The sequence below is a fragment of the Chenopodium quinoa genome, unplaced genomic scaffold (assembly GCF_001683475.1).
Source record: "Chenopodium quinoa cultivar QQ74 unplaced genomic scaffold, ASM168347v1, whole genome shotgun sequence".
Lineage (NCBI taxonomy): Eukaryota > Viridiplantae > Streptophyta > Magnoliopsida > Caryophyllales > Amaranthaceae > Chenopodium > Chenopodium quinoa.
The window spans coordinates 512,183-584,271 of NW_018745395.1; the positions used below are offsets into that span (position 1 = coordinate 512,183).

The window sequence follows — 72,089 nt, forward strand, 5'->3', positions numbered from 1 at the left end:
CTCAGTGTACTTCATAGCCTTCAAAATCTTAGAAATAAAGACCCATTGGAAATATCAAAACCTAGGGTTTACCAACCTCTTCCTCCCAATTTAAGAGATCTAATTTCCTCTAGATTCACCTTGTACTACAACATTTAATTTTGAATCAGAGTAATTAAACAAACTTATAAGAGGATTGAGAAAAGAGAAGGTTTTGAATGATGGTGAAAGAGAGAAGAATTGGGGTAACCTATAATCTTCATAACAGAGAGATGTAAAACTGAGGGCGTGATATATATATATTCTAGTTTTGTACCCAGGCGATACCTGGGTTGTTTATTGAATTTTAAGATAAATTTATAGTTCGAGTTAACTCATGACCAGACCTAACATGTCTATATAGTAATAAAATTTTATTAGATTGTGAAGTATATATGTTATTTTAACCGATTAGTACATATTATAAATGAATGATTTACGCACCCGTGCGATGCACGACTTGTTTGAATTTTTTAAATAATATTTTTACATATATATCTGTAGACACCTAAAAATGTTTCTCCAAAACCAAACCCGATGATGAACAACCTTTCACCGCCACTATTGGTCGGGTTCAGTATTTAATCCCGAGAGTGCTTAAAAAATCGTATTTAATTAAATTCAATTTTTGAATAATCCATGGATTAGTCTTAACGTTTGGTCAAAACATAGTTTTAATTTCAGCCCAAACTTATTATTTAATTTTATCCCAAACCTTTTTTTATTTTACTGTTTTATTATTTATTTTGGCCCAAGCTTTTTATTTATTTTATTTCAGAAAATGGCCCGAAATTATCAATCGGCACTTAAAATGCTGAACGAAATTAGGGTTAAAAATGAATTTAGACGGAAAAGCGGACTGAAAATTCCCGCGTCACGACAACAGTCCACCGTGTCACGGGAAACTTTCCCGTCTGACGGTGGGGTTCCCCGTGACACGAGAAACCTGTCGTGACACGGGAATTTCTGTGTCCTTTCCGCGTAAACCCTTAACGCGTTTTCTCCCCCGTTCACTAAATATTTCCCAGGTCACACAAAATGTGCACCGTGTCACAGGAATGTTTCCCGTCTGACGGTATTTCCCGTGTCACGGTACACTTTGTCGTGTCGCGGGAAACTTTTTTTAGAGTTTTTATCATTTTAGGGTTCCGTGTGCTCCCTCAGCACATTTTCTCCATAAATACCCCCTCATTTCTGATGTACGGGGCATCAACTAATTCTCTATTTTTCTCTCTTCTATGCTCTAGCCTAAACACTAGCCTACCCTTCTTCTTTCAAAATTCCTTCTTCAAGCACTCCCAGGAGTCCATACTTTACTCGTGGTTCTGTCCTTAAGCCAAGGCGTGAAAGGTAGAACTGTTTGAGGGTTTGGCCCCATATCAATTCTATTTAATTTAATTTAATTATTAATTCCTTGAAGTTACTAACTCCTTTATTATTTTGTAGTTGCAAACAAACAAAATCAAAGTAAGAATTATGTTCCTTTTAATTTATTTCTATTATTTTTCTAACGATTTTGTATTGTTAGAATTATTATTAAATTGCTTCCGATATTAATGTTTATTCTATTATTTTTATGATCACCATGTTGCATGTTTAAAGGGAAATATGTAATTGAAAATCACGCTTAATAAGATAATTTGGACAACCGGTTTAGGTTCCTATTTAATCTTGTTGTTAATTAAAGTGATCACTAATTTTTTAGAATTATATGTTGCATTAATATTAAACCAATTTAGCTTAATAATAGATTGGAGCAAATTGAATATTTTGTTTGTATGCCTTTGAGATCGCAAAAATGTTTTTCACTATAAGAATCGAGTAGAGGCCAATACGGGCGAATGTGACTCCATGACTCACTTCGTACCATCATCCCCGGTCCTCCTTTCGTGGTTCCGAACCATATGGAGTTAGTAATCTCATGGATTATGAATGGGGTGTAACCTTCACGGGTCAATCGTTGTTGCCTTCGTTGTCCCTTATCGTGGTTGTCTTTTTATGATCCGTGAACGGTTTACAAGTTCCTTAAAAACTTGTTGGCGACTCCCTACTTTCCTTGTCCCTAATCGTATATGTCAATTCCCACTTCCTATGAGTGCCAAGCATATTTATCACATGCTTTAACGTAGGCGCACTTCGAACGACGCCTACAATATCTATGTGCTAAAAATTGTTAAATATTTAGATAAAATTCCTGACATTAAAAGATAATATTTTATATTTAATTAATTTAAACTGGATAATCTCATTTGCTAATTTTGCTTACGTGTCAGTTAAATTATTTAATTCTAAAAGAAATTAATAATCTCGTATTTAATTGGCTACCACTAAAATTTATTATTTTACGTGGCGCGCTGAAAAAATTAAGTCCTACGTGGCTTTCTAAAAACTCGGGAAAAACTTCCATTCGTTCCAAAAAATATTATGATACAAAAAATAAATTTATATGATAATTTTTGGGAATTATAATCTAATAATTTTTTTGAATAAAATTATAGTTGAATTTGTACGTCTAAAATATTGGTATTCTATCGAAAATAAAACTCTAAACCAACAATTTTATCCTAAAATTCTATCTTATGAGGTCTATTTAAATCTATCCAACGTGGGACGACACTTGGCGAAAAGTTGGAACGCCAAGTGTCGTTGCCTCGTGACCTGGCTAATAAATAAATTAACATACACCCGCCTTATATATATATATATATATAAAGGCGGGTGTATGTTAATTTATTTTAAGACGGGTTAAAGTTATCTTAAAACTACTTAAGTTACCCTTTGTACTACAAAATTTATTATTTTTCTAATAATAAATTTATCTTACAAATAAAAAAAATTATAATATATCGGATTAATAATGAATTTATGAGAAATTAACCAACGAAAAATTAAAAGTCATACTTTAAGAGGTTTAAGTTACCATTAAAATAGTTAAAGTTACCCTTAAATTGACCATCTTACAAAATATAAGCCTTTTAATTAAAAATCAAGAATGGAGGGTAGGGTTTAGGGAAGGGGTCAATTTTTTATTTATTTTTCCCTAGTTCAATATGGAATGCATCTTTGGTATTTGGTCACTTTAAGGTTTCCATAGTTTTGGGCTTCATGGTTATTTTCATTATGAGTTGAGAAATTCTTATTATTGTCCTCCATTGTGGTCTATTAGTAAATTTTACTTAAGCTTGAGACTAGTTAATGTGAATATCTATTAACTAATACTAAAACAAATATGTTGGCATCATTTTTTTCTCCAAATTTGTACCAGTGGTGATTCCAGTATGGGTTCAGTGGGTTCAGCTGAACCCATACTGGATCCGAAAAAACACGAATAGGTTATTTTAAAAAGGAAAAATAATAAAACAAGGGTTATTATTAAACTATGCATACATATTTAATACATGATGCGCGCAGATTGCTGGTTAGAGTTTCACATTATAGAACAGAAGTCAGGGGTTCGAAACCCAATAACCCTGACATCTCGTGCAGAGTTTCACCATCAATTTGTGAGCTTTTCTTCATCTCTTGAGTCTTTGTTAATTGAATTCAAAAAATGTTATATACTTATACTGTTAATTATATTTATAATTGAAGATTTGGGTAAATGATGTGAATTAGTAGAAAGTAGAATATTAATATGTATATATTCTGGCATTGAGATAAAAAGAGTATTATTGGAAAGAACGTATGTCAAAATCGCAAAAATCGTAGAATGTCGAGTTCAACTATAATTTAGTTAAACATTTTTTTGTTTTTTTTGTTGTAGTTGTAATTGACATGTATTGTGCGCACCGAATTAACACATGTAAATTTTATTTTGAATTATGATATTTGATATCCCTATAATTGTTTAGAGAATTCAAACCCATAATGAGCAATTCTTGAAATCGCCACTGATTTGTACACATGTCGCTTTCTCATAAAAAAAATGTCCACCTAAATGCTTTAATGACATCATCTTTATTTTTTTACTTTTTATTTTTAAGCTGAACTACTCTATTTTTAAGAATTTGAAATTTATGAGTTTTGACTAAAAATCAAATAGATGCTTCTACAAAATACTATACAAACTGTTAATTGTTGTAAGCTAAAATATAATTTTGATGACATTGGTGCTAATTAATTAAATACTATGTATTTTTTTCTTCAAATTTCATTAATATGCATTCCTTAAATAATTTTCAGTTCTTTTGGCTATTTTAATTATTAATTGTAAATAATGTGGTTCATATATATCCTTAAATGTAAATTATTTTTACATTTAATTCTAATATAATCTTTATATACAATGTAATGCAACAGAACAAAAATTACAAGAAAGATTAATTCTAACCGTGCTTCGCATGGGGATAACCTAGTTATTAAAACTATAACAAAGATGAGAGTAGGGAAAAATTAAATATCATACATTTATTCAAATCCTATTCATAAAGTGATTACAACTAACCTTATATAGATAAAGCCTGTTCTATTAGACTTAATTTTAAAAATTTCACTTCAGTTAAGTTAAACTCAGCTTAGTTTCCAATCGTTTTAGATTAGCGAAGTTCGATTTAGCTTGATTTAGTCAAGTTTAATCTAGTCCAAAAGAACATGGCTAGCTATGAGCCTATAACGCATTAATGCCCGTATTTTTTTTTTTTTGAAGAACCTATAATGTCCATAATAAGTTGAATTTGTCAAAAAAAAAAAAAAAGAAGAAGTTATTGAAGCACATCTATTGCTACTAGCCTATTTAATGACGGGGAATGGAATAGATGACTCCCCAATCTCTACTATTCATAACGTATAACACTTAGTGCAAGATTAATAATAATTATTAAATGAAAAATTTGAAAAATACCACCATATATTATAAATATTTTGTACATACCTTATGTTTTTTTTTTTTTTTTTTTTTTTTTTTAAAAAAAATATTGCATATTACTTCCTAGTTTTCTCAAAAATCTAAAAAACTCCCACCACTTTTGCTTGACTCCCCTATATTACGTCGCAGTGGGTCCCATTAACCAAATTTCTTTCGAATTTTACCTTTCTTCTTCCTTAATCATCCTAATTAACCAATTATACCCTTGATTTTGCATTGCGTTTGGCTTGAAGAACAAATTAGCGAATAAAAACCCTAAATAATGCATAATTGATTTGCAAATCAATATTAAAATGGGAAATTGGCTTAAAATAATACCAACTATCAACCGTGTGTGCAAAATAATACAAACTCAACTATTTGCTTTTAGTGATACCATCTTTTATACTATATGTGCAAAATAATATGTCGGTTACCGAAAAAGTATTTCAAGGTCTATTTCATCTATATTGATTATTATTTTAGTTATTTTAAGTTTTCTTTTCAAAATACATATTATGTCATCAATTTCCTTTATAATCCAAATTAATAATACCCCATCTTTTTGTTCGACTTTTTTTGGGAATCGTTTATATGTGTTTAAATATTTTTTTTTTCAAAATACCTAAAGTAATTTCTACTCACGCAATAGTATATAGGGTATTTAAATGAATTATTATGTTGATATAACTAGTTTCAAAAATCCAAAATTTCCCAACATTCACCAACCAAAAAATGTGGGGATATTTTTTTGGATTTTTTAAACAATTTTTGAAACTAAATATATCAAAGTAATGATGCAATTAAGCACACTATTTACTATTATGTGGTTGTAAAAATTACTACAGGTTTTTTGAAAAAAAAAATCCCAATAAAGGGGTGTGGTATTACGGAGTATTAATTTAAATTGTGTTATAAAAGATATTGTTAATATAATATGTATTTTGAAAGAAAACAGAAAAATAATAACAAATAATAAATATTTATAGATGGAAAATTCCTCATGATACTTTTCCGGTGAGCGGATACTATTTTGCACATATAGTACAAAAAGTGGTACTACTAATAACAAATAGTAAAGTTTGTTTTATTTTGCATACACTGTTGATAGTTGGTATTATTTTAAGTAAATTTTCCTTTTTAAAATTAGACAAAGAGGAAGAAGAAAGAAGAACAGAGGTGAAAATCGAGGGAAAAGAGAGGAACATTTAGTAGTGGGACCCACCGTGACTTCGTATAAGGGAGTCGGGCAAAAGTTGTGGGAGTTTTTTAGGTTTTTGAGAAAACTAGGTGGTAATATACAATAAAATAAAACTCGAAGTGGTATTGTACAAAATGTGAACAATACATGGTGGTATTTTTCAAATTTTCTTAATTAAAAAGGAAAATTTGCAAATAGCAACCACTTAAAGTTTGTATTTTTGCAAATTGCAGCCATTAAAAAAAAATTGCAAATTGCAGCCCAAGAGTTTATATAAATTGTAAATTGCAGCCCGATTTAACCTTTTCATCGGTTTACAAGTTGAAAAATCTTTGATTAAGGTATTAGGGGCTATTTTAGCCCTTAGGGATCCGAATTGAGCTCGGAATTAGCAAAAAAATAACGCAAGTATCTCGTTTTGTGTAACAAAAATGTATCGATTTGTGAGAAACTGTCAATATGAGACACTTACGTTATTTTTTTGCTAATTTCGAGCTCAATTCGGGCCTCTAAGAGCATTTTCAACAATGAGCAAAAATTGGTTTCCTCATTCTCTCTCTACCCACTTTCTTTCGCTTCCAACCCATGAGCATTTTTGTGATCATATTTTTATCTCATCAATGATAAAAAAAAAAAAAAAAAAAAATTCTTCCCCATTCTTTCTCTAGTACATCTTCTCTCTTACTTTTACTAATACTCTCTTATATTTCTCTCTACTATTTATTTTTAATTCTTTTTTTTACTTGCATTGTGGACCACACATGATTACTATTCATCTTAAAAAATGCTCATCCTATGAGCAATTTTCATTTTGCTCGTGAACATTTTTACTTTTGCTCATTGTTGGAAATGCTCTAAGGGCTAAAATGACTCCTAAAACCTTAACCGAAGATTTTGTAAACCGATGAAAAATTGATTCGGGCTGCAATTTACAATTTATACGAACTTTTGGGCTGCAATTTGCAAAATAAATTTTAATTGGCTGCAATTTGCAAAATACGAACTTTAAATGGCTGTAATTAAAGAAAATTGATGACAATTCATAAAAAAAAGAGGGAATATTGTCAAAAAGTACATTCTTAAAATAGAATTAGACATCTAATTTTGAAATTCCAAAAAAGAAAGTAGACAATAAGGGACGGAGGGAATATATTAAAGTATTTAAAATAGTATTAAGTACTAAATACATGACAAAATTACGCGTCAATCAATGTAATTAATATTAATAATACTTTTTTTTTTGTTTTGAAACTAATATTAATAATACTTTAATAATTCTACATTTATAAACACAAAATTTAAATTTGCGTAGATTCAAAATAATTGAAACAAAATGTTAATTTTATTAGTTTAATAATTTTATTAGTACAAAATGCATGACAAAATTAGTTAGCTCTTGCCAAGAAAAAAAAAAGAAGCAATTCAAAAGGTTCATTTAGTTATGAATTAGGAATCTAATTAAGGGACGAAATGAGTATTTTTTTTTTCATTTAGTTATGAATTATGACAAATTTAAAAATTTAAATTAAATTTTAAAAATTACACAAGGTTAAAGACTAAATGAATTATAATGAATTTTTTTTTTTAAAAAAACCAATTCACAAGCTAGTTATGAATTATAATGAATTAGGAATCTAATTAAGGACAATTGAGTATTTTTTTCATTTAGTTATGAATAATTGTGACAGATTTAAAAATTAAAATAAATTTAAAAAATTACACAAGGTTAAAGACTCCGTTGAATTAAGAAGAAAATGGTGATTCCTAAAAAAAAAAAAAAAAAAATTAAAAAAGAAATAAAAAAATGGTGAACTCATTGCGTAACTTGGGCACAGTACTTCTCGCTGATCATCCCACATTCTGGAAAAGACCATTTCTTCAAAATAATTTCCCAGTTCATCATCAATTCCAATTTCCTGCTTCATTCAATCGTAACTTCAAAACAACTCTAACAATGTCGCTAAACCCAGGTTTGATTCACTTTCCTTTCTCCTCTTGTATCACTACTTACTCGATTTCTTTCCAATTTTGGGTGTTCGATTTTCTCATTTAATTTTGTGTTTTTGATGTTTTTCGAGCCATTTATGTATTGGAAAGTATGTAAATTTGTAATGACATACCCACAAAAATTTCTGGCAATTGTATGAATTGTTGCATAAATTAATTGAAATTGATAAATTTCCAAAATTTAGTTGTGGGTGAGAATGATTGTTAAGTTTAATTTGTTCAATCAATAGGAAAGTCAGTGTTTTTTGAGAAGTAATTATTCTGCTAAATAATTGTAGCTGAGAAAACCTGATATATAAGTGGGATTTACTGTGACTGATTTTAACTCAGATGGTATCATATTTATACAGTAAACCAGTTACAGAAAATAACTGTACTCAATGATCGTAGCGAAAAGCTTGTCGGGCTGTTACATGATACGGGGTCCAAAGATGTTGTGATAGTTTGCCATGGGTTTGCAGGTGGTAAGGTTAGTAGCAAATTCATAAGCTACTTTATCCAATAGCAATTTAGACCCCATTTGGTTTGATGCAAAACAATTTTTTGTATGAAAAATTAGTTTTCTTGGAACATATTACAGTTGCAAATCAGTTTCCTTTGTTTGGTTCCTTGCAAGAAAAAATTATAGAGAAATTAAAATTAGGAGTGGAAATATAAGGATGGATGAGAGGAAAGCAAATGGAAGATAAAGAAAGATGGATGAAAATGTGGCTTTCCTTGTTTTGTGTAGGAAAATGGTTTTCAAGGATCTAATTTTTCACCATTGGAAAATTGTTTTCAACCCTTTCTCAAACCAAACAAAGGAAAATGGAAAAAAATGGGAATTATTTTCCATGAAAACTTTTTTCATCAAACCAAACAGGGCCTTAATTTAGATGGTTATAATTAGGGATGCTTATCGAGCGAGTCGATCACGAGCTGAGGGGTGCTCAACTCATCTCGAAAACTTTTTACATGTGCTCAACTCGTGCTCGCTAAAGTTTCGAGCAAATAAAACCTGGTCGACTCGTGCTCGTTAAAGTTTCGAGTTGAGTCGAGTAGCTCACGATATGCTTGCTAAAATTTTGGTCCTTCTATTATTATATCCCTTTATTTATTTTTTGTTCAATTTATATTGTTTTCCTTATTATATATAGATATTATTAAACATTTACTCTTTCTTTTTTTATGATATAAATTAAGACTTAATAAGTGTCAAAATTGTTCAAAGATAGTAACTTTGTTTGCAAATTCTATATTAATATTATATTATCGAGTTGCTCACGAGCTTATCGAGTTGAGTTAGAGCTTGCTCAACTCGTGCTCGTTAACATCTCGAGTCGAGTCGAGCTAACTCGAGTCGAGTTTTGACCGAGCATTGACCGAGTCGAGTACGAGTTGCTCGTGAGCTGCTCAACTCAATTAGCACCCCTAGTTATAATAAAATGTTAATGTTCTTTAGTTTATATGAGTCCGTGTTGGTGTTAAATTGGCTTCTGGTTGTACTTGTGTTCAGGAGCACAAACTCGTGGTAGACTTATGTGTTGCACTGGAAAGGGAAGGGATAAGTGCCTATCGGTTTGATTTTTCTGGAAATGGGTATGTGGTGATTGATAACCTTGTAAGGTGCATGCTTATTGAAAGAAATTTCCTTGGTTTGTAGAAAATCTTTAGGTTTTCACTTCAACTTGTTTGCATCATTGCGTGAGATTTTAGGATTTAGAACTTAGTATTAGTGTGTTTAGATTGCTTGTCAAGAACAATAATACTGCAATAGTCCATATTGTGGACTTACAAGCAGTTACAGCCAAGTAGGAAGGATGCAGTTGGCAATCTTCTGGAGCCATTTGCTAGACCCTTGAGCTACCTGCCGTGAACACCATTCAATTTATTGCTTTGAATTAAGTTTCTTGAATAAAGAAGTGGCTGATGGCTGCTGTTTGGAAGAAGTCAGGAAGGTTTTTGAATAACAATAAGAGAATTTGGATTTTTGGGATCTAGGGAGCAGAGAGTGTTCAGTTTTTTCTGGTTTGCTAGGAAAATGGCTAAACTGCTAGTCTTGAATTTTGTGGTGTTTGTTTCATTTTAAGTTTATGAGACAGTGTCATTCTATATTGCCCAAATTTACTACTGTCCTTGTTTGTTGTATTTGGTCAAAAGTCTAATTTAGGACATGCATTGTGGTGTTGTTAGGTGAGTTATGGTATTATTGAAGTATAATCTTACCTTGGAGCAAGTAATTTTTCGGGCATCAACAGCGACGTTGGTGGTAGATTAGGTTTTAAGGTTGTTTGTAGTCTGGATGTGGATACCAATGACCATTACTGTTTGAGTGTTTGGAAGAGGTTACATTTTGGTGGCAGATTATGGTCTTATTGATTTTTTAAAGTATTTGGAAGAGGTTTTTTTTTTTTTTTTTTTTTTCTGAGTTTTTAATGGCCATCATGGCTAATGAATAGGAGCTTCCCCCTCTTGTTAGTACTTCCAAGTCTGTTCTTTTTAATTTTATTCTCTAGTTTTTGGCACATAATTAATGGATTGAAGTTTTTTCTTTTATGTACTTCTACCTTTGAAACTTTTTTAGTGCAATCTTTAATCTTGCTTGCTTACGCTATGCAGAGAAAGTGATGGTACATGGGCTTATGGCAACTATATGAAAGAGGCAGAAGATATATGTGCTGTTGTCAAGCATCTTAATGGGGCAAATCGTACTGTGAGTGCAATTGTAGGCCATAGTAAAGGTTAGTTCCTATATCTTAGTACATAGATTTCCTAAATAAAGAACAAATTTCGATTTTAAAATTAGATTTTTCATGGTAGGTCCAATTGTATATCAGATACTGTTGTGAAAATTTTCTAACTGAGTTGCAAATCTTGCAATAAGCTAATAACCGTGATTTCCCTTTTTGCAGCAAAAATTTCAGTGTTTGTTGTTGTCTAATAGTTCTTCCTCTTCATCTTTCAATTATTAACCATGCTGTGGGATCTGTAAAGACAAAGTAGGTCCACCAGCTGAGAAAACATGGCTTCTTACTGGTGTAGAATTAGTGTAATTTAACAACTATTATTCTATTATTCTAACATTTAAGATCATATATGTGGGTGAACCTCCCTTCTCCCCTGTGTTTCCGTAAGGGTATACTCCATTATTTACCTGAACGAAATTAGTGCTTCAGCTACCAATATGGGGAGTGAACAAATGGAGATTTGCTTCAATATGCAAAAGCATGGCTTCTTACTGGTGTAGAACTAGTGTAATTTAATAACTATCTAACTTATATATTAATCATTAAACTTTATTCTATTTTTTCTGAATAACATTAGGCTGATGTAGAGCTATGAACTTTGAAAGATCTCCCATTCAAGCATTAATGTTATATGGATTTGTGAAAATTCAAGGGAAATTTACTGATTCATTGATGCTTTGTATAGCTGAAAATTTGCTGAAAGCATGTTCTTGCAGGAGGTAATGTTGTCTTACTGTACGCTTCAAAGTATCATGATATCCACACAGTTGTCAATCTTTCTGGACGTTATGACTTAAAGGCATAGCAGAACGTTTGGGTGAAGACTTCATGGAAAGAATCAAGGAGAATGGATATATTGATGTCAAGTGTAAAAATACAGGTATAGATCCATTAATCAGTTCATTGTTTCAGGTATGTGAATTTTTCCTCAATAACATTTTATTTAAGAAATTGTGCTAATTGAGTTTGCTCCAGATTTTCATTTCTGTTTGTGTTTCTGTTTTCCCCTTGATACTTGTGTCAAGTAGCAATTGACTCCTTAATTTCTGTTATAATCATCTGAATTTGGTAGATTTTAGTTTATATATTTGTAACCTTAGTGTTATTTTATGTCTTCTTTAACCAATAGTCAACAAATTTGACATGGCTGAGAGACTTTCATGCTTGGGAATGTGTAAATGATAGGCTAAATCACACACCTATTCAAAAGTAAACCTAACCCTTAAGTTTCTTAGTGTATTGAATGTTTTTCAAGATAGGACAGGGCATTTTACTCTATATCTTTAGAGTTTGTCAAATGACGCCCGCGTACCACTTACTAACGCCAACATATGGAGGAAAGTACCCTTATTCCCCTCTTATAAACCAAGTCCATCCCACACACTTTCATTTTCACTCACCAATGTTAGCACCACGTGCACAGCCACCACCACTAATTCCCACATGCACTCACTAGAAGCCACCACTGCTACCACCCGCGTGTTTTCTTTCTCCACACCACCATCCCACGTAGGTGAATATGTTCGATTAAATACATAAATATATATATATATATATATATATAAATAAATAAATAGAATAAAATAAAAAAGTTGTTTAAAGCTTGTTGGACTAATCTTAACCGAAAACTTTAGGAAGGGTTAAACATTTCTTGACCTATAACCTGAAGTGACCCGATCCAAAATGACTCCTGACCCGACCCGACCTGATTGACAGGTCTACATATTAATAAAACTATATTAGATTATTAAGTATATTATTTTAATTGATTAGAATATGTTATAAATGGATGTTTTACATTTTGAACTACCTCTTTTGCTCCAAAAAATATCTATTAAATATAACTAAAACAAAGCATTGTTGACATCATTTGCTAAACTATCCTACATGTCATTCTTACATTGAAAATTTTCCCTCCATTTCAATGTGTGATGTCATTAGTTATTATTTTTTTTTATAAATCTACACTATAATTTTTTCAAACAGAAAAAATAATTGCAACTCTTTTTTACACAGATGATAAGAACTATTTTTTATACATAATAAAAAAATCGTGCAATGCACGAATCTAATCTAGTTATGATATAATTAATAAATTTATATGATAATTATTGTGAAATATAATCTAATATTTTTTTGAATAAAGTTTTAATTTAGTTTGTACCTATGAAATATTGTTATCTTATTGAAAATTAATCTCTAAAATAACAATTTTATCCTAACATTAATACCAAGTGTTGCTGTCTCGTGACCTCACTAAAAGTTTAGCTTTATATATTAGTTATATGATTTTTGACTTTTTTACTACTCATTCTCTATTTTTTACTTTTATTTTTTTGCTTGAAGAGTTGTTATTGTTTAATTACTATGTACTATACCGTCTATAATACTTTTATTTAACGATAAATAAAATCTTAGTATATTGAATAAGAAAAAATCTATTTAAAGATTTAAATAAATTATCAAGAAATGTTTTTTCTTTAATAGATCTAAAATAAAAATTCTACCGCGATGACCGCAACCCAGTCCGTGCTCAACGCATCATTTCCGATACCGTGATACCGCGACCGTTTCCGCGATCACGACCGATACCACATTTTTATTCTACGCTGGCAACCCCTTGATTATTTGGTAATAAATCAGATTTAAATTAATAATGAATGTATTCTAAAATGGATTAAAGAAATTGTCGTCAATGACTAATTTTCTTTGCTGATTTTTTTATTTTATGAAATTTTCTGATCAAGTATAGATTTTGAAGTCAATATTGAATTTGATAATGAAATAGCATTTCATACAAAATTTGGAATAATATTAGTTTAACAAATAATATCTGAATAATTGGCAAATTAATCAACTTTTGGATTTTATTATTAAGCAAGTATTATAATGTACTCCTTCCATCCCAGTGTCTGCTTTATTTTGCACGGAGTTCAAGACATACCTTTGAGCTTTGACCATCAATATCTTAAATTATGTATCAACAAAATTATAAAATTGATATTACAAAACTACCGAATGAGACTTGTCTGTTGATATCTCACTGGAATATACATTATGTATATATTAATGAGAATTTGTAGTCAAAATTATTTAAGTTTGACCAAGAAAATGGAAATAGGTACTATATTATTATGTGATAAAAGCAGTTAATAAAATATTTACGGGTCATAAGATGTATTTTTACCTACCAAGACTTGGCCTAGTGGTAAGGGTTTGACCTCGTGACTTGAAGGTCATGAGATCAAACCCAATAGGGATGCTTTGTGTTTGGGAAACTGGGGATTCCCTTTCTTAGGTGCTAAAGTATGGAGATGTTTTTTGAATGTACAGGCTGTACAGCATGATCCTGCTTAGTCTCTTTCTTCTTATCTTCGGCTGAAAATGAAGTTCTCTCCGTATTATGGAAAAAAAAAATCAAATGAAAATTGTCTATTTGTCTAATCAGTCCTTGATGAAATTTACCCCAACAATGTTTCGGCATCTTTCAGGAAAAGTTTTATACCGTGTGACAGAGGAAAATTTGATGGATCGCTTGAGTACAGATATGCATGAGGCATCCCTTAGGATTAATGAAAATTGCAGGTTTGAGATAATATATTTCTTTCTTAAAACAAATTAGGTCATTGTAATTGTTATTGATGCTTTACTTTCGCTACACTATTGTTTTGATGTGCTCTCTTGATGAATCCAAGTTATATGCATAATGCATCAACTTCTGAAAATTGTAGAAAACCACTTGAATGATCTTTGAGAAAAGTTTCACACTCAACATTTAGATCCCTTATGAAGGTTTCATGCATAGATCCCTTATGAAGGTTTCATGCATAGAAACTAATATAAATAGTTCTTAAAATACACAATTGATTGTTAATTATTCAAATGATTGCGATATGTCTTTGTTGCATTTACTGCTCTCATCCTAGTTTCACTTGTTGGGGTTAAGGCTCGATGTGTTGGTATGATTCATGTGTTATTTGCAAATTGCAATACAATATAATCTGTCCATCTACAGCAAAATTAGAAGTCTTTATAGGTTTACAGTGAGTGTCTACTAAGTCAAGTCACTTATTGTAGTGCTGTTTGTTTATGCAACGAAGTTGTATGCCAGTGAGTTTCCTTTTTAGATTAATGGTTTAAAAAAAATCACCTTGTCTGCAATTGGGCGGATAAGGCTGAGAGCCACTTCGCAATTGCATGGGCATGGAACTTTGGAAGTCTTCCTTTGAGTCTCCTAGGTCCCAACTTGCCTTGGTGGGAGCTTGTTTTAGGCTGTGTAGCAATGTCATATTGGCAGCATATGTTATTATGGTAAGTTAGTACAACGCCATCTGGAGATGGCAAAACCTGAATTGTTTTGTATAGTAAAAATTGGGCGACTTATTCAATGGAACTCAATGTATGGAAGTATAGAGGTAAACGTGACAGGTGGTTGGTTAGTGTCTATTAATCTTCATTAAAGTGAAGATCAGAAAGCTATAAAGAAAGTCATTTAAAGCTTAAGATGCAATTTGAGTAGCTTGGAATCATATCACCTCTCATGTTAGTCTCCTTTGGGTGTTGGGGTGCAAGATCGATGGAGATTTTGTTTGTTAATTTTTTATCTTTTAGATGGGAAGTGAACTAAATACTAATAGTAGAAATGAGTGCTTCCTTCTAGACTGCATAGTGGGCTAGTCTTGAATATAGTTCTGCAATTGAAAAGTTGAAATGTTTACATGTAATAAACACTTGCAATTCGGACAATACCTGCTTGTCATATGTTGAGCTGACAATAAATAGATTAAGCAGTATGATCTTAATGTGTTTAGGATCACCAGTGTATCAGCTGTGGAGTGCATACTGTATTTCTGTAGCAATTTAAATTGATTTTACATATGGCACACTTATAACTCAGACTACCTGCATGCCGTGCATAGATTGAGACATTGAGTGATGTGTCTTTCATGTGTTTAGAAACATCTGCCTGCTATCTGGATGATTAAATGATGTACTTTTAAGAGACTGAAGGCTGAGTTTGTATCTGACAGCATTATTATGGCGTCATTTGTGAATGTTGACAGAAGCATCTTCTAACCTACCTCTATATTCGAAACTAGAAGTTATGACCTGTAATTTAGCATTTGTATACTACGGAGTACTATCTTTCATTGTATCATTTCACAAACTAGAGATGCTTATTAATTACCATTCAATTAGACGTTTTTCAGAAGTGAGTAAAGATTGTGTTACAAATTGCCCAAAAAAAAAAGAAAGAGAAAAGGTTGTGTTACAAATGGCCATATATTTAAGTGTACTGCAGAAAGGAACAGTTTCTAATTTTATGGTGATGCTCTCTTTTATATGATTATAGGGTGTTGACTGTTCATGGATCTGCGGATGAAATTATTCCTATTGAGGATGCATATGAAATTCACGAAGATAATACCAAACCACAAATTACACATCATAGAAGGAGCAAATCATTCTTTCACTGAACACCAACATGAACTACACCAAGTTGTCATCGACTTCATTAAGTCATCCATGCAGCAAGACAAAGAAAGTGCTGGCTAGGTATGAATCGTATGATGTGCTTACTACTACTACATCTAAAATGCTTTGGACTATTTCGTATGTTTGGAATTGAGCTCTTCAATTGCTTATTTATCCTTGACTTTCTTTGACAGGTGTACATTAGCAGATCATTTGTTCTGAAAGATATCGTCGATCAGAGCATCTGGTTTCTTCATTAGCTCAAGACCTCTTTCTTCAGAGCTAAGGTCCTTCATGCGTAGTATATATATGTATTCCACGAGCAAAACTTAAGTTATGCTACTTATATAATGGTGTATATTAACTTTAGAAGTGTTTAAATTGGCTGCTCCTGATTATGTTAGTATGATTTTGCTGTCACAATCTGTGGTAGCTCATTATCAGTTTCGAAACTAGAATCTTTGAGAAAGGACATTGTATATGATAATTGGCCCTCAAGATTTTTTTAACCTTTTATAAACACTACGTAGTATATATATATTGTAGCCTTCATCATAGCTTTGAATTTATCACCTGTCATCGATGGAGGGAGTATTTGTGCTTGTTGAAGTTATTTTTGTCTATAAAATAACTTATTTCGTTTGAAATTGTTTTATTTTTGTACTACTCATGTATGATATATATATATTTTTTTCGATAACTTACTACTACCTCCGTTTCATATTTATTTGCAACGATTTGACATAAAGTAGAGAAGAAAAATGTCTAATCGTTGCAAATAATATGAAACGGAGGCAGTACTACATAAGTGTAAAGACAATTTTAACTCTTCGAGTAACACAATTTGTTACTCATATTGTGTAACATGGAGTTTCCTCTTTTGAATCTTAATTCAATTATTGAGTAATTTTTTTTTTATTTTTTTTTTATAATAACCATAAATCCTCTTTAAAAATACAGTAAATAATTTTTTAAAAATATATCTTTATGTTTTGCTTGTAAAAAATAATAAAAAAAGTTTGTGACTGTGAGTCTGAGAGGCTAGATGATAACGAATCTATTATAATTAGCACTGTCAAAAACCGAACCGAACCGGTGAAACCGAACTGTTTCAACCGATCCGAATGAGAACCGAACCGATTAAAAACCGATTTTTTTGAAACCGAAAACCAACCCGAACCGCATGTTAGTAAAACCGACACCGAACCGATCCGAGAAAACGTTAAACCGATTAAGAACCGAACCAAATCTAAACCGAACTGAAAAGGAAACCGAACCGAAAATGAACCGAACCGTTTCTAACCCGAAACCATTTAAACTGGCATAAAAACCGCTTACACCGAACTGTTAGCAAACTGCTACTCGTTTGCACCGAACCATTTAAAAACCGAACTGATTGTAAACCGAACTACTTATAAACCGAACCGTTTATGAACCGAACTGCTTATAAACCGAACCGTTTATGAACCAAACCGCTTATAAATCGAACCGTTTACAAGCTTTTTTTGTATGTAATAATAATATTTTTTTTGGTGCACTTTTTTATGTAATTATTTGGATTAAGTATTAGAAATCTTAGAATATATATTTAGCATATATTCCATACTTATCAGTTTTTCTTGAGACCATATACTTATCATATTAATTGTATATATCTTAGTAACTTAGTTAATACTAAATTCCCTTAGAAATAGCACTTCGTTAGCTAATCCGTGAGTATTGACTTTAATTTGGTTTTTGGGGAATAATCTGCAATTTTGGTTTTTTGGGCAATAACCTACAATTTTTTGGCCTTTTGGGCCTTATTCATCAACATAGCAGTATTCCAGTAGCATAATAGGATTAATAGCATTAACAAGTTATAAAACTTCTAATTCAACAAGTTTCAACTTTTCAAAACCAAAACAAACTAATCCAATCCATACACATAATTAAACAATTTTTAACAACAAAGTAACAAAATCAAACCAACCAATCCATACAAACAAGTTTTAACAACAGAATTGTACAAGTTTTTAGCATAACAAGATTAACACCAGCACCACAGTCTACAGCAGAATGGCAGATCAGCAGCACTGCAGACTGCAGCAGCAGAATGGCAGAACTGCAGCGATGGAAGAAGAGCAGCAGAACATCAAAATGGAAGAAGAGCAGCAGCAGAATGGAAGAACAACAGCAGAACAGCAAGTCAGCAGCACAGCAAGTCAGCAGAACAACAGTAAGGAGAAGAAGCAGTCAGCAGTAGCAGCACCCTATACTTATCATTAGTGTAAGAAATGAAGCTACACTTTTCTCACAAAAAAAAAAAAAAAACAAGAAAGCTTGAATTAAGCAACACAATATAAATTAAGCATCAGTAAAATAGCAACATCCATACCTTTCTAATTAGATGCAAAACTTTCATCTATCACCTCTTTACCAATTTCAAGGACGTCTTCTTCAATATCACAATCATAACCACGTAACCAATTTTGTGTGGTAACCAACGCCTCAACATTCTTAGGCAAAAGTGCACTCCTATACTTGTTTAAAATACGACCACCCATGCTAAAAGAAGACTCAGAGGCTACCGATGTAATAGGAATGGCCAAAACATCCCTAGCCATAATAGCTAATATGGGGTACACATTAATTTGAGATTCCCAATACTTGAGAACATCATAATTCTGCCCTTCAATTGATGGTTGACGAGGAGTATTCAAATAATTATCAATCTCCATCGATGGTCGATTTAGGCTATCATCAACATCAACATCCTAGAAAAGTGCAAAAAATATGCTTTTATTAAATAATAAAAATTAAGACATATAATTATTATTTTAGTAAACCACAATAAACAGAAAATAATTACCTTGAATATATCATCATCATCCAAGAGACTATTTGATTTATCAACCCCAATAGGGATGGAGGGGGAAACAATTGTACTTGACTTAAAACCGGAACACATAGAAGAATAAAAGTTATACAACTCCAAAAGAGCATCTTTAATCACCTTCGCCTTTTCAACACATGCCTCCTCAACATAAAGCACTTTCAACATATTCGTCAATCGAAATAGCTTATAGCGAGGATCAAGAACAATAGCTATTGAAAGGATCAAACTATAGTCATCCCAATAGCCCTCAAACTTTTCAAGCATAACTTTTGCCATGGGTGCAAGTTTAGGGTCTATATGGGCTTTAGTTATTGTGTGCTCAATTTTCAAAACACTAGCAAAATACAAATTTGCGGTAGGATATTCAGAACCAGAAAATAACATAGTGATTTCATAAAATGGCTTTAGGAAATGACATATTTTTGCAAGGGTATCCCATTCATCATCCGAAAGTTTGAATTCATAACCCATATACTTATCGATAACCACTTTCAAGGCTTCCTTTGCTTCTAAAGCTTTTCGGAGCATCGTATAGGTGGCATTCCAACGAGTCACAACATCAAGACGTAACTTACCGTTAAATAGACAGTTAACCTCAGAAAGAGCATGCTCAAATTGAGTAAGTCTAGAGTCCGAAGAATCAATATATTTACAAACCTCACGCAATTTTTGAACACTACTATCAACTTCTTTCAAACCTCTTTGAACAATAATGTTCAAGACATGAGCTGAACATCGAATATGAAAAAATTTACCATTACAAGGAAGAGGAGAAGTCAACATTAAATCTTTCTTCAAAAGTTTAACCATAACATCCATAGATCGAGCATTATCAACAGTAATTGCAAAAGCTTTACCCTGAAGGTTCCACTCCCCAATAAGTTTAAACACAAATTTTTCTATCTCAACACCAGTATGAGGAGGACCACAATATCTAAAATTCAGAATTTTAGACCTTAGACACCAATTTTTATCAACATAATGTGCAGTTAAAGTGAGATAACCTCGATTAGTGCATGCTGTCCACAAGTCACAAGTGAAGCTAACTCTACCTTCAATTCCAGAAAAAGATTGCAACAACAAGGACTTAAACTTATCATGCTCAGCAATACAATATTTCAACATAGTGTTTCTACACACATGCTTCACATTAGGATTCAGATTCGTAAAAACTTCCCTAAGGCCATGATGCTCCACAATATTTAAAGGATAGGAATGCAAAATTATAGCTCTAGCAAGCAATTGTAAATGACGAGTTTGATTAAACGTAGGATCAACAACACTTTCAAGATTTGCAGGATGATGTATATTTTTACCCATGCATGCCTTAGTATGAGCTTTACAAGTGGAAGTACCAGCCTTACCTGGTGCTTTATATTCATTACCGCAAACATTGCATCGCGCATATCTTATCGGAGCAAGACCAACAATCTTATCAAAAAAGGTGTAATGCCTCCACACATCTGATGTTCGTCCACGCTTACTACCACTAGTGGTAGTGACTTGTTGCTGAGAAGAATCTTGATTCTGAATAGTGTTTTGAGAATCTGAAGTTTCTAAATAATCTTGTCTGTCCTCATCATAATTTTCATACCCTTGATCCATTGCTGAAAAAACAGGATCAAAACAACACATTTCAGCCTTATAACAAATAATTGTCCCTATCAATGCTAACACATTTAGGTACTTTTTACACTCTAGTTAAGAGTCGAAAACCCATTACATTGAGATGTACACTTAATAGTGAAACCAACAAATAGAATAGAGAGTGAAAAGTCATTAATCCCATATTATTTTTCTATAAACGCTAATAAACTCATATAATCAAATTTCAGTAGCAACCCATTAATTTTTAACTACTAGAAAATTAAATACTCATTAAGCTTAACCTAACTTACAATTATACAATTATATACTCATTAGGTAAAAAAGGCACCCAAGAAGTTTTCATTTTAACAGCTCTTTCTTGTACCATCTTTATAAAATTCATCTGCCTCTTTTTGATCCCATAATACCTTTCCTCAATTAGAGATTTTCTTTTCATTCTCATTTTTCCTGATTTAAGTGAGAAAAAAACAATTAATTTCACAAATTAGAAAAAACCCCTTTCTATTAAAACCTACATTATAGTATAAGCTTAACCTAATTTACTATTTCTAGCCCAAAAAAACATATACATGCAATTCCAATTTTTAACACAAAATTAACTCAATTAAACCAATATTCAAAAGGGTTTTCATATTTGGCATGATAAAATGAAAACCAGATAAAATTTTAACTCAGAATTGAACAGAAGGAAATCATAGCGAAATTATGAATCCATACTATTTTGAAATTAAATTAATCAATGCCATGAATGATACTATCTATACATGATATAAATAAAAAATCACAGATTATCATGATTTTTGTTACAAAAAATTAGCACATCAATGAAAAAGCAATTCATTGATCAATTTTCCCTCAAAAAAACTAATTTCAGTTAAAATGAAATCACAATAACAAGTACACAGAAAGCAAGGAACTTTGAATCAAACAACACTGAAATAGAGTAAGATTGATTACCAGTGAAGGAATTATACAATTATACAATTATATACTCATTAAGGGGAATTATAACTACAACTTTAATTCTTCTACTTCATAAATCAGATTAAATCAGTTGCAAGAAGTACGAGGAAGAGAGATATCATACCTGGACAAAAAAAGAGAGGTTTAGAGCAGCAACAACACTGATAAGCGAGGATTAGAGCAGCAACAACACCGATGAGCAGCAACAACGAACGAAAGGCGCCGTGAATGAATTAGGGAGAATTGAAAATGAATGAGAGAGACGACAAACGAAGAGGCGCCGTGAATGAATGAGTGAGATCTGAGAGGAGATGAGGAGAGAAAGAACTAGGAGGCGTGAAAGTGAAAGTGGAATTAGGGTATCAAAATGGTTGAGATGTAAATCTAACCATTGATTTTTTAATCTATGGTTGAGAATGGTTTTCCGTGTGTGTTGTGGGGAAAAAAATCTAACCGTAGATTGTTTTTAATCTATGGTTGAGAGTGGTGATCCGTGTGTGTTGTGGGAGAAAAAAATTAACCGTAGATTGTTTTTGATCTATGGTTGAGACTGATTAGATGATGTTTTGTGTGTTGTGTATTCATTTGATCGGGATCAGTCTCCAAGACGCGTATTAAAACATCTACGTAGTATATCTTTATTTTCATACAAGTAAAAATTATAAAAACGTTATATTAATAAAATATATAATGATACAAATTTAAAAAGATCACTCATGAAGTCATGAGTCATGACTCATGAGTCTCGTGACAAAATTAAGTTTTACTGTTTTATAGATTAGTGGTAATTTATGGTCAATATTTTCAAAGTTTGACCCCAAAAATGACAAAGGGACAAAATAAAGGGACGGGTGGAGTATTAAAATAATAGTTAGAGATGGTGTAGATCATTATACTTAAACTACACGAACAATGATCCTAATTTAATTTAAAACAACAGCTCAAGTTATTGATCCAATCAAAATAATGTTCACTAATTTATAACTTTGTACTAATACATACGAAGTATTTAACTATGAGATGGTTAGATGCTATGCGTTAATGTGTACATACGATCGATTGAACTAATCAATATTACCTTGTTAATAAATCATTAATGTTTTCTTTCATTACACAAATCAAACTACTTTGTAATATCTTCATAATTTCATGAAAATATATAAAGATAAACGAGCCATAATTACCAGTCTTGTTGATTAATCAAGTATCGAATTACCAAATTGCAAATTTCCATTTAATAAGAACTCATCAAATCATGACTTTGACACTAGTATTTAAATGATTAAATAAGAAACATATAACAACCTAGTTGTAAAACAATAATACATTAATTCACTAACTTTTATAATCTACTTCGTAATACACTAGTAAGATCAATATGACTAAACTTGAAACAGAACATGATATATATTTATAAAATCAATGTGAATTTGTTTATAATATGATGCCTAAATATGAAATGATGAAGTCTTTACTTTATATAAAACTTGTTAACCAGCAAATACTATCAAATTTCAAACCAAAACCATTTAACTGCCCAAATCCAAACGACTCGATAAACAATTGATTTTTTGAAACCGAAAACCGACCCGAATCGTAATTTAGTAAACTCGGAATGGAACCGATCCGAATAACGTTAAACCGCAGAAGAACCGAACTAGTTATAAATTGAACCAAAAAAGAACCGGATCAATTATAAACTGAACCGAAAAAAACCGAACCAGTTATAAACCGAACCATAAAAGAACCGAACTGTTTCCAACCCGAAACCGCTTCCAACCCGAAACTGTTTGAACCGGGATAAAAACTGTTTACACCAAACCATTAACAAACCGCAACCCGTTTGCATCGAACCGTTTACTACCCGGACTGTTTACAACCCGAACCGAATTAAAACCGATCAAGATTAAACCGAAACCGAATCGAACCGATAAATATTTAAACCGAACTAAAACCGACCCGCGAGACACTTAAACCGATTTAATACCGACCCGATTTAATACCGAACCGATTTCAAACCGAACCAAACCCGAACTGTCAAACCGTTTGACAGTGCTAATTATAATATTTTATTTTTAATTTGTTATTCAATTTGAGAGAATTTGGAAAAATAAATTTAAAAACAAAAAGAAAAATGGCGAGATCATTGCATAATTTGCACACTATATTGCTCGCCAATCATCCCACAATTGCAGAAACATCGTATCCTACAAAGAAAAACCCATTTCATCTTCAACTTCATCATCAACTTCGATTTCCAGCTTCATTCAATCGTCACTTCTCAAGAACTCTAACCATGTCGCTTAACCCAGGTACTTGTTTCACTTTTTCTCTCTCTTCAAATTAATTTAACTTGAAATTGATTTGCAGGTGAAATACCCACTAACTTTTATTTGCATTTGTTGAATTTTCTGCATGAATTTAGCTATAATATACTGAAATGGGTTTTTGTTTTTATATATATTTTCTGTTAATAATTATAATTTGTTGGAGTTTTTTTTTTTTTTTTTTTTTTTTTTTTTTTTTTTTTTTTGTTTTTTTTATGCATTTATATATTTAACTATGATTATTGTGATTTCAGTGCTTCTGGTTTTAGGTTTTGATTTACTGTATTGGATTCTTTCATTTGTTTATTTAACAAGTACTGAGTGTAAAATTTGTGGGCTTAGTATGAAACTTTAGTTTAAATTCAGAAACTATGCTGTTATTGTAAATGAGAATACTATCTTAAACAAAATGTTACTACATTGACTGAACCATCTTGTTCTTACAGTTAACCAGCCACAAAAGATGGTTGTAGTCAACGATCAAAGCGAAAAGCTGGTTGGGTTGTTACACGATACAGGATCCAAAGATGTTGTGGTAGTCTGCCATGGGTTCAAAAGTTCTAAGGTCGCAACAATTTCAATTAACTGATATTGTTATAATTGCTCTTGATCAATTTGAGTCATACATTATTGTGAATTAGGTGTTATTGTACTTATGTTCAGGAGCAAGAAACCATGGTTAATATCTGTGGTGCATTGGAGAAGGAAGGGATAAGTGCCTATCGGTTTGACTTTTCTGGAAATGGGTATGTGATGATTGATAATCTTGTAAATTGTATGCTAATAGAAAGAAATTTCCTGATTGATATTCTTGTAAATTGCATGTTAATATAAGGAAAGTTCCATTGTTTGTAGATTATGTCAAATTGTCAAAATGTTTAATAGTTTACATCGACTATCTTCAGGGTGGAGGAACACGGTGTAAAAAACCTTAAAACGGCCAGACTGGGATAACTTTGATAGAAAATAATGACACCATATCTTCCTTATTTGTATGGTGCTTGTAGCTTTTTATATGTTTTTTCATTTTTTGATGACTTTTATATGTATTATTATGAACAATGTATTTTGGCTGGCATTGGGAATTGGTTGCTTTTCATGATGAAAGGGTGGGAGTTTCTGCCCTTTCTGGTCTTCCCCCTCGTTGGGCACTTCAGAGTTTGGGTTGTCTTAAATACATTTACTATAATATGTGTTTTATAACTGAGAGGTGGAATATACCTTATATTTTATGCAACTCTATGTCCTAATTACCCTTTACATTTTTATCTCTTTTTAGTGCAATCTTCAATTTTGTTTGCTTGTGTTATGCAGAGAAAGTGATGGTGCATTTGCCTATGGAAACTACATGAAAGAGGCAGAAGATTTACGTGCTGTTGTCAAGAATTTCAATGGGGCAAACCGTATTGTGAGTGCAATTCTAGGCCATAGTAAAGGTTAGTTCCTATATTTAAGAACAGAAATCTTTAATATGCTCAGATAGAGAACAAATTTAGATTCCTTTGATGGATTTAAATTTTATGTTCCTTGACATGTCCAGTCTTTTGCATGCAATTGTCAAAGTCCTTAAGCTCCAACTTGGTTTGCAATTACCTAACAACCTTTGTTTCCCTGGATTTTTGGCATATCCTTAATTTTTCCTCGGGTAAATCAACATCCTACAATTGACCTGAAATGATTTGGACTCTGGTTTCGAATGCTACAGGTATAGTAGCTATAGCAACAAGTCATGTTATGAGAATATCTTTGTGTTGCGCTTTGCATAAAATAATTAGCTATTTTAACTTCATAGCTTACATATGGCTTAAAGAACAATTCAGGATCACTAGATAAGCATGGACTTTGAGGGGTTTCAAGCACCTTTATCATGTGTTTGGCCCTGTTCTCTAGAATGTGTTGTCTTTGATTTTATTCTTGCTTTTTATTATGATTTTGCTAATTGCATTAAGGTGTTGTTTGTGGAAAGGTCAAGGGAACGTAACATTAATATATTGATGCTTTGTTTAGTTGAGATTAATTTTTCTGAAAGCCTGTTCTTACAGGAGGTAATGTTGTCTTACTTTATGCTTCGAAGTATCATGATGTCCGCACAGTGGTCAATCTGTCTGGGCGTTATGACTTAAAGAAAGGCATAGCAGAGCGTATGGGTGAAGACTTCATGGAAAGAATCGAGAAGAAGGGATACATAGATGTGGAGTGTAAAAAAAACAGGTATTGATTTATCAACCAAATTAATGTCCCAGACTCCCAGTTATTTGTATTTATTTCTGCTTGTATTATTGCTTGACACCATGATACTTGTTTGGCATCCTTGATGAGAACGATGACATTATCTTGATAATGTGTGTGTATCTTCTAGGAAAGTTATTATATCGTGTGACCAAGGAAAATATGATGGATCGCTTGAATACGGATATGCAGGAAGCAGCCCTTATGATTGATAAAAATTGCAGGTTTGGAGAGTAATTTATTACTATCACAGTACAACACAAAAAAAGAACAAAAAATGTCTTTTAATTGATTTTTGTTTTCACGAAAAGAATATCACCTTTCCTCATTCTTATTATACATGCTTTACTTTTGCCGCTTTATAACATTATGGCACATTCTCACTCAACTATATCTGCTTATCAACAACCATTTAATAAAGTATCTGTTTTGGGAACCACATAAGTGGTTGTGTTCATGAACAGCCTTTCATTTTCTAATGAATTCTAGTTGATATTAAAAAGACCATATTTAAATTTCCTAGTTATTCTCTCTCTGATTAATTTTTTAGGGTGTTGACTGTTCATGGATCTGCTGATAAAACTACCCCTGTTGAGGATGCATATGAATTCTCTAAGATAATACCGAACCACAAATTGCATATCATTGAAGGAGCAAATCATCCTTTCTCTGAGCACCAAGATGAACTAATCCCAGTGACTGTCAACTTCATAAAGTTGTGCATGCAGCAAGACAAAGAAATCTCTGGCTAGGTATGTTGTGCTTATTACTATCATTCAAATGGTTTGCAATTTTTTGTTTGTGTGAGTCGCGAGCCCTGCAATGGTTTCCTTACTTGGGTTTATGCACACTTCTGTGACAGGTTTACCTCAGCTGACCCTGACCGTTTATTCTTACATAATTCCTGTATCATGGTGTTTAAATTTATGAAATTGGCGAAAGATCTTTTTGTTTAGAGCTATGGTTTTGATATTCACGTTACTTTCTCAATGTTATATATATAAACCTAAATGACTAAATTGTTATGTTCTTGATATTCACGCTATGTGCTCAATGGGGTGATGTATTCACCTGACAGTTTTATGGTATACTGTTGGTCACCAAAATCTATGATAGCATATAACAACCCTCTAGGCTTTAGTATGGGGGCTTTAAGTAAATTGCAGTACATTAAATGGTTCCAGCTTTGTTACTTAATATACCATAGGCAACCACATCGTGCTTTTGTTTTGCTCAGCCCAGGGGCTCTTAGGTCTAGTATTGGGAGCTTTTTAGTGGATTTTGCTTCATAATGTTTTTAACCTTTTGGAAACTCAGTAGTTTTGTGGCTAAAAAGATAATGCTTCCCTTCGTGTGCCATTCATTGGTCTATTTTGAGGTACGTAGCAACAAGATCAGCTACAACCAGATGTTGCACCTCCATTGCCCGTCAACAAGTATTCAGGAAAGCAGCCAGTGAAGGACAACCTGCAAGCACTTGCAGTCAGCAAGTTACCACTCAATAGAAGCTTTATGATCAAACTCCTGAATATATATTCAGAAGTTAGTTGCGACTATGTTAAAACAGAATCTTGTATTAATATCAGTTCTTTGTAATGACTTGATTCTGATTCATTTCGAGTTTCTAGGCTTAATGATGATTAGTTAGAATGCATCATCATTCATCATCCTGTTGTAAATACAAGTAAATAGTTCTTCTCACTCAGTCATAACAATAAAAAATTTCTTACATCTCTCTTTCTCTTGATAAATTATCTCTGTAGTTCTCCCTAAGTTTGTGAATCCATGAACTTCAAAATGAGATGTCGATCTTCTTGCTACTGCTTTATTAACTACTGTTTAATTACCAAAGTATTGGCGTAGTGGTAAGGAAAAAACCTTTTAACCTTGAGGTTGAAAGTTCAATTTTTACTAGTGGGAAAAAGTCACCAATTACGATAACCTTTAAATCAATGTCTTTCTTAAACTATGCAGATGCATTAAAAAAAAGGCTAAAGAACCAGCCCAACATGGGTTCCCAAGATCATTGCAGACGACTGCGATTTCTCCGGGGGCGTGCGCACTTACACCTCTAGCACCACCATCCAAGCGTCTTGCTTTGGAACTCGAGGCCGTGGCTACGGCATTGGTGGCCACCATCATGACAGTTATGGCAACAATGAGCAAGAGAACCTCAACATGTTTCCTTGCCTTAATTTTTTTTGGAGTTTTTGTACAGTTGTACTTGTCTTTGCCTTTCTTGTATTACCTTAAACAATCTAAGTCCAACGTTGTTATGTGACAGTTAATGATGTTCACATTTTTAAAATGCACTATTGAAAGTCAATGCTTAATCGTGGAGTGATACATCGTACAGGCTGGCAACGACTATACTATGGTATGCCATTTCTTCTGAGGTTGCTCTTATGATTCTTACTCTAATACTACCTCCGTTACACATTATGTGCAACGATTTGACATAAAGTAGAGAGGAAAAATGTCTAATCGTTGCACATAATATGTAACGGAGGTAGTAGATTAAAACCATGTAGTTTACCTTAATTTCACTAATATTGTGAAAAATGAATTTTGACAAGGGTTGATAAAACCACCAAAATTTGATTTACAACTAAAATTAATTGTGATAGGCTTACGTGTCTTACAATATTTTGACAAATTCAACTCAATCACATAAAGTCCACATCAGTTAAAAGGTCGAATTAAAAAAACAAAAATACTACATGTAATATAAAGTGACTTTAAAAAAATAATCAATTGAAAACTCAAATTATGACACACGTACTTCAATCAATACATCAAATAACAAAGTTGACAGCATTAAAATGAATTTTCAATTGAAAACACTAAGTCCATCAAATGGAGTCATACATACACAATTCATCTCATATACAACAAAGGGAGCATTATTTGCAAGTCATAAAAAAAAACTCCTTTAATATGTTGCAATTAATATGAAACAAAAGTATATTTAGCCATTTAGGAGACCATTGATCTCATTGGCAAGTGCCACCGAACCAGGCACTACAAGAGTGTATTAGGCAACATGTACCAGCCCAACAAGGTTTCCCGAGATCATTGCAGACCACTGCCAAATCACCGGGGGCATTGATGATTGTAACTGCAGGGGCACCGTGCAAGCGTCTTGCTTTGAAACTCGGGGCGGCAACAGCACTGGTGGCAACCATCAAGACAATAATGGCAACAATGAGCAGGACAACTTCAACGTTAACATGTTTCCTTCCCTTCATATTTTTAAGCTTGTTTTATGAGTATATGAATAAGTGAATAACCACGTACTTGCCTTTGCTCTTCTTATATAACCTTCAAAAATAATGACCAACTTTATTATTATGTGACAGTTAATGATTTTTCATTTTTAATTATGCAATAATGAAAGTCAATGCCTGATCATGGAGCATTGATCGTTGTTGAGTATAAGTTGTAAAGCTGGCAACAAATTGTACTATTTCTTCCAAGGTTGTTTGTTCTTACTCCAGATCTTTGAAATTTTTATGGTATAGTTGAGTATTGGGAAAAAACATTATACATATTAACACCTTTGAATATTTAGTTTCAATAGTTATTATTGCTCTTTTTTTTTTTTTCCTTTGTAATTATATTAGTTTATGCTTTATTGATCAAATAACAATTATTGATATTTAAAGTAAAACCCCGATGCATTGTCTTAGCCAAACACTAATAAGGGTTTGTTCAGATTTTTTGAATTGAGCTGAACTAAAATAAACTGAACTGAATTGTTTAGTGACAAGGAAATGAGTGGAACTGAACTGAACTAATTGGAGCTGAACTAAACTAAACTGATCTGATCTAAAATTAAGCAGAAGAGAACATAAAGTCATATGAAAACTATATTCCGGTGCGGAGAAAGTATAACAATTTGGCCCTATTCACTCCGCCTTATTTTTGTCGAATTTAGAGTCTGTTCTCATTGACTGAACTCAGCTGAATTGAACTGAATTGAACTGAGCTGAGTTGAACTGAGCTGAGCTGAACTGAACTGAACTGAAATGAATATTTTATAAGAGAAGAAAATTAGGAGCTGAACTGAACTGAACTGAATTTCAACGTAAGAGAACAATCCATTAATTTATTTTTGCTAAACTAAAATCATGTTTACAAATTCTTTATATCTATGTATTTTTTCTTTAAAATTACTAATTTTTCCTAAATTAAAACTATTTTTATTGAATATTATTTTTAATTTTTCTATTGAGTGAACAGACCTGATTCCATGTTGTTCATAAAATAAAAATAAAAAATAAAAAAAATGTCGAGATTATTGCATAACTTGGACACTATACTGCTCACCAATCATCAAACATTTGCAGAAACAGCATATCCTTCAAAGAAATACCCACTTCATCTTCATCATCAACTTCGATTTCCTCCTTCATTCAATCGTCGCTTCAATAGATTTCCAACAATGTCGTTTAACGCAGGTCTTTCTTAGTACTCATCTTCAGATATCCAACTTTAATCTTTTCATCTTTTCATAATATAAACAATTTTTAATCCAAGTTGAATTGGTTTGATGTATGAAATACCCACTAACTTTAATATACTTTTGGATGAATTTCCAGCAAAATATTATTATGGTAAAAATTGGGTTTTTATATTTTTAATTTTTTATTAGTTTTGTTTATGCTATGATATAATTGTGATTAGTGTGCTTCTAGTTCTAGGCTTAGATTTAATTTCAGCTTTAATTATTTATTTTGTTGGGTTTAAATTTCATTTGTTAAATTTTCAGTATGTAATTGAAGCTTGTTGTAAAAAAAAATGTGATGTTAGTATGGGTTTTTGGTTTAAGTTTAGAAACAATGCTGTTATTGTAGAAGATAAAATTTAAGTTGAGAGGTTTTTTTTTTTTTTTTCTTTTCTTTTAATTGATTGATTATAACTCAGAGAATATCATGTTATTTCAGCTAACGAACCACAAAAAATAGTCGTAGTCAATGATCAAAGCGAAAAGCTGGTTGGGCTGTTACATGATACAGGATCCAAAGATGTTGTGATCCTTTGCCACGGGTTCACAGGTCGTAAGGTTTGTAACATACAATGTATACAATGCTGTAACTGACGGGTACATTTAGTTTAACGTTCTAATAAAAAAGTGTTCAGGAACTTCATATAACTGATTTTGGTGGAAATGATATTTGATCAATTTGAATCATACATTGTTGTTGAATTGTGGATCCTATTGTACTTGTGTGCAGGAGAACAAAAACATGGTAAACATCTCTGATGCGTTGGAGAAGGAAGGAATAAGTGCCTATCGGTTTGATTTTTCTGGAAATGGGTATGTTGTGATTGATAATCTTGTTAATTACATGGTAATAGAAAGAAATTTTCTTGGTTTTTCGATTATGTCAAAGTTCTTAGTGATTACATCTAAGCTATGCTTGCTATCTTCAAAGACGTCAGAGTGGAGGAGCACGGTGTGAAAACAAAATCTTCAATTGGGTAGACTGCATAGGCAATTCAACAATATAGGGACAGCTTAAAGTAAATTTAAAAAAAAAAAAAAAAAAAAAAAAAAAAAAAAAAAAAAAAAACACCCTGTATTTCTCCCTTCTAAATGTTACGGAGTACTATATGGTTGAACTGTCTATCATGGAAGAGTAAAATTTAACATAAAGTTTTGGCAATGTTTTTTTTTTTTTTTTTACAAGCATCTCTGAATATGGTGCTTGCAGCCGTTTCTATCAAAAACATAATACATCTACATTTTTCTGGTTTATTGCTTTTGTTTGGCATCGCAAAAAGGTTACCTTACCGGCTTGCCCTTTGGCCTGGCATAGGGAGAAGGTTAATTTTCTTGATGAAAGAGTGGGAGCTTCCTGCCTTCTCCCTCTGTTGGCACTTCATTGTCTGTGTTGTCTTACATACATTCTCTTCAATTTATGTTTTATAATTGACAGGTGGAAAATCCATGTTTAATGCAATCTGTCCCTATTACTTTGCACATTATTTCTTTTTAGCACAGCCTTTAATCTTGCTTGCTTGTGCTATTCAGAGAAAGCGATGGTACATTTGCCTACGGAAACTACTCGAAAGAGGTGGAAGATATACGTGCTGTTGTCAATCATTTCAATGGGGCGAGCCGTAGTGTGAGTGCAATTGTAGGCCATAGTAAAGGTTAGTTACTATTTTTAAGAACAAAATTTATCTCTTAGGATCAGTTAAAGAACCAATTTAGATTCTTTTGATGAATTTAAATTATTTTTCTTCTCTACCAAATCAACATTCTATGATTGACATAATTGCCCTGATTATCAGCCTATATAGCTAGTCTTCTGCTGGACTTATTATCTAATTCATTCTTCTTTCCAATCTTTCTTCTACCAAAGACAAGCCTAAAACACGGGGTGTTGGTCTTTTATGACATTGAGATGCTGCCTTTGGAAAGAAATCCAAAACAGGCAAATATATCAGGAAAATGCTAATTTTTTGGATTAAAATGATTTCTACTCTGGTTTCTAAAGCTGCAAATATATTTAATTTAGCAAAGATTTTTATGAAACAACTTATGGCATACATTGCAATAAAGAAATCATAAACATCTTTATGTGTTGTGCTTTGCATAAAAACTAAGCTTTACTAACTTCACAGCCTACTTTTACACCAAAGAAGAATTCAAACAAGCATAATTTTACCATGTATTTGTCCCTGTTCTCTGGAGTGTGATGACTTTACTTTTCTTCTATCTATTTGTAATGCCTTTGCTGAATAGCATTACAGTTTGTTTGGGTAATGTTAAGGGAGGGAAAAGAAGGGAAGGGAAGGGAAAAGAAGGGGAAGGAAGAATGATGAGTTTTCCTTCCAAATCTCTCCATTGTTAAGGAATCATTTTCATAGAAGTTAATCCCTCCATTTTTCTCCCCTCCAATTCCCTTCATCCCTAATTTGTTATCCAAATGAAAGATACTCCCTCCCTCTGTCCATTTCCCTTCCCTTCCTTTCCTTCTCTTTCCTTCAATCCAAACACACACTTAGAGAAATGTTTGAGCTTTGAAGTTTACTAGATTTCTAGCACAAGCAATCAGGTGATCTGGATTTGTGTAAAACTCAAGGGAATGTAATAATACATCACTGCTTTGTATTTTTGAGATAAGTTTGCTGAAAGCATGCTCTTACAGGAGGTGATGTTGTCTTACTATATGCTTCAAAAGTATCATGATATCCGCACGGTTGTCAATCTGTCTGGGCGTTATGACTTAAAGGAAGGCATAGCAGAACGTTTGGGTGAAGACTTCATGGAATCTATTGAGAAGAATGGATACATGGATGTGGAGTGTCAAAAAACAGGTATCAATCCAATAACCAAAACATTGTCTCAGTTAGGTCTACTTTTCCCCAATACCATCTTGTATGTAATGAGATGTGCGAAGATTGAGTTTGATCTAGGCTCTCATTTCTGCGTGTATATTGCTTGGATTTGCTTCCCCTCTTGATACTTGTTTCAATTGTCAAAATTGAAGTCCTTGATGACATTGCCTTGACTATACTTAGGTATCTTGTAGGAAATGTATTGTATCGTGTGACCAAGGAAAGTTTGATGGAGCGCTTGAATACAGATATGCATGAGGCAGCCCTTAAGATTGACAAAAATTGCAGGTTTGAAATAAAATATTGCTTTCTCAACCCTATTAAAAAAATTGAAAAAGAAACCTTGTATTTGATTTTTGTTTTTAATGAAAAGAATTTCTTTTTTCCTTGTTCTTATTATAACTGCATTGTTTTCACACACTATAATATTAAGACAAACTCTTTATTTTCATGTTGAATTGTTGAAGATATTTACTTGCCCTTTCTATTCTATTATAATTGTCATACTTTTCTTTTGTATTCGCCCCAATTTTATTTTTACACTTTCTTATATGAACTGGATCCACTTATAATTGATTTCTTTTCTTTTCTACTTAAAGTGTTAAAGTTAAGATATTTACTTACTCTTTCTATTCTATTTTAATTGTCACTACTTAAAGACTTGAAGGAAACATGGGGTTGACAGATGACCTGTTCATTAAAAATCTAACATATGTCTTTATAGTGTTGAAAATGACTTTTGATTGGCAAGTGTCTATTATTCTTCAACAAAGTCAAAGTGGAGACCAGAGAGCTATACTAAGTTATCCAAGCATGAGAGGTAATCTGATTGGCTTGGGATCCAGTATGAGATGGACATTGTAGATTCATCTCTCCCTGTTTCATGTTTCATCTGTCATGCTGGACTAGTTCCTTCTTTTGGGAAAAATGGGAATGAATTATATGGAGCTTTTACTTAATCATACGGAATTCGATATAAGCGGTTTAAAGCTATGCATCCTTCTCTTACTAATTCTTGCTTATAAACTGCTCATTGGGCTAGTCTTAAATACTCTGTAGTTGAACATGAAATAAACACTTTTTGTACTTAGGACAAAACCTGCTTGACATTTGTTGGATTGTCAATGAATTATTAAGCATGATTCTCATTAGTTAAGAATCATCAGGCATAAGCACAGCGCCTTTGGAGTGTCTACAACATTTTTTTTATCAATATTTAATATTGATTGAACTCATCTATGGCCCAATTATTATTCAGATTTCCTGCATGTCAGGCATAGGTCTGATAATAATTCAAACTTTTAAAAGCTGCGTTTTCATAAATATAATAATCCATGCCTCTCTCCTGTAATGATTGTATGAGACACTTTTGAATAGCTGTAGGTTTATTTTGTAATCAGTAGCATCCATGGTCTCATTTGAAAGTACTGTCGAAGGTGATTTCGACCACCTCCTCTATCCAAAGTTTTTTTTTTTTTTTTTCAACTACCTCCTCTATCAATAACATTTTGGCCTTTGTAATCCACTCTCATAGTCTCATTGTTTCAACTTACAGAACTGCACTTCAGGGACATGGAAGCTTTTACCACTGATTCATCAGAATTTTCTTTGCATATTAGAGAAGAAATTAGATAAAATATAATTCTATTTTTTTCTGTGTCTGTGTGTGGGTGGGGGGGGGGGGGGTTCTCATCAACCAATAGGATATCTTTTATGGGATCTGTTTAAGTGATTATGTTCATGAATGGCTTTTTGTTTTGTTATGAATTCTAGTTTATTATAAAGGTACTATAATTTCAATTTCCTAATGATCTTCTCTCTGATCATATTTTTTCAGGGTGTTGACTGTTCATGGAACTGCTGATGAAATCATTCCCGTTGAGGATGCATATGAATTCTCTAAGATAATACCGAACCACAAATTGCACATCATTGAAGGAGCAAATCATTCTTTCACTGAGCACCAAGATGAAGTAGTCCCAGTCGTCATCGACTTCATTAAGTCGTGCATGCAGCAAGACAAAGAAATCTCTAACTAGGTATGCTGTGCTTATTACTTTCTCTTGATTGGCTAGCAATTTTTTGTTTGTATAATTGTGTCTCGAGCTCTTAAATGCTTGCCTTACATGGGTTCTTGCACATTTCTTTGACAGGATCAATCAAGCAGATATTTGTTCTTACAGAATTCCTGGATTGCTATGGTCTTAATATTAATGATAATTGTTCATTGTTGTGCATATTATTCACCCAAAAGATTAAATTGTCGAACAGTTTATATTAGCTGCTCCCAACAGTTCTTTATGGTATACTTTTGTTGCCAAAATCTATGATAGCACACATAAGACATAACAACCCTCTAGGCTTTAGTATGGGAGCTTTGAGGAAATTGTAGTCTTAATAAGTGGTCCTTCATGACTATCTTCACGTTTCGGAAACTCAGTTGTGGCCTACACTTTGTAGTTTCTTCTAACTTGGTAGTTGTCATGGTCTCATGATGAAGGCAATGTCCCCTTGCTTTCTAATGAGACATGCTTCCGATCGTATGCCATTCAGTTCCAGTCCGTTGTGATTTGTGAAGTACCAAGCAACAAGAACAGCTAAAATCCAGAATGGATTTCATCTTATCAAAGTATGACTTCAAATGTGCATATCCTTTTTGACATTTGAGGTTGATTTAATAGGTTAATGAATTAGTAAGAACTATTGGAATACATTAAATATGAATGAGAGGAACCACATCTATAATGTTGCAGTTGATGCTTACCTTGTGTAGGAGTATTTGATGATGTTATAAAGAGTGTCATCTAATCAAAGAATCTAAATCTAATTAGGCTATGTTCACCTCACCTTATTTTTGCTAAACTTAAATATTTTTGTTGAACTTAAATTATTGTTACTCATCTAAAATTATTTATACTGGTTATCTATTATATTTCTTCTTTAAATTTACTAATTTTTACTAAATTAAAATTATTTTTACTTCATATTTTTTTTTACGGTAGAGTGAATAGAGTACTTTCTTGTGTATTTTCCTTTTCCATATTTATTTCATTTATTTGTTCTTAAAAAAAATCTTTGGTTCCCTAACAACTCCGTACAATACTAAGGGTCTGTTCACATTTACTGAACTGAACTGATTGGAGCTGAACTGAACTGAATTGAGTTGAACTGAATATTTTATGAGATAGGGAAATTAGGAGTTGAACTGAACTGAACTGAAATGAAATTAAGTAAATGTGAACATGCCCTAAATGAAAAATGTGCAAAATTTTAAGTTGAAAAATGTAAATATGCAACCGATAAAAATATAATGTACGTAGTAATACTCGGGAAATGATTTTGACACACCTCTATATGAGAGCATAGGTTTTTTATATTCTTTTCATGTAGAGGTGTGCCAAAATCAATTAGTGGTGTGCCAAAATCAACTTCCTAATATTCCTTACGTCTCTATTTTTTTTTACCTCATTTGACTTTTTGCGGTATCCACCGTGCATCTTAGAACGCATATAACTTCACTTTTATATGCGTAAATATTATAAAAATTTGATATTAATAAAATATACAATGAGGCGAATCCAATAAGACCTCACTTGACTATATTATCTCTTATAGATTAATGAGAATTTACGGCCAAAGATTTTAAAATTTGACTCAATTATTTGGAACGAGGCAAAAAAATAAGGGATAGACAGAGTATTAGCTACTATGAATCTAACAACGATTTTTGTCTATTGATAAGGCCTCGTTTCGTTGCATTTGGGAAATAGAAACATATGGAAATTATAATCCATGGGAAGTTAATGTTCCTATGTAATGCTAAAAACATGTTTGGTTTATAAATTGAATTTCCCATAAATTAATTTCCTATGTTTTATTTGGTTAACATGTATTTCTCATGTATTATGATTACCTTAACTACTTTTTGTATAAATAAATATATTTTTCAATTTTTGAGGGTAAAATTGTAATTTTATACCAAGGTATAATGAGGAATTAAATTCCCATGTTTTGTAGGAATTTTATTTAGGAAGGAAATTCAACTTCCCACATATATGTCAACCAAACAATTATGCAAATACTCACTTCTCATGAATTTCTATTTCCACCATTAGTAAAGTGTAATCAAACAAGGCCTAAGTTATGCTCAATTTAGATGATTTGAATTGATTTTATAGTCTCATTACTAAGCATTTGATTTGATCTAATATAATCTAGTTTTAATCTTACACTTCATACTAAACATAAAATAAGTAAATATTAACTTTTTTAAAAAAATCTTGAATCTTAAAATTACCTAAAGTGGTATTAATTTGAGAAGGCATGACAAAATCACGCGCCAATTGGTGTGATAAATGTTAATTTTACGGGAAATTCTACATAGTGACCTCCAAGATTTTATTTTTCTACGTGGAAGACAAACTTTTTTCCAACTCTCTTTAGTGACACCCAAGTTTTGATTAATTAAGCATAGTGCCCATTTAAAGGTTTTATGGCTGACCTTTTTAATTTATAAGATTAACCTTAGATTTTTTTTTATTAAAAAAGTTATTTTATAAACAATAAATTTTATATAAAAAAAAAAAAAAAAAAAAAAAAAAAAAAAAAAAAAAAACCTTATCACCAACCCAGTCACCACCACCTAGCTGGAACCCTAACCCCACAGCCGGCCCTTACGCCGGTCGACCAGACCAGCTCAATCCCACCCCTTTTCTTTCCCCGATTCGACCCCCTCCCTTTCCCCCTAATCGGAATGAACACTCTTCCCTTCCACCCCCGCACGCGAGCCAGCTACCCATTCAGCCCCCACCTCCCTTATCCTCTTACCCTGACCTTCGCGAAGCCCTCATGTCCCCTTTTCGACAAGGACAACCCCACTAGTACCCCAACTTTCTTCTTGCGAGGGGAGAGGAGGGCTAGGGGAAGGTCGGAGTTAGAGGAAAAAGGGGGTATCTGCGAAGATCTGTTTGCCGACAGATATGGTGGTGGTGGGTTTTCCTTTTTTTTTATTTATTATTATTATTATTATTTAAAAGTATAATTTAATCAATTTAAAACCAAAAAACCTAAAAGGGTTTGTTTGGCATCAGTTTTGGTTTTCAATTTCCTGTTTTTTTGAAAATCAAAAACAGGAAATAAGAAAAAGGTGTTTCCACTTTTTTGTTGCCAGTTTTCAAAATTATCATAATTTTAATAAGTTTATATAATTTTCTATTCAATATGGGACTCATATCATATAATTTTAGAAAACAAAAAACCAAAAAACAGAAAACCACAGCAATGCCAAACGAACCCTAACCGTTTTGATTATTTTTTTTTTAAAAAAAAAGTTAGCCATAAAACCAAAAAAGGACACTACATTTAATTTTGGAAAACCATAATGCCACAGAATAGAACTGAAAAAATGTTTGTCTTTCATGTAAAATTTTTAAAACGTGAAGTCCTTCTTGTAGAATTTCCCTAATTTTAATTTAATATTTCTACATTAAGTTATCTTATCCAACAACTCGAAACCTTCGTTAGTTTTTACCTTTATCTTTTACGAGAACCTTTTTCAAGTGTTATACCTTAACCAACACAAAACTATAAATAAAATTGACTTGTTGAAACTCTATTAGTCTCCAAAACAACTCCGATTGTTCACTCATCCAATAACCACCATGTCGGACTCTTTTTCACCACCACCGCCGCCGGAATTCCCGCCGGTAGATCCAACCACCTTCGACCTAACAATAATCGGCACCGGACTTTCTCAATCCATCATCGCCGCCGCCGCCTCCACCGCCGGAAAATCCGTCCTCCATCTCGACCCCAACCCCTTCTATGGCTCCCATTTCTCCTCTCTCTCTCCTCCCGAACTCTCCTCTCACCTTCTCTCTCCTCCCCTTCAACCTCAAACTCCTCCCATTTCGGAAGAATACGACGTCGTTTCTCTCTCCTCAAAGTCTCTGTACTCCGATGTTGAGATCCCTCCTTTTCCGGCGGAATTGGGTGATTGTATTCGTAGATTTTGTTTCGATGTTTCGGGTCCTAGGGTTTTATTTTGTGCTGATTCCGCCATTGATTTGTTGTTGAAATCTGGGGTCAATAATTATTTGGAATTCAAGGGTGTTGATGCTAGTTTGATCTATGATGGTGAGAAGAAGGGGTTTTCGAGTGTTCCGGGTTCGAGGGCTGCCATTTTTAAGGATAAGAGCTTGAGTTTGATCGAGAAGCGAACATTAATGGAGTTTTTTAAGCTTGTTCAGAAGCATATGGGTGGGGAGAGTGAAGATGTTATTTCTGAGGAGGATTTGGAGAGTCCTTTTATTGATTTCTTGAATAAGTTTCGGTTGAATAACAATCCTTTGAATCAGAAGATTAAATGGTAATTCATCTTTTTATTAGTGTGATTTTAAATTGATAATATCTTTGCTTTAATTTCTAGAATGTTGGTAGAATTTGTTTTGAATCGAATTTGATGTTTGGAACTCATGTGGGAACTGAGAAGATTAGAGCTGATCATTGCAATAGATAGTGTTGTCTAGGGAATCATATAGATAGAATGTAGCTAGAATTCTTGTTTGATCGAATTTGATGTTTCGAACCTATGTGGGGAGATTAGAGCTAATCATTACAGTGGAAATTATTGTCTATGATATAGAAATAGATTTTAGCTATTAAATTGAACTAGATGTTCCGAACTCATTTGGGAAGATTTGAGCTAATCATTACAGTGGAAATTGTTGTCTAGGGTATTATAGAAATTGATTTTAGCTAGAACTCTTGTTAAATTGAACTAGATGTTCAGAACTCATTTGGGAAGATTTGAGGTAATCATTACAGTAGAAAGTGTTGTCTAGGGAATCATACAAATAGAATGTAGGTATGTAGCTAAAATTCTTGTTTAATTGAATTTGATGTCCTGAACTCATCAGGGAAGATTAGAGCTAATCATTACTGTAGAATGTGATGTCTAGGAATAATAGAACTACTGTAGAAAGTAGTTTGTAGCTGGGACTCTTGTTAAATCGAATTTGATGTTTTGAGCTCATATGGGAAGAATAAAGCTAATCATTACTGTAAAAAGTGGTTGTCTAAGGTATCACAGAAATAGAATGTAGCTAGGATTCTTGTGGAATTGAATTTGATGTTTGAAGTTCTTTTGGGAAAATTTGAGATAATCATCACAGTAGAAAGTATTGGCCATGGAATCATAGAAATACAATGAGTTCAAATTCGTATTAAATTGAATGGGTGATCTGGAATCGTCTAGGAAGATTAGAGCTAATCATTACGGTGAAATGTCCAAATGTTACATTTGATGTGCTTTGTATAGAAGATAAAAGTAAAGTTAAGACTTGATTGAATACGGAAAAAGTAACTTTGGTTTAGGACTTCAGGCTAAAATGGAGAGGACTAGGCGTTGATGGTTGAGACACTTTAAGCAGGGAAGTTTTGTGAGCCAAGTTTGGAGATTTAAGAGAATGCGGATTAGAAACTCTCGCGAAAGAAGTGGAGGGCCAAATATAAACATCGAGGGCTAGTAATTTTAATTAGGCATGATGAACTTCTACTAAACTTCACCAAGAAGTTGACTAGTTGAGAGGAGATTAAGTCCCTTTTGTCCTCTAGATTCACGTGTTTCATAGCAGTACCATTTTTTTAAGCTCAAAATAATCAATCTAGTTGGTACATCTTCTCATCTCCTCTGCCCCTTACCATTGTCACTTTGCAATGATGACTTCTTGTTATCCATTTGTGTTTCCTTGTTTTTGTTTCTTACCTTTAAGCTAACTGTACAAGACTATTGATTTAAATTAATTTTTATTGTAATAGTTACTCATGCTTCGTATTACTGTTATGTAAGATGGTGTTATTAGTCGAAGTTGATTCAACATTGGATTTGTTTGCTTGTCTGCCTATACAATGTACTTAATGACCTTTAACTTTTATCTCATTAGGATTATCTTGTACGCCATAGCACTTGCAGATTACGACCAAGAAAATTTAGAAGTCTGCAAAGATCTGCTCAAGACAAAGGATGGGATTAATCGTTTGGCTCTGTATCACTCGTCGATTGGAAGGTGAGCATTAGTTATATTAACATGATTATTGATATTCATATAGTTTTTCCTTTTTCCTTATTCCTTTTCTGTTTGAAATTGACAAAGGCTAAAGTTTTGTTTATCTACCTGTCAACTATCTTCCCATCCTGTTTAAGATTCCCAAATGCCCCAGGTGCTATGTTATATCCTATGTATGGCCAAGGAGAGTTGCCACAAGCTTTCTGCCGTCGTGCTGCTGTCAAAGGATGCATATATGTAGGTGCCTGAGAGAATTACTTAGAAAGTCTTGTCTTGGTTCAATCATTGTTTTACTTCCATCTACGTGTGTTTGTTCGGTTCCTTTTTGACATAGGAGTGAACCTTCCGATTTGATAGAATACTCTTGTGACTTTTTGAACTGTAACAAAAGTACTGCCTTTCCCATCATTTTTTTTTTTTTTTTTTTTTATTTAAAATATTTTGCTGTGAATGATAGTCAGCTGTCTATTAGAATATAAAGAAAACATCTTATTCTGAAAATGTGTAGGGATAAAATAAGCATAAGACATCTTCATTTTGTATGGGTAAGGCCAAGAGCCCAAGACAACTTCTTTTAAACTGTGTGAGTGAGAATGGTTGCCTAGCACCCCCCCCCCCCTCCTTTAATGGCCTTGTGTGTGAGCATTACTTGTAGACTTCATCTGTATAAAGACTTTATCTTTATAATCTGTATAACCAGGAGCTGGCTTTCCATTCTAAGAGGGAACTTCAAAAGTCATGTTGGCTGGGAAATTATGATAAGCTGACAATTAAAATCACTTGAGTGATGAAGTTTGCTACTAATATCTTGCAATTATGCTATAATTTTATCATTCATTGACCAGCTTTGATGATATTATTAAGATTTCTGTAGATGTTTTGCCCTTCATTTAGATTCCTTATCTGTTGAATTACCATGAAACCAAATTGAATTCATTTCATGTCCATGTTAATATTCTTCTCTTGTTTTAACATGGTGAATTTGATGCATTTCTCTTCTGAAGGTGAACTTTTGTCATTTTAGGCTTCTACTAAGCCTTTTTTTTTTCTTTTTAAATTTTACAGGTACTGAGAATGCCAGTAACAGCTTTGCTTGCAGATAAGGTGTGAAATGTGATTGTTAATAGCTGTTCAACTCCATAGCACGTAGGATATATCCAGATAATGTGACAAGTTTACTTTATATTGTTGATACTGCAGGGTAGTGGTCTTTATAAAGGTGTTAGATTGGCTTCTGGTCAGGATATCTTGAGTCAGCAATTGCTTATTGACCCACAATTTGTAGTTCCTCAAGCTTTGACTTTGTCTAAGCCGGATGGTTTACAAGGAAGTTCTCAAAATTTCATCCCAAGAGGTATAAAAAAGGTGGCTAGGGGAATATGTATTACTAGAACATCATTGAAGTCGGATGCTTCAAACCTTGCAATAGTATATCCTCCCAGATGTAAGATTTGTAGATGCCTTATTCGGTTCTTATATATAGTTTGAGGGGGGATTATAAGCTTACTAATTTATTTTATTTTTTTTCTCTAGCTTTGTACGCTGAGCAGGCAACATCTGTTCGGGTTCTCCAACTGGGCAGCAATTCAGCAGTGTGCCCCGTGGGCATGTAAGTTTGGAAGCCAACAAATCTTTGTCTGTCTCTATTTACATTATTCCTGACTCCAGAACTTTACTTATGAGATTGCTTGTGGTCTTTTATTGGTAATGCCTGAAGGGAGCAGCTGCACCTTAACTGTGATATACATTCGAAGTCAAATTTTGATCCCACTAGCAAATAGTGAGATCAGTGACTGTTGAGCAAATGGAAACCAGTTTCTCTCTTTTTTTTTTTTTTTTTTTTTTTTTTTTGGTGATAAATGCCAATATAAAACAGTCAATTATATGTTTTTTCCTCCTTGTTTCTTGGAATGTATTATAGCATCCTCTCATTCTGCAAATCAAATGGTAATCCTACATTCCTACTAGAAATTTGAGAACCTGGACAATCTTAGAAAATATATGTGTTTATCTAAGATATAGACCAGTTGTAACTTGTCTATGATTTGCATTTCTTCTTTGTTTTTGGGACAGAGACATGTGTAGCACCTCTGAGGCTCTGATTCTGCTAACTAATAATCTTAGATATTTAAAAATGTTGGGCGTATGAATACCATTGTGTACTTGTATGTGTTTTATGGTCTGTCTGATCTAATCTTTCCTTCCTTTTCTTCATTGCAATGTACATGTGGAAGAAATAAGAAGGAATTTGCAAATGACTCATGTTGCATACTTCCTGTTCAACAGGTTTGTCTTGCACCTCTCTGCTTTGTGTGATGATGCCAGCCAAGGGAAGAAAATTTTAAATGCTGCAATTAATACTTTATTCGAGCAACCTACATCCGGAAGCTCCAAGTTAAAGGCTCCAGAAATTCCTGAAGATAAGTTAGTAGATCAGAGTGCAGTTACAGAAGAGGAAAAACCAGCATTGGTGTGGACTGCCTTATATGTCCAGGAAATTACAGAGGTTTGATTGCTTCCCTTATAACCCACCTAAAGAAAAATGAAAAGATAAATTGGTGATTTTAATACCCATTTTCCTGCTCTTTAGGCTCAACCAAGTCATACTTTCTGGAACTGCATTCATTTGTGTTGCAACTTTTAGATTGAGTTATATTTAGTAGTGGCAATACTGGCAAAACTTCTTGGTATACCATGACTGGATAATCATAAGCTCGTGGCTTTTATTTTTGCTCAAGGCTATTCCTCATGAAGGTGCCTGTGTGCTATGTCGTTCTTGTTCAATGCCCTTTCCAGTCCGTATGGTCCTGGTCATTTCTTATTGGATCAATGCGGAATTCACATCATTGTGGGAATAGTTTATATATTCTATCAACTTAATGGATTCTTCATTGTTCATGTCATTTGGATGATCCTCAATTTTCTTTTATCCTATAGAACATGAAATTCTTTTGCTAAAGTCAGCAAAAAATGGCTTGGATTATTACGCAGACCGCCCACCAGGCCAGGTACTAGTGCTTGTTATTTTCAACTTAGACATGGTCAGGGGAGACCCATACCCCATACATGCAGCCTTGCTCTCACTAGTCAAAGGCTGATACTCTGTTAGAGAAGCTGTCTCCTAAATTATATATTTAAAGCAATAGCCATTTGGAGAGAAAGTGCAGCTGTAACGGGCTAGCAATTGATGCATGTTTCTTAGTCCCCCAACCCTTTTCTATGAAAAATAGGGGAGAACAGTTGTTGCCTAGGCTTACAAAGGCAGTCCCTTTTTTATTATTATTGTAAGCGGAGCAATGGCCACAATAATAGAAGATGGAGGCAAGGATAGAGGAGATAATTTGGGTGATGAGCATGAGATTGATAATTGCTGGTGCTGGGGATAGAAAAAGAGAAGGGGGGGGGGGGGGGGGGTTCATTTGCAACAGATAGGCTGTGTGGTGGGATGCTTTTGTTCAGATGGTTGATGTGAGACCAAGCATTTGGCCAACTGAGGTAGGTATGAGATTGATAATTTATGGATGTTTCTGAAGTTCATTGATTAATACATCAAGGTTATGAGCAAGTGAGGTAGGTATCAACCATGATGGCTGATATGAGACTAGAATGCTCTTCTGCCCCGCTATATCTTTTAAGTATGTCTCGTGCTTCTGGAGTAAATAAACTGTGGTTATAAGCTAGAGATTTGGGGATTCTTCTTTCTTTTTTCTTTTTTGGTTGTCTAGTCATTTTGTAGTCAGTACTCAGTAGCATCTTCAGCATTTCTTCTGAGTAGCGAAATATATTTGCATTTATTTATTTAAGTATTACTACAGTTGGGGAACTTGCAAGTTTCAACGTTGTGATGGTCGTTATAGCTCTTCTAATTTTAGTTCCTATTATCCTGTGAATGATATTTGGATATGCACAAGATAGATATGTATAGATTTGAAGGGTAATTATTATTATTCTCTTTATATGTTTAAGTTTTTAAAAAGCCTGCAGTTGATTATTTTGGTTTTCTGTTGCTTTGCGTCTTTTATCTATCATGATACTTAAACAAGGTTTTTGAGCAAAATTCCGATATGTGACAATTAGTTCGTATCCATGCTTCATTGCAGGAATCAGTGTCTACTATCAGCAGCAGTCCCTCTCCTGATGGAAATTTAAGTTATAATAACCTTATTGACACTACAAAGAAGGTATGTTAACTCGATTTTGTGCAGTGATACTTGTGCAAATCGACTATAGAAGATGCATCTACAATTTCTTGCAACTAGACCTTGTTTGGCCTTTATATGATTGCAGTAATATCTTCAGTTCTTCACTGCTTAAATTACTGTTCTCTGGGCTTTTGCAATGTTGTGCCAAGATGGGAATTCCCTTGGGCTTCCATTTGAAAGAAATTGAACCCCGAGTGTGCTAACTTTGTTAATATCTGGTTTGCAGATGTTTGAACAAATGTTCAATGGCGAAGAATATTTCCCAGAAGAAGCCTCTCCTGAGGATCCTGACAACGTCGAAGACCTTGGTCCTGAATAGTGGATAACCATATGAGAAAACTAAACACAGTTGTTAAAGTGCATGACTAAAGGAATTTTATTGTTTATGAATTATAAGGAAATTTGCTTGACCACATTGTTCAAACCATTCCCATATTCTACCAATTCTGGTGTGTTGTCATCTTAATATACTTTGCGCTATTGCCAGGAAGAACAGTGGAACACTATGATGTTGGCTTTGAAGTTCAAAATCATTAATGACATACCAAGGAGTAATCTTTTAGCTTTGTAAAGAGAGAAAAGCTCAAGTATCAAGCAACCGTAGTTACCCACATCATTCATGTTTTCCGGCGACTTCTTCTCCGGCCAGGGAATTGCTAGTTTACCCTCTTCTATGGCTAGGGAATTGCTAGTTTAGTACTCCGTAGTTTTTTCTTATTTAATTTTTATAGACTTTTTATTTACTTACTTATTTATTTTGAGTTAATAATTCATAATGTTAATTTCAATATGACTCCAACTATTTTTTCAACCATGTTATTCTACTCGTAATTATAATGACAATATATATTTTTTTGTTAGTTTGCATAGTAGTATTTGTATTTCGCGGTATATTTAAGTAACATCTTGAAAGTTTTTGATTTATGATTAATAATTAAAACATGGGTAAGATTGGGTATTCTAAAAGTAGCCAATCCCTAGGTATGGATGTAGAATCCATTCCATGATTAAACCAAACATGAGGTTTTCAATCTATACCACCCTAGTAAAATCTAACTCCATTCCACTCAATACTCGTACGTTGAACCAAATGACCCAATAAGGTATTCCCTATCCTTGCCAAGTCTAGCAAAAGTCGTATTACATAGTAGTATTTTTCTGTTCCTTGAAGACTTTTTTAATATGTCACTCGGTTCACGAATCTTAGCTTCGACTACATTTGGATTCAATTCAGGTAGCACACCTGGCTTATAGTGGGTGAGTCTCCCAAAAGTGTTTTCTACATTTGCTGAGGCTCGAACTCAAGCCTCCCATTTTAGTCAACTCTTGTTGTTATGAATTTTTCACTCAAATAATATATCATACATTGAACCCAAAGTTGAGCAAGAGCAAGCACAACATGATCACCTTTGTTAATCAAATGGCACTTTGGTATATATTTCTACTATTTTCGCCAGTTGTCGCCTGACGACCTATTGCTAGAGGTTATATAAACGGAGGGTTGAGAGAGATTTAAAAGTGTCTTGTAAGGGTAGATTGGTCATTTCATGCGGGATTTAAATTTTGCCATTTTAGATTCAGTGGTACAAAATATAATTTTAGTGGTATTTAAAAAAAGGTTCAAATGTCTAATTAGGCTGTCAAATAATACCATTACAGCTCAGTGGTACAAAATACACTTTCAGTGGTACTCAATGCGGTTTTAGTGGTACTTATAAAAATCCTCAGTGGTACAAAATATACTCTCAGTAGTTGTGGTCCTAATATTTTTTTTTTGTCGTTTTTGCACGTGAAACCATTTCTGACTCTAAAGGTAGGCCCTACCTCATCTTTTTTTTCACTCTCTCTATCTCTCTCTTTCTTTCTCCCTCTTCCAAGTACATTTGCTATATTATTTTATGTTGTGAAACATTTTATTTTGTCTCACAACCCTTCAAATGTACTTCCTCCTATTACTAAGGTCGTTACTTCAACGTGTTAAATAACTTCATCCTAAAAAAATATCTTAAAAGAAGAGAGAAACTAAAGAAAATAGCTCATCCGTTGTCATTGATGGCTCGTAGATGGCAGATTAAAGATCCTACTTTTCTCCCCAAAAAAAAATTAATGAAAGTAAGAAACCCATAAGAGCAACTCCAATGGTTGTAGCTAGGGACTTGCTTGCAATTTCAATAATTTCCTAGCTACTAGCTTGACCATTGGAGTTAGAAAACTCAATTAGCTTAGGTAAGCCAAGCTAATTTGCTTGGGAATTAAACTTGCCAAAATAAAAATGCAAATAACACCAATTAAGCTATTTTCATGTATTTTCTATCCAACAAAAACTACTAGTCATTGGAGTAAAAAGTAGCTAAAGTGATAATTAGCTTAAAAGCTCATGTGACATGACAAGCTAATTGTCAAATTAGTTGCCATTGGAGTTGCAAATGAGCCACCTTCTCCAGTCTACAATGGAGGAATGAAGGAAGTTGACGATGAAGTCAAATATCCATAAAGAACCTTGAGAAACAAAGTTAATGAGCAATCAATCCATATCCACCATCATGTTGCAGTTCCCCTTACATATCAATCTCCTCCATTAAAGTTGCTTGTGAACCATCCATTTCACCGCCATATTTCCGAAAACCCTAAGAAAATTGAGGTAAAGGGCATGATTAACCTTAAGGGTAGGGTTTATTGTCCTCCTCCATTGAAGCTACTCGTGAGGGTTTAAAATTTTTATTATCGGGGAAGAAGATGAAGTTTATTACTCACAAATGAAGAATGTAACGTCCAACTAACCACTTTTATTTGAATGCCACTTGCATGATTTTGAAATAACAAACCTATCTGTGAAATGACAAACCTATCACTACAGTTTATAAATATAAAGACCAACATATCCCTTGATAAACATACCAAGTTCATCGTAGTGATAAACTTGAATTTTCTCGTTGAGCAGACAGCGAGCTAAAAAAATTTAATGGTTTTTTCTAATATTCAGATTTGACTAATCATCAACCATATGTATAATAACTCCAGCAATTGCTGAATACTGTAAATTACAAATTTACTCTCACAATTCACCTTCGGTTCCCACACATACATACAATTATGAGGGCTCCAAGGGAAAATAAGTTTTACAATTTCATGCGACAATGTAATTTTCCAAAGGCACTAGCATTTGAGCCAATAAAGACGCATACTAGAGCAAATAAGGCAGCCAAAAACGAAAAAAAGAAGTATCCTTTCAATCTGCTTCCTGCATTTGTACTCAAAGATTTACTATTGATATTACCTGAAACTGCAGGTATGATGATTTTAGAACTCATTTTTAACCTACTAAAACTAGACATCCGCTGAAACGCCTTGTTCAACAAGGCGCTATCAGCTGCTGATGCTGGGGCAGCAGGTATGGAGTCCACAAATGACCATAAAGAAGACCAAGATTGAGAACTTTCAGCCTCCTGATTTTGCTTTTGATTTGAGTCAGACATACCATCATATACAACACCTGATGGACATACCCAAAAAGCTCTAATATCAACAACAATTAGTCTTTCTGAACCAATCAATTACAAGCAACATTGAATTTCACACACACCCACGCCCAAAAAAAAAAAAAAAAAAAAAAACTTTGAATTTTCCACCACTTGAATGATGAACTAAAGGAAAAGGTTAAGAAATTGAAAAGTGATAATCCTTCCGTTCTTTTATGTTCTATATAGAGTACTATAAGCACACATTTAAAGAATGTAAGTGGGTGTATGACAGTTAAGATAAATAAGAGAGAAGTAAAAAGATAGGTTTGTGAAAAGAAAAAAAAAAGATAAATCAAGTAATAGTGTGTGTGGAACGGTATATATATTGTAGAGTTCAGGAGATAAGATGATAATAAGGATAAGTCAAATATAGAGCAATGCAAAATGAATAAAACAAAAAATGAATGAACTAAAATAGTAAGCGAGTACAACAAAAAATAACAAAACGAAGTATGTTATAACTAGTTGCAATAACTGGTTTGACAAGTTTATATTAGAAACTTGATTAGCTGGTAAAATAACTGTTTGAAAAGAAGTGTGATAAAATTAGATAATAAAGAGCAGTTATTTTGTTGCTTAAAAGTTTGAAATGACAAATAGAAACTTTCTGTGAGTGTAAAGATGTGATAAATTGACAATATTGATAATGAGATGTAAACATAAACAACTTAAGATAAAATAGTCTTTTTATTGTAAAATCTTCTATTTGAAAAAGCTCCAAAACTAAGTTCATAAAAAAAGCTCTTTACCAAACAACCAAAAGAAAATATATTTTTTAAACAGCCAACCCTCTATGCTGATCAACAACAACAAAGCTTTAGTTCCAAAATAATTTGGGGACGGCTAACAAGAATCATCACAAGGAACCAAGCATAGCAAGACAATTGATTGAATATAAGTAGGCGGAAAAAGATGTGTAAAACGAAAAAACCAATTAGGATATACAAACTAAATTTAAGAGTTTAAAAGATTGGTAAAAGGTATTAAAAAGTAAAGAAATAAAGAAATAAATAAAAAGGAGTAAAACACAAAACGGTTTGAGACAACTTTAACAAAGGAAATACGTAGAGGTTGATATTAATTTGAATAAGCTGATTTTGATCAAATAAGCTAACATTTTGGCTAACTCTCTTTACCAAACAACCCCAAAATCTAACTAGATAGTAACTTAGATATGACAGACCAATAATTTTCCATTTCAATCTCCATTTCAATATACAGAAAACACCAACAATTTTCCACCCAATTGAGTGATTAAATGAATAGTGACTCATAAGGGTTAGTTTGACTGGTCAAAAGTATATAAATCCAGTCTATCTACTTAAAATAATGCATCATGCTAGGTTGAAGTGTTAGCATGGAAACTGTGAGTATGTACCTGTGGATGGTACTGTGGAGTTGACGACGCATAATTTCGGCTCATAAGTCCACGTCTCACTAGCTAATTCACTTACTTGTGAATGTGACCCATGGTATTGAAAAGGCATCGTCGGATCACTAGCTGCCACTTGATGTAATATGGCATCAGCATCATAATACAAATCAAATTCACCCAAACCATCTTCCATTCTGAAGTGCGAATTCCCCTGGATTTCTCCATTAGTAGGCTGTGAATTCTGAAGTGTAAATTCCCCATCTTCCATCCTAAAATTAGAATTCCTCAAGATTTCTGCGTTAGTTGGCAGTGAAAGTGATGTACTAAGGCCTTGGGCAGGTCCTGGACTGAAAAGATCATCCATCTCGATAAAATCATCACCTCGGAAAAAAGTACTAACTTCTTCAAACGATTGGTTTGTCACCAAACTATGCTCTTCTTCACCAATAAACTGAAACATGAATAACACCGAATTTCAGCATAAAATTTATATAAAAAAAATAAATAATAATTATAAAAATAAATAAAAAGCAGACTTCAAAAGCTATGCTATAATTACGGTGAGAAGCTAAGGTACATTCAGTAACAAGTACATTAGGTTATAATAACAAATACATTAAACAAACTATTCAGGTTAGTGCTAAATGAGAATTGATATAGTATGTGATTATCAAGCCAAATGAGAATGATCTTTGCAGGTGTACCTGACATGCTAATCACACGGGTCCATATAGATTTTCAGCAATTATATTTATAATTAAATCCTTATAATAAAAAAACACAGACACAAGGAGCGAGAGTAAAGTCAAAGGATTTCTAGCGCCATTTTGAAGCTCCATGGCAACTTTAGTGCTTTACGTTGATATAGGGAGGAGAGTAGGAGAGACAAAATGTGGGGCTGATTGATAAATGGAACAAGGCTAGGTTCTTTTTATTTAATCTTTAAATTATACCAAATAGCCATTAGATTTAGTAGATAATACGTTATAGATAATTCTCACAACCCTCACAACTTTATAAGCCTGACTATATATATTAACTAAAAATAATTAAAAAATCAGCAACGATGGAAAACACAACCAACCTGAGACAGAGCTTGATCAAAGTCGTCGTCATCATTTAGTGGCAATGGTGCAGGCTCATTAAGCACACCGTTCAAAAACTCATCAATGTCATTCACTGAATTATCTACCTGAGCATTCTGACAAATATCAATTGGAGGAATACTGACCATCTGCTCGGCAGTATAGAGCTCGTTGCAGTTGGACGTGCTTTTAGGGAAATCATCTTCAGGCCAATCTTCCTCCTTAAAAGGGGCTCCATACTGCTCACCGTTCTTAGGACCTGCACCACTCTTCTTAAAGACCTTATAGATCACATAATAATCGTAAACATTTTTGCACCTCTTCAGCTCATCTTCCTCTAATACGTACTCGTGCATAACCCAGTCTGTGCGTTTGCCAGTAGGAGCACGACCCAGGTAGAAAACCAAAGTTTTCTTGATACCAACATTCCTGGCATTACAGGTAATAGGACGGTCCTTTCCGGTTGCTTTCCAATAGCCTTGTTTAGTAGCTCTGTTCGACCTTGATCCATTTGGGTACTTCCTATCCCTGGGGCTAAAAAAGAACCACTGCCGATCCCCATTCTTCAGTAAAGATAGCCCTGCACCCAAATTACTATTAATAACCAGTAGCTCAATGCACAAGAAATTCATGACTTAAGCAATAGTCTATTAACAATGTGCGCAAAAACAGTGATATCATCAAACTCAGTCAAACCATGACATCAATAAAAACTAATCTATTCTCATAACTAGATGAAATAGCAGCAGTATTGCTAAATGACTTTTCGCACTGCAACAGACGTTTGTCATGTTATTAAAATTAAACATATGAACCATCTACAATCTTTAGTAAACAACATATAAGATAACCATCACCCCGCACACACACAGGCACAAATTCAAGATCTCATCGACATAACATAAACAACATTACCAAGTCACATAACTTCCGCTAAGAGGTGATCTAATAATTAAAACCTATCAAAGATGAGAAACCCTACAGCCTACACATAATTACACCACAATAAAATATGTATAAATAAAAAACGGAGTAACAAAATCACTATATTTTTTAGTAAACAATATAAAAGATAACATCCAATATTAGACATTTCGGTCAATTACACCATCAACCCCAGATACAAATTCAAGATAAGATCAACAAAACACAAACAAGATCAAAGAAATACCCACCAAATCGCATAAATTCCGATCAAGATGAGAAACCCTACACATAATTCAAATACAATCAGACAAATTAATTAATGGCTAAGTTTCTGGTCAAATTTAGGGAAAAAAAAAAACAAAACAAAACAAAATAAGAGGTCAACATCCCGAATCAAGAATCAACAAAGAATCATCCATAATCAACAAATCTTCCATGAAATCACACCGATCGAAAAAAATTGAAAGTCAATAATCATGAAAAAGAAACAAGATCATCACACCGCGTAAATTCACAACAAAAAAAACCCCTAAATTATATCAAGATTCATCATGTAAAAAAAAAAAAAGATAAACCCTAAATGGAATCAAGATTCATCATAAAAAAAATAATAAATAACAAAAAAAAACCTAAATGAAATTCAACAAATCTTTCCCAACATTGAACAATCAACAAAAGAAACAAGATCAAAGAAATACCCACAAACAACAAATTTTACGAGAACCCCAGAATTGAACAATCAACAAAAAAAAAGCCCTAAATGATATCAAGATTCATCATGTAAAAAAAAAAAATCAAACCGAATCAAGATTCATCATAAAAAAATAATAAATAAAAATAAATAAATAAACCCTAAATGAAATTGAACAAATCTTTCACAAAGTTGAACAATCAACAAAAGAAACAAGATCAAAGAAATACCCACAAACAACAAATTTCACAAGAACCCCAAGATTGAACAATCAACAAAAGAAACACAATCATACAATTGAAAAAAAAAAAAAAAAAATGTACCAGGTAAATCTTCAGGTTCGAACTTGTAAACATCAATTTCAGCGATAATATCAAGCTTCAAAGAACGACGAGAGACTTTGCGTTTGAGATAATAGAGGATTAATTCTTCATCAGTTGGATGAAATCGGAACCCAGGTGGCCATACTTCGTTAGCAACAGAAGAAGAAGCCGCCATTGATGTTGAAAGTGGAGAATAGAGAGAGAAAGTAAAGACTAGAGTAGAGAGAAAACAGAGAAAAATATAAAATAAACGGGAAAAAAATATGAAAAGCGGTAAAAAAAAAAATAAGAGGGTGTCAATGGAAAGCCTTATGAAGGAGAAATGGATGTGGTAAATGACTGAGTATACCTTTTCGTGTGAATTGCCAGCTTTTTTTTCGGATTTTAGGGTTTTTTTGTTTTTTTTTTTTTAACAAATTATAGTCAAAAGTTTTCTTTGAAAAAAAATTGGTAAGGGTTATTATATTCTTATTTTATGTTAAAAAAAATGTTATTGCGTATCCGAGACTTGTAGTTTTAATATTACTCTGTTTCATAGTATTTACAACGATTAGACATTTTTTCTCTCTTTTAATGTCAAATCGTTACAAATAATATGAAATGGAAGTAGTACAATATATTTCAAAAAAAAAAAAAAAATGTATGCTTTAAGAATATACTCTAATTTTTTATGTACTACCTCTATTGGTAAAAAAAATCTATGGTTATAATCTGCACACTTAGAAAATGTATTATAATTATAATGTGGGGGTAAATGTAAGAAAAAGGAACTAAGGGTCTGTTCTCTTCAGATTATTTTCAGTTCAGTTTAATTCTTAATTTTCTTCTCTCATAAAATATTCAGTTCAGTCAATTAGAACAGGCCTTAAAATTAAAGAAAGCCGACATAAACTAGGCGGCCGAGGGTAAAGTTAAATAGAAGAGTTTTACTTTGTAATACTGACATAATAGGAAGAGAGACGACTAAAACGCTTTAATTTGGTAAAGTGTATGTAAATACTAGTATATGTATTTAGATTTCGATTTAAGAGAGTGATGCTACACCTACAATGGTTGTATGTGGGCTACTACATACAATACCTTTAGTAAGTTTTGGCTACTATATACATACCTTTATTTAAGAGGATAACTTTAAAATGCAAGGAGTGAGAGAAATGGGAATAAAGTAGTTGATCTCTGTTTTGGTCAAATTCTTAAGGTGAGACACCTTCCAAGAAGGTGTGTTGTCTTTTTTGGGAAGTTTAGATTGGTTGTTATCTTTTTTTTGGTAAGTTTAGATTAGATTGGTTGTGAAATGGTCATGGGGTTTAAAGTCAAAAAGGATGAATTTACTATATTAAAAGTCTTGGTGCATGAATGATAATCACCAATCATCATGATAGATAGTCATTTAGTAAGAGATACGATTAGTAATAGAAATTATAGCTTATAATAAACCATTTTTATTTTTCATTTTCTCTACCAATGCATTAGAAATTCCATAGTGAGAAAGGTTTGCTAGTATTTTTTTTCTTTATCTTTTATATTACATATAATAAAAAAAAATCAAGATAAATAATGAATCATTTAATTGAGACATCATTTTCACCATATTTTGTGGAATATGAATTACTTGTGTTCTTTTATATTTATCCATTTACCATAAATACGCAATTTAAGAAAATATAGAAAAATGTGAGTAGTGTAAAATAAAGTATACTAATTACTAAAGAATTTTTAAAAAAAATTAAGTGAATAAATTAAAATCTAAGAGTGTGTGCATATGGTAAAGGGGCAAGCCTAGGGGGAAAAAATCAAAATGGAAAGTGAGTCAAAAAAACTGGATGGAGCATGATATGTTTTGGCGCAATATAATGCGAGTCACATATAATTTGAATAGGATTGGAAATTTGGAATGAAATGAGAAGAAATCAATGTATTACATGACATATGATGTATTTCAGTATTTGCTATCATTGTCAGTTTTAATTTTGAATTATTTAAGTTTAAAATCAGTAATGTATATACAAATTGTGTTCATATTGAAAAGTGATTTAAGTTTAAAATCAATAATATATATATACAAATTGTGTTCATATAATGACATATGATGTATCTGCTATCATTGTCAGTTTTAATTTTATAGTTTCTATAATTTTGTTTTAAATTTTAGATAAGCTACTAATAATAAATTATTAAAAAAAAACCTTAAATTAGGTATAAATAAGAATGATGGTGGTGTTGAGTGTTAATTGTTTCTCCCATAAAATAAAATAAAAAAATAGGTATAATAAAATAAGAAAGATGTAATTAGTAACAAAAAATTAATAAAAAGGATGTTAATATAATTTAAGGGTGAAGTTTTGTATGTAGGTTGTTTCGAGGTTTGTATCCTGCGGGAGAGTTACAACTCCTTGATTGGATATATATGTCGGCACCTGTACCTGCAAAACAACGAAAGCTCTGGTTGTTCGGAGTAACGGCTCTGACGATCAAGTTAGTACCAAGAGGAGTAAAGTAAATGCCGAAATTAAAATAGCTTTTCTCGGATCTAGAGATCTAGATGATTTCACTGTTGTAAGAACAATTGAACAAATGAACAATGTTTGAAAATAATGACTTATTTAAGTTTCATACTTCCTCCGTTTTTTAATAATTGCAACACACACTTTTCACGGTATTTAAGAAATATGGGGTTCACATGATATAATACATTTTAAAATGAGGCGTGTGGTTGTTATGAGTGTAATTTAGTGGGCCATGCAATGTTCTTTAAATAAGGAAAATATTACATCTTTTCCCTAAAACAACTTTCCATTTATAGTGTATTGCAAGTATTATGACATTTCTATTTTAGGAAACTGTTGCAATTATTAAAAACATAGAAAGTAATTGATTGTGTCCCCCAATGGTACTAAATGTTCCTGTGGTACCTGGTTTTTAGTGGACAAAGACTAGTCTATAAAAGGTTCTACTTAAGTGTCTAATAAGACTTATAATTAAAGACTTAGAGTCGCCACCTTATTTTTATTCGAATAAGGACGGATTTTAAAACAATCAATAAAAAAAATCAACTGTTGACTCCATAAAAAGAAATAAGGCACAGGGTTCGGGGCTTAGATTAAGAGAATCGAACGTCTGGAACTCGTCTTCCCTTCCGTTCTAAGGAACGGGCTCTTACTATTGCGTTGTTAAGAATCAAGTTTTAAGACATGTAAACCACATTAAAAAAAATTAATATAAGGTAGGTTTGAGCACCAAAGTTGCACTACGTACCGATCATAGTGAGATTTTGAATTCACTCACGGATCAAAACCTTCGTAGTTCGGACAGATGCCATGTTTTAAATAACCAATTCCATTGTTTTTTTTTTATTTGGGTTATTGGCATAAATGTCATTTTTGTAAGTGTGATTTTAGTGATCTTTGACGGATTCACTCATAAAAGTAAAATGAACCACCTTGGTTGAGGAAAATCACCCCGATTAGTGATCACCAAAAATGTCTTTTGAACAAGACAACTCAACAAATGTGTCCCGATTGACGACTTTTAAGTGGGTCAAGGTATTTTTTTTGGAGTGAAATTGTAAGGGTTCACTATATAATCTCACTTTGGGTTTAAAATCGCTCAAGGGTAATTTTTGTAAGGCTTTAAGGGTTATGTGTTTAAGCTTAATGGAATTGACCAAATAAAACACGATACCTGTCAAGGCCTTACTTCCAAATAAAAGGGAACAATAAACTACTTAATCATATCCGATTGTCAATTAATCCATCGGGTAATTATGACGAGATATAAGCTTATTTTTATGGAGATGGACAATTGTTACAACCTTATACAACTAAATAATTAATCTTAACCTCTTGTTTGGAAATAAGGCCATAACCTTATATTAACTATCATTAATTATTAGAAATAAACAAGCAAAGTTATGATTCATTCTTGTGTCACAAAAGGGTTTGAAATAAAAAGGTTCACGAAATTATAAAAGAAAACAATGTTTGCTAAAACTCTTATTTCTGAAGTCATCTTGAAATAAAATTAAAGTCCTTAAGACATCATTTAGTAAGATTAAAGATTTTTAAAACAACGACATTTAGAGTTAAAGGCTCTTATTTATGAAGTCTTCTTTAAAATAAGATTAAAGTTTCTTAAAAACACTTAGAATTAAGGCTTGTTAAAACTCTTATTTCTAAAATCATTTTTTAAATAAGATTAAAGACATTTTAATTTAAACTTCATAAGTTAAGGAGTATAATGTAATATAGGTTTCATACCACCATCAGTTTCTTAAAAAGAAATTAATACAATTTTAAAAAGCAATTAAGAGGAAAACGTGCATATTTCATCTCTTTGATAGCTTGAACTAAAAAAATCATTAAAAATCATAGAAAAATCGAAAAACTTATTGTCAGATATGGTTGGAAAGATATTGAAAAGTTCTATCACTTGAGATACAGAAATGGAACTGATTCTAGTTGTAAGGGTACTTCACAGGCCATCTTAGGGACGTGGTAAATAATTCTTTACTCTTGAACAACCTTTGCTTAAACTCTTAATTCCTTAGGTCTTTAAGCTCACTTTAAGAAATAAATCATTCTTTAAAATATATATTAGGCAATCACGTGAATGTATTAACCTTTCATATTTAAAATGCATTATAAAGAGATGCGATGCAAAATGCAATTAACCCCCTCTTTGTAACCTATCACCTCACCCACCAATAGGCTTGGCTTTCTAATGTGGAGTAATGAAAGATTTAGGGCTAATTTAGCACCTAATATCGCCATTACCCCTTTGGTAACATCACATGAAAACAAACACATTAGTTAGCATAATAATAATAATTAAGGAAATTAAGAAAGGAATAAAGATAATACCTCGAACTAGATGTAGCAATTTTTTTGGATAACCCTTCTTACTTATCAAGGATGAAAAGATGATCACTCCTTAATTAAAGTGCAATAAAAGAGACTAAGTGATTTTTTTTAGTTTTGAGATATTAAAGGAAATGAATGCAAAAATAAAGCTAAAGAACTTTATTTTTATTTTTTTATTAGAGAAAATAAACTTGAAAAATAAAGCTAAATCTTGAGAAACAAACCTTTTTTTTTTGTTTTTAATATAGACTAGGAATACTTAAGCAATTAAACTAATATTTTTTAACAAGGATAATATAGAAAAATAAAGCTTGAACTTGAAATATTTTTTGTGTTTTTTTTATATAGGAATTAAAGATGATAACAATAAAGATAACAATATCAACTTAATTATAAGATTCTTTTAATAAGCTAATAATTTAAGAATCAAGCTAAATTAGAGAGATTTTAGCTAAAGAAAAGATTAGAGGAGAAATTTTTTTAGAGAGAATTTGTAGGAATTTTTTGGTGTTTTAAAACTTGAGAATTAGGGGGTATTTATAGGAAAATAAAGGGATTAATTTGTAAATAAAAAAAGTAAATAAATTAAAATCAAGGATTATTTTGGTAAATATCAAGATTTTGGTAATAATGAGAATTTTGATATTAAATTCTTTCGTTTTATATGTAACAAACTTACTTAATCTGTTTTGCAACACTTAAACTGATAAAAATCAAGAAAACCGTAATAAAATCAACTCTAATATTCACATAATAAAAAGGTTTTAAAATGCCATGGTGTATAAAAAAAGAAAATATATGACCAAGTCATGTCATAACTCAAAAATAATAATCACATGGTATACGATAACAGGGTGCCTAAATTTAATTAGTGACTATTATACTCACCAAGGTACTAAAACAACACTTATAAAATAAATATCAGCTCTGAGATGTCAGCTGCGAAAGTTACACAAAGACATCAGATTATAATACTATAGGGTTGGACAAAATATTTCAGAGTAAAAAAAAAAAAAAAAAAAAAAAAAAAAAAAAAAACTGCCCTTATTAGGCAATACATATAAATTTACCCAAGAACATCTAAACATACAACAAAACCTTATAAATACAAGCATTTTAAATAATAACCCTTATTAAAAAACATAAAGTAAAGTAAATTATATAAAATCACAAGATTGACATGGTCAATGTGAAAATACATCATACAATATTAAGTCATATGACATAAATTTAAGGTGGTCAAGAGTAAAAAAAAAAATCCCTTGACCGAATGACCTTAAAAAATAATAATAATAAAATGAAAACCCTTATCTTGCCTCACTCTACTAAAACACAAATTTATACTTATCATAGTCGTAAATAAAAAAGATAAAAGATACAAAACTAGATTAAACAACAGAAAAACAAATAAAACGGAAGACCAAATCCACGTCAGCAAATCAAGTAAATGTAAAGGAAATTACTATTTTGAATAGTGTCAAATAGTGTTTGAATAGTAAAATACAATATATGACGCGTATGAAATCCAGTTGTTCTAATTAGTGTTAGATAAATATTAATACAATTGATCCAAATTGAAATTTATCGGATACAATATTAACCGCGGGGGATAAATAAAAGGTAACGTTAATTCACTATTAACAAAAGTTTATCAAAATTGACGAAAGAATACACAAAAACTAGGGCCAATTGACCAGATTGGTAAATAAAAAAGATCCTTAGCGACAATTTGGTAAAAAAACTTACTCCGGCGACAAATTGGTAAAAAAAACTAACCTTAAGCGACAATTTGGTAAATAAAATAATCTCAGGCGACACTTAACCCAAAAAATACAAAAAATTTCGATAAATTACTCGCGAATGCTTAATATAGTTCGTTTTTCTTGTTATTTTACCAATCCTTTTTTACGGAAATAACAATTTGAAGAAAAAAAACATTAAGTACCAATTTTCACTTAAGTTTCATACCCCTTATTAATGAAGTTTTTTAAAAAAGGGGTTGGAAATAAAAAGGGATGACATGTAAATTCAATATTTTAAATGGAAAAAATAAATTTAAGAACACAAAAACAAATTAAAATAGGATTTTTAAGAATTTGTCGGGAAAAAAAAAAAGATTTTTTGGTCAAAATGTCGCCAGAGTTTATTATTTTACCAAATTGTCGCACATTGTTAGCTTTTTTTTACCAAACTGTCGTCGGAGTAAGTTTTTTTACCAAATTGTCGCTAGTAGTCTTTTTTATTTACCAATCTGGTCAATTGGCCCAAAAACTAGACTAAAATATACAACATAAATAATAATAATAATAATAATAATAATAATAATAATAATAATAATAATAAAATTTAAAAAAATAAAAAAAGGAAAAAAATGAAATACTTGTACAAAAGGAATGTCAGCACCATGCATTTCCAACAATAAAAACACAAAAAGAAAAAAGAAATATGATAACTGAAACCAGGGGCAAGATCCAATATTTTTGCTATAAGTAATAATACAAACCAAAACGGTTTCTGACATGCACTATTGTCAATAATGAGTTCAAGTGAATGCAAATGGTTGAACAGTGGAGTACATAACAAAAATGCTACGTGAGCTTACTCCATAACCACTCAAATGCATACAAGGGAAAATAAGAATCCCTATTTTTCGCTCCTTCACTTGAATTGCAGATGATCTCACTGACTTAGTGATGAAAGTATGGCAGAGTTGCCTTTCATAAATTAAACTTACGTGATGTATTCATACATCCCACAAGTATTCTTCTTTTACTATCGTCCATACAATACTCAATTATCCTTAGCTAAATATCGATGGATTTGGTCCGAACATATATTTATCGAATCAAGTATTAACTGCGGGACAAAAAGACAAAGGCATTATAACAAGCGTACATAAAAGGAGGTCCCTTTAGCACTACAACATATAGCACCCATTTAGGTGTGGGGATGTTTATCATTTCCCTATATTGGTTGGGCAAGAGTCTTTAGAGTAGTGGACTTTATAGCTTAGGTAAACTGGTCATATAATAGAGTAGTGCACAAATCACAAAAAATCACTAGATAAAATAAAAAAGTACTCTAACAGTCTAAGTGAACATATTAATATACTTACTATACTATAAAGGGTTAAACAATGCTTGTTTATAAAGAAAATGACACATTCCCCTGGCGAGACAAAAAAAATATTGTACTTTATACTATACGATTATTATACATATGCGTATAAAAATATGGTCTAAAATACTTACTTTTTACTATAAAAAGAAATTACCCTTATCCAAAATCTCCACTCACCACTTAATTCTTATCTTTTTCCATCTTCCTCCTTACCCGAAAAAACCAAACAAAAAAACCACCATTAAACTCGGCCACCATGTTTCAAGAAAACCAAGAAGATCAGTCTGTCTTCACCTTTGAAGAAGACATGAGGATGGTAAGGGTGTACTTCATGTACATTGTGGGGCTAGTGGTCCTTCTAATAGCTGTATTAATTTACTTGTTAATCCACAAGTAAAGCCCGAAAATTACTTCGGTGGAGCAGGGTAAAAATACATGTAGTGTTAGCTATACTTCAATATTTTGTAATTTAGTAGTTTAGAAGTATAAACTGTAACATGTATTTTGGAAACTATGAATAAAAATCATTATTATTACTCGTTTCCTTCGTTTTAAATAATAAAACAAACGTTATTAAATTTATAAAAATATTTAGCAAAATAATAATAATTATTTGCAAAAAAAAAAAAAAAAAAAAAAAAAAACCGATAGATAATTATTAGTGATAATTAAAAAAAGTAGGATCAAAATCGGTGTATATAGTTCCTATTTATAGGGCATAGGGGAATGTGCCCTTTCTTAGGTCATTTTACCTAGGAGTTTGGGTCGTGCTATTTTACGGCGCTTCGGGATTTGGGTCCATGAAGGCCGCCAGATTCCCTAATTATTCCTACGTAGCATATCTTTTACTGGTTAGCTCATTTTGAGGGTCACCTAAAATGACATGTGTCACAACCTGATTAGTCCACATGTTTAGGGTATTTTTACCCTAAACATAGGTTATATTAGTAATAGTTTGTCGTGTGTATATTAAGATTTTTTTAGAATTACTCGGATTTGAGTAGATTTTTTGGGCTCGAAGTCCAAGTTTAGGCCGCCTTGACCTTTTTTTTTTTGAGAAATTTTCTTTGGTAATACTATATTTTTAAATTTTCTCAGTGGTGAATTGCAAAAAAAAAAAAAAAAAACTTATTAATCTTTGGTAAACTCGACTTTTTTATATTAAGCTAACTGTAGGCGTCGGACGAAGTGCGCCTACGTTAAGCATGTTGTGAATATGCTTGGCACTCATAGGAAGTGGGAATTGACATATACGATTAGGGACAAGGAAAGTAGGGATTCGCCAACAAGTTTTTAAGGAACTTGTAAACCGTTCACGGATCATAAAAGGAAACCACGAATACAGGGACAACGATAGACAACAACTATTGACCCGTGAAGGTTACACCCCATTCATAATCCATGAGATTACTAACTCCATATGGTTCGGAACCACAAAAGGAGGATCATGGATGCTGGTACGAAGTGAGTCATGGAGTCACATTCGCCCGTATTGGCCTCTACTCGATTCTTATAGTGAAAAGTGATTCCTGCGATCTCAAAGGCATACAAACAAAATATTCAATTTGCTCCAAACTATTATTATGCTAAATTGGTTGAATATTAGTGCAACACATAATTCTAAAATATTAGTGATCACTTGATTAAACAATAAGATTAAAATGGAACCTAAACCGGTTGTCCAAATTATCTTATTAGGCGTGATTTTCAATTACATATTCCCTTTAAACATGCAATATGGTGATCATAATAATAATAGAATAAACAATAATATTAGAAGCAATTTTACAGTAATAACGTTAGTCAAATAAAATATAAAATAACCTACACTACTAGAAAATAGCCTATTTCCGACGGATTCGTTCCGACGCACGTATAATTTCGTCATAAATTTTGGTATTTTCGACGGATTTTATTTCTGTCGGAAATTTACGACGGATTTAAATAATCCGTCGAAAATTTCCGACGAAATTTAAATCCGTCGGAAAATATGTACTTTACGACGGAATTTTCCGTCGTAATTCAAAATTTCCGACGGAAAATTCTGTCGCAAGACATTTTTTGTTTTAAATGTCCTTTATTTTATAAACCCTAACCGACACTCCTTACCCTTTAATTCTTTATTCCATCTGTTCTCTCTCCTTTACTATGCGCCTCCCTCTAATCCTCTCCTCTTTCTCTCTCCTCTCCTCTATTCTTCTCTAGTCATCTCCTCTATTTCGTTCTACCTTCTCCTCATTTCTATCTCCTCCTTCTCTTTCTATCTCCTCATTTATCTTCTCTTTCTCTATTTTCTTTTTCGGCGAATGATGTGGCGGCAACGCGGTGGTGCTTCTCGTATATTTCAGAAATTAATGGTTTTTTGGTCAAATTCGACCATAAAAAGTCTAGATCTAGACTCTTTATGGTCGAATTTGGCCTATTTAAACCAAATTCAACAATTCAAAGCCAATTTCTATTATTAAGGTATGTTTTTCGACCTTGTTTTTAATTTTTTTTTAATTTATGTTTTTATGTTTTTTTTTTAATTTTTTCGGTTGGTGGCGTCGTGGTGGGGGTGACTGGTGCCGTGGTGGTTTTTTTTTTGTTTTCAATTTTTTTTTTATGATTATTTTCGGGTGGCTGGTGGGTTTGGGTGTGTGAGTTTTAGGTGGGTTCGATTAGGAGATCGGTTCGGTTAGATCTAATTGGGTGGTTTTAGGTGGGTGGGTTTGGGTGGGTTCGATTAGGGGGTCGGTTAGGTTGGTGGGTGGGTTTGGGTGGGTTCGATTAGGGGGCCTGTTAGGTGGGTTGAGGTTCTTAGGGTTAGTTGGGTAGGGGTTCTAGTGGGTGTGGGTGGTGGATCGGGTTAGGTGGGTAAGGGTTTTAGTGGGGGTGGGTGTGGGTGGTGGATCGGGTTAGGGGGGCTGGTGATACGGGTTAGGGGTGGGCTTGTGATACGGGTTAGGGGCTGGTGGTAGGGGGTGGTAGCTGGTGGTTTGGGCTGGTGGTGGGAGGGTGGTAGCTGGTGGTTTAGGCTGGTGGTAAAGGTGGTGGATGCTTTTTTTCTTCTTTTTTTTTTAATAATTTTCCGACGGATTTTCCGTCGCAACTTTCCGAGGGAATTGTGTCCGTCGAAGATTTACGACGGATTTATCCGGTGTTGGAACACCTCTTCCGACGGAACTGAATTATGTCGGAAATTCCGTCGGAATAGTGTTTCCGACGGAATTTTCCGTCGGAAGGGTTCGTTTTCCTACAAACCATTTTCTGACAACACATTCCGACGGAATTCCGTCGGAACAACCTATTTTCGACGGATTTTGGGGTTTTTCCGACGTAATTATACCGTCGAAAACAGGCTGTTTTCTAGTAGTGTTAATCATGATACTAGCAAAATATTAAAATAAAATAAGAGTAATTAAATTAATTAATTACTCACATTCCACGCTGTAGACACCTAAAAATGTCTCCCCAAAACCAAACCTGTTGATGAACACCTTTCACCACCATTATTGGTCGGGTTGAGTATTTAATCTTTGGAGCGTTTAGATCCATGTTCTATTCAATATATTTCATGAACCAATCCAATTTCTAGCTCATTTTCCTAAACCATAACCTATTTTCCATTTTTCGTGTCCACATCGCAAAACCGAGATAAAATGATTTTATGGATTGATAGGCGTGTCGCGTACCTAACAAAAATAAACCTAACTGGACCACTACTATGTAGGCGGGCAAGCAAGGGTCGGATCCCAAGAGACTATGGTTCAACTAATTACATAGACTCAAGCAATTACTAAGCAAGTAACCAAATCAAATAAGTGAGAATCAATAACTAAAGAACTTATTAAAACGATTAAATCTAAACAATATTGACAATTCAATGCTAAAAACATCCAAGATCAAGCATCACCACGAATACAATTAATGCAATAGTCGTTCTACCCCTAACACATAATTTAATTGATTAAAGAGGAAAAGTAATCCATGAATAATACCAATGGTCTCTCCCGAGTTATCAATGGCTTCTCTAACCACAATCAAGCCTACTTCCGTGGAATCATGTAAATTAAAGACCTTGAGCACATTACTCTAACTTCCTAATCATCCATTCAACTACTTCCGTGATGAACTTCAAATCCTTAATTGATTTATTCAAATCCGTCAAAACCCAACTCCCGTTGCGATTAAAACAAAGGATTAATAACAATACCAATTATCCCTAATCTAGTATTGGCATAAGCATAATCAATTAAGCATATCAATTACAATTATTAGAGAATTTAAAGAATTAAATCATGCATTAATCATATTCGGGTTCCGCTAGATCTTGGAATAAAGAAACTACTCACACATATTAATGAAAGAAAAAACAATAATTAATGAAGAAAACATGATTAATAAGTATTTAAAAGTAAAAGAAGAAATAAAGATGAATACCAATTGCTTGAATGAAGAAAAGTACCAATTGTTGATGAATAAAGATTAAAACTTGAAAGTGAAATGTAATCTAGATCTAGAGAGAATATTAGGGTTCTAATGAATGTTTAAAAGCTGCAAAATAATAACTAAGTATGTTTTAGCCGGGCTTTACAAAGGGTATTTATATCCTTTAATTAAGAAAACCCGAAAAAATAGGAAAATGCGGTCATCGACACTCCGCCCGGTCTGACCGGGCAAAGCCGCCCGGTCGGGCGCGACAAACAATTTTGCTCCTCGCATAATACTTTGCTCGCCCGGTCTGCCAGGGAAATGCCGCCCGGTCCGGGCGGATGGGAGTTGAACTTTTCACTTCTTTTCTTCTTCGCCCTGGCTTCCAGGGCAATGTTGCCCTCCAGGGCGGACACGGGAAAAATCTCTTCCATCCTATTAAGCTCTCGTGGCTATCCAAAACACGTCCAAATCATCCGAAAATTTTCATATTCCTAAAAAATAAATCAAATAGACCAAGCCACACTAGAGAGGAGGATATTAGTGAGAAATAGCTCTGTAGAGCTTAGAAATCATACGAACATTGCTATAAAATGGGGGTAAAATATGGTATAGAATGTATACATCATGGATATACAATTTTGATCCAATTATTATTTTGTTGGATAGGCCTTTAAATAAGATTTCCAACCATATATCATAAGCCCAAGTCCGAGCTATAACGAAAAAGATATGAGCAAAACACTAAACTCGGCCTAAAAACGACACCCTTTCACTAAAACGGCAATATCCTAAAATATACAAATTATTTTGACCTGATTAAAATTGGGTTGGAAAGTATACTTGATAAGATTTCCAATGATATATTATATGTCTTATTCCAAGTTACGGATCAAAAGTTATCGCAATTTGAAAAACGCGTAAAAAAACTGGAATCGTCGCGTAGGCAACCAAACCACCGCGTCACGGGGGAAAGTGACGTGGCATGGGGCCTGGTATCGTGACACGGGAATTCTCAACGTGTCACGGTGCCTGGTGCCGTGACACGGGAATTCCCGTGCTCATTTCCGCCCTCTTTTAACGTGTAAATTTCCCGCGTCACGGGTGATGATGATGTGGCACGGGGTATGGTACCGTGACACGGGATTTTTCACTATGTCACGATGCTTTCCCGTAAGTTTTCCGCGTTTCATTCCCACGCGCTTATGAATTTGGACGCAAAAAATCCACCGTGTCATGGTATGTCTTTTTGTGTCACGGTGCACACCTCGTGACACGGAATTTTCTCGTGTCTTTTCCGCGTAAACCCTTCACGCGTTTTCACTTCCCGTAGGTCAAATATTTCCCGTGTCACTCCAGTTGTCCACCGCGTCACGAGATTTTTCCCCGTCTGACGGTGCCTGCCACCGTGTCACGATGTTTTCTGCCGTGTTGCGGTGTTAATTTTTAGGGTTTTTATCTTTTTAGGGTTCCACGTGTTCCCTCTACTCAATTTCCCTATAAATAAGACCCTCATTTCTACAGTTCGGGGCACCAATAATCATTCTCTCTCACCTTACACCAAAAATTATTCTCTTCTCCCTCTTTAACCTAATTTCTAGCCTCCTTATTCTTCCATAATAATTCCCCTAAGCGTTTCAAGGAGTCCATACTTAACCCGAGGGTCCATCCTTAAACCAAGGCGTTAAAGGTACAAATAACTGAGGGTTTGGACCAAATTAACTCTACTTTTTATTTAATTTAATTTAATTTTCATTTGCTTTATATTTTTTATTGAAGTTACTAACAGTTTGTTCATGATGTAGCAATTTAAAGGAGCGCGCGGAATGTGAGTAATTAATTAGTTTAATTACTCTTATTTTATTTTCTTATTGCTAGTATCATGTTTGGGTTATTTTATATTTGATTTAACTAACGTTATTACTGTAAAATTGCTTCTAATATTATTGTTTATTCTATTATTATTATGATCACCATATTGCATGTTTAAAGGGAATATGTAATTGAAAATCACGCCTAATAAGATAATTTGGACAACCGGTTTAGGTTCCATTTTAATCTTATTGTTTAATCAAGTGATCACTAATATTTTAGAATTATGTGTTGCACTAATATTCAACCAATTTAGCATAATAATAGTTTGGAGCAAATTGAATATTTTGTTTGTATGCCTTTGAGATCGCAGGAATCACTTTTCACTATAAGAATCGAGTAGAGGCCAATACGGGCGAATGTGACTCCATGACTCACTTCGTACCAGCATCCATGATCCTCCTTTTGTGGTTCCGAACCATATGGAGTTAGTAATCTCATGGATTATGAATGGGGTGTAACCTTCACGGGTCAATAGTTGTTGTCTATCGTTGTCCCTGTATTCGTGGTTTCCTTTTATGATCCGTGAACGGTTTACAAGTTCCTTAAAAACTTGTTGGCGAATCCCTACTTTCCTTGTCCCTAATCGTATACGTCAATTCCCACTTCCTAAGAGTGCCAAGCATATTCACCACATGCTTTTACGTAGGCGCACTTCGAGCGACGCTTACACACGCGTTCCTTTAAATTGCTACATCATGAATAAATTGTTAGTAATTTCAATAAAAATATAAATCAAATGAAAATTAAATTAAATAAAAAGTAGAGTTGATTTGGTTCAAACCCTCAGTTATTTATACCTTTCACGCCTTAGTTTAAGGACGGAACCTCGGGTTAAGTATGGACTCCTTGGAGTGCTTAAGTGAAAAATGGTGTAATTAGAAATATAGGTTTAAGGCTTAGAATATGAGAGATAGAGAGAAGAGAATGATTTTTGGTGTAAAAGAAAGGAAGAGAGAATGATTTGATGCCCCGAACTGTAGAAAAGAGGGGGGTATTTATAGGGAAAATGAGGAGAGGGAACACACGGAACCCTAAAAAGACAAAAACCCTAAAAAATAATGCAGCGACACGGAAAAATGTGCCTTGACACGGTACACCTTAGTGTGACGCGGGGACATATGATGTGTCGCGGGAAAGAATTAACCTACAGAAGATAAAAGCGCGTTAAGAATTTACGCGCAGAAAACACAGAGCAGCCCCATGTCACTGCATGGGCACCGTGACACGGGAAAATATGTCGTGACTAAGCACCGTGACACGGTACCAGGCCCCCGTGCCACGTCATCATCTCCCGTGACGCGGCAGTTTTAGCTAATCTGCGGTAATTCCAGTTTTTTACGCGTTTTTAAAATTATCAAAACTTTTGAGGAATAAGGCATATAATATATCATTGGAAAGCTTCACTACAAGAAAAAGGTCAAATTCCGACGGATCAGAAAATCCGTCGGGAATTACTATTTTTCCAACGGATTTAATTTCCGTAGGAAATTTCCGACGAATTTGGAATTTCCGTCGTAAATCCGTGGAAAATTCCGACGAAATTTAAATATGTCGAAAAATACTTAATTTCCGACGGATTTTATTTTGTAGGAAATTTCCTACTGAATAATCCGTCGGAAATTAAGTGATTTCCGACGAAATTAAGTCCGTCGGAAAATTTCCGACGGAATAAAATGTGTTTCCGACGGAATTTTGATTTTTAAAATTAAAAAAATTCTCTAACCCTAATATATTTTCTCAGCCGCCCTTACCCTTCATTTCTCTTTCCTCTCTTTCTCTCTCCTCCCCTCATTCTTCCTGTTCTCCTATTCCCTCATCCTCTCTTGTTCTCCGCCCCTTCTTGTTTCCGCTCATTCTCACTGTTTCTCCTTCTTCCTCCTCTCTCTTCTGTTTTCTTCTCTCTTCTTTTCCCTTTCCTCTTTTTTTCCCCTTTTCTATCAAGGACTCGAGATTATCATGCGATGTTTTTCTTCCACGGTTGACTAAATGACTAGTAACCCAAACCACACCAACAAAAGCCGACGAATTTGACCATTAAAGTTTTTGTTTTGCATATTTGAAAGGTTTTTTTAGGCCAAATTCGACCATTAAAAGCCTAGATCTAGACTTTTCATGGACAAATTTGGCCTTGTTAAACCGTTTCCGTGGTGAAATTTGAAGCATATTTCAATTTTAGGTATGTTTTTATTTTTCGATTTTTTCTGAGTATTTTTTTTTGGAACTTTTTGGATTTTGGAGTTATTTCCGATGGGTTTTGGTGGGTGCATATCTGGGTTAGGAGTTTCGATGGAAGCATATCTGGTCAACAGTTTGGGGAGAGTGGTGGTGTTGTTCGGGTTAGGGTGATTGGTGGTGGCTGGTTTTTGGGCTAGGTTGATTGGTGGTGTGGTTCGAGCTAAGGTGATTGGTGGTGTGGTTCGGGCTAGGGTGAGTGGTAGTGTGGTTCGGGTAAGGGTGGGGATAGTTTAGATCTGGGCTTAGGGTTAGTTTGGGGTGGGTGGTGGACTGGTGGTGTGAGTGGGGGTAGTGGCGGTGGTGGTGTGGTTTGGGTTAGGGTTAGGGGTTGGTAGTGGATGATGTGGCGGTGGTGGTCTGCTGGGGGTGAGGGTGGTGACACGCCGTGCCAGGGGTGGTGCGACGTGTTTATTTTTTATCTTGGCTGAAACATTTTCCGACGGAAATTCCGTCGCAAAGTTACGACGGAGTACTATTCCGTCGGAAATTTACGACAGATTTTTTCTGAGCCAAAAACTTTCTTCCGACGGATGAATTCCGATGGAATTTTCGTCAGAAAAGTGTTTCCGACGGAAATTTTGTCGAAAAAAGTCTATTTTCCTACAAAAGGTTTCCCGACAACAGTTTCCGATTCCGTCGGAAACACGTTTTTCGACGGAAAACAGGTTGTTTCCGAGGGATTTTTTCTGTCGGAAAACAACAGTTTTCTAGTAGTGCTTATCAAGTCTACTTTCCAACCCAATTAGAATCAGGTCAAAATCATTCGTAGATTTTAAGAAATGGACGTTGTAGACACCCATTTGTGTCTCCCCAAAACCAAACCCGGTGATGAGTACCTTTCACGTCGAATCATAATCTAATGAAGTGAAAGTGTGGAAAGTTTAGTGTTGCGGATAGTTTTAATTTCTTTTCTCTTCTCTCTGTTTTTGAAAACTTATTTTAAGAGAACAGACAATCCAGTTTGGTTGGTCCATGATATGGGTCCAATAGTAGTGTAGTTGGATGGGGCTTGACAAGAGGTTTCCAACGATATATTATAAGCCCAATTCCGATGAATATTGAGAAAGTTATGGCCAAATTACTGAACTGGGCCCGGTTTGAGCTTTATATGCGGCCCAATGATCTGGGGAAGGCCTAATATAGATTTATCATTCCTAATGCAATTAGGAATGGTTTTAGTCTTCTAGATTCTTCTAGAAGGTTCTTTTCATTCCTAATTCAATTAGCATTGATAAATTGACTTTTGTTGACTTTTCAGAGTTTTAATTAGAATCAAAGAGCATTTTCGATAAGATTTTATCCTCCTGTACGGCAATTTTATCTGATTTTAAGAAAACGCGTGAATTTCTGAATCAGCGTCAAACGCCAGCTGTAGCGCTTGGCGCCTGGCGCTAATGTTGGCATCTGGCGCCAATAGCCAACGTTGGCGCTAATTCAATTTTATCTGCGCCAGAACTCTGTTTTGATATTTTATCTTTTAGCTGATTTTCTTTATAAATAACGTCGTAAAAACTCCGTTTTCATTCATCAACAATCATCAATTCTTATTCTTTCTAATTTTCATTCATCCACAATCACCTACAATCACCAATTTTCTTCCTATTTTCACCAACTCTCATCAAGTTTTTCTTGATTACTCTTTTTCTCTCTCTTTTCTAAACTAGCTTCTCTCAAATACAAAATTCCGCATTCATTAGATTTAGAAACACCTAGCCATATTCGAAGTTGCCTTCGCCCTAGACGTGAAAGGTTTAATTTCTGAGGGTTTGGTC

At 33.3% G+C, this 72,089-nt stretch overlaps 2 protein-coding genes, 1 long non-coding RNA gene and 3 pseudogenes across 3 annotated transcripts in view; 4 read left to right on the forward strand and 2 right to left on the reverse strand.

Annotated features, from left to right (window-relative positions):
* The window catches only part of LOC110712948, a 2,905-nt gene extending 2,606 nt beyond the window's left edge, over positions 1-299 (reverse strand). The window contains exon 1 of the long non-coding RNA XR_002509736.1: positions 1-299. This exon is cut by the window's left edge and continues 57 nt beyond it. This is a non-coding gene — a long non-coding RNA (uncharacterized LOC110712948).
* A 7,717-nt stretch (positions 300-8,016) lies between these two features.
* On the forward strand, positions 8,017-16,979 carry LOC110712978 (annotated as a pseudogene).
* Positions 16,980-23,787: 6,808 nt separating this feature from the next.
* On the forward strand, positions 23,788-28,006 carry LOC110712876 (annotated as a pseudogene).
* A 2,499-nt stretch (positions 28,007-30,505) lies between these two features.
* Positions 30,506-36,087, forward strand: LOC110712941 (annotated as a pseudogene).
* A 2,909-nt stretch (positions 36,088-38,996) lies between these two features.
* On the forward strand, positions 38,997-46,681 carry LOC110712883 (rab escort protein 1-like). The gene is made up of 9 exons (XM_021891334.1): positions 38,997-39,992; positions 41,569-41,691; positions 41,829-41,928; positions 42,757-42,795; positions 42,892-43,135; positions 43,225-43,300; positions 43,978-44,197; positions 45,792-45,872; positions 46,120-46,681. The coding sequence occupies exons 1-9, from the start codon at positions 39,286-39,288 to the stop codon at positions 46,210-46,212; spliced, it is 1,683 nt and encodes a 560-aa protein (XP_021747026.1). The 5' UTR covers positions 38,997-39,285; the 3' UTR covers positions 46,213-46,681.
* A 2,196-nt stretch (positions 46,682-48,877) lies between these two features.
* Positions 48,878-54,107, reverse strand: LOC110712881 (NAC domain-containing protein 17-like). The gene is made up of 4 exons (XM_021891332.1): positions 53,816-54,107; positions 51,874-52,454; positions 50,793-51,240; positions 48,878-49,386 (listed from the first exon to the last, which is right to left on the reverse strand). The coding sequence occupies exons 1-4, from the start codon at positions 53,988-53,990 to the stop codon at positions 49,013-49,015; spliced, it is 1,578 nt and encodes a 525-aa protein (XP_021747024.1). The 5' UTR covers positions 53,991-54,107; the 3' UTR covers positions 48,878-49,012.
* Positions 54,108-72,089: the final 17,982 nt, after the last annotated feature.

What these genes read in the sequence shown, in the direction of transcription:
- LOC110712881 (XM_021891332.1), bottom strand. Translation starts at nt 53,990, where the DNA reads ATGGCGGCTTCTTCTTCTGTTGCTAACGAAGTATGGCCACCTGGGTTC. An exon ending in TTGATCAAGCTCTGTCTCAG is followed by an intron (nt 51,241 to 51,873) that starts GTTGGTTGTGTT and finishes TTCATGTTTCAG; the next exon opens with TTTATTGGTGAAGAAGAGCA. An exon ending in CTCCACAGTACCATCCACAG is followed by an intron (nt 49,387 to 50,792) that starts GTACATACTCAC and finishes TATGTCCATCAG; the next exon opens with GTGTTGTATATGATGGTATG.
- LOC110712883 (XM_021891334.1), top strand. Translation starts at nt 39,286, where the DNA reads ATGTCGGACTCTTTTTCACCACCACCGCCGCCGGAATTCCCGCCGGTA. An exon ending in TATCACTCGTCGATTGGAAG is followed by an intron (nt 41,692 to 41,828) that starts GTGAGCATTAGT and finishes ATCCTGTTTAAG; the next exon opens with ATTCCCAAATGCCCCAGGTG. An exon ending in ATGTCCAGGAAATTACAGAG is followed by an intron (nt 44,198 to 45,791) that starts GTTTGATTGCTT and finishes GCTTCATTGCAG; the next exon opens with GAATCAGTGTCTACTATCAG.